The sequence below is a fragment of the Chiloscyllium punctatum genome, chromosome 45 (assembly GCF_047496795.1).
Source record: "Chiloscyllium punctatum isolate Juve2018m chromosome 45, sChiPun1.3, whole genome shotgun sequence".
Taxonomy (NCBI): Eukaryota; Metazoa; Chordata; class Chondrichthyes; order Orectolobiformes; family Hemiscylliidae; genus Chiloscyllium; species Chiloscyllium punctatum.
In genome coordinates, this window is record NC_092783.1 from 36,436,496 (window position 1) to 36,505,778 (window position 69,283).

The 69,283-nt window shown below is 41.3% G+C and overlaps 1 protein-coding gene across 1 annotated transcript; it reads left to right on the plus strand.

The window, feature by feature from the left end:
• The first annotated feature begins 4,166 nt into the window (after positions 1-4,166).
• On the plus strand, positions 4,167-40,120 carry tmem167b (transmembrane protein 167B). The gene is made up of 3 exons (XM_072563562.1): positions 4,167-4,345; positions 33,318-33,449; positions 39,135-40,120. The coding sequence occupies exons 1-3, from the start codon at positions 4,336-4,338 to the stop codon at positions 39,215-39,217; spliced, it is 225 nt and encodes a 74-aa protein (XP_072419663.1). The 5' UTR covers positions 4,167-4,335; the 3' UTR covers positions 39,218-40,120.
• The last annotated feature ends 29,163 nt before the right edge of the window (positions 40,121-69,283 follow it).

The following is a 69,283-nucleotide window of genomic DNA, read 5'->3' on the forward strand; positions in this document are numbered from 1 at the left end:
TTAAAATACAGAAGGTAGCAGGGCTCAGAGAGTCGACCACAAGGCTCAGAGTTAACAACTACACTCATAAATTCTGGAGGACCAAATGGTCTGCTAACATGCACTGATGAGACAGCGAAATTGATGAGGTAGGCAAATATTTCTGGATAAGCTGGAGAGAAAATGAAAGCCAGGCAGAGAAAGCAGAACTGTCTCCCACTATTTTGATGTGGGAGAAATGGATTTAAATTCATTGTACATTGAGGTAAAAACAATGACTGCAGATGCTGGAAACCAGACTCTGGATCAGTGGTTCTGGAAGAGCACAGCAGTTCAGGCAGCATCCAAGCAGCTTCGAAATCGACGTTTCGGGCAAAAGCCCTTCATCAGGAATAAAGGCAGTGAGCCTGAAGCGTGGAGAGATAAGCTAGAGGAGGGTGGGGGTGGGGAGAAAGTAGCATAGAGTACAATGGGTGAGTGGGGGAGGGGATGAAGGTGATAGGTCAAGGAGGAGAGGGTGGAGTGAATAGGTGGAAAAGAAGATAGGCAGGTAGGACAAGTCCAGACAAGTCATGGAGACAGTTGCTGAGCTGGAAGTTTAGAACTAGGGTGAGGTGGGGGAAGGGAAAATGAGGAAATTGTTGAAGTCCACATTGATGCCTTGGGGTTGAAGTGTTCCGAGGTGGAAGATGAGGCGTTCTTCCTCCAGGCATCTGGTGGTGAGGGAATGGCGGTGAAGGAGGCCCAGGACCTCCATGTCCTCGGCAGAGTGGGAGGGGGAGTTGAAATGTTGGGCCACGGGGTGGTGTGGTTGATTGGTGCGGGTGTCCCGGAGATGTTCCCTAAAGCGCCCTACTGGAGAAGAAGAGACCTGTTCCAATGGGACAGTCTTCATCTGAACCGTGTGGGATCAGTCCAAGTGAATTGCATAACTAGGGCTGGAGACAGGGCTTTAAACTAAATCGGGGAAATTAGAAAATCCAAATTAAAGGAGATAAGAGTGCAAACTCAGGAGGCATTATTAAAATCTCCAGCACAGACACTAATAGAACACTGGGCACGGAAAGGGTTAGCAATCAAACTTCAAACACACTGGACAAACAAATGACAATGAGGAGAGGAATGGTTAATACAGGACTGAAGGTGTTATATCTGAATGCATTCAGTATAAGGAGTAAGGTAAATGAGCTTGCAGTGCAGATCGAAATTGGCAAGTATGATATGGCATGACATGGAGATGTGGCTGCAAGTGTATCAGGATTGGGAGCTGAATATTCAAGGATATACATCTTACCTAAAAGATAGGCAGGTGACAAAGAGCAGTGGTCAACCAGAGAATTGGGAAGATTACAAAGACCAACAACGGGCAACAAAAAAATGGGAGATTAAATATGAAGGTAAGCTAAAGGAAGACTAAGAGTTTCTTTAAATATACAAAGGGCAAAAGAGAGACAAAAGTGGATATTGGGCCGCTGAAAAATGACACTGCACACATAGCAGTGGGAACAAGGAAATGGCTGAAGAACTGAAGAATTACTTTGCGTCAGTCTTCAAAGTGGAAGACATGAGTCATATTCCAAAAATTCAAGAGTGAGGGGACAGAGCTGAGCATGGTGGCCATCATCAAGGAGAAGGTGCTAGAAAAACTGAATGGCCTGAAGGTGGATAAATAACCTGGACCGGATGGACTACACACCAGAGTGTTAAGAGAGAGAATTGAAGAGATAGTGGAGGTGTTAGTGGTGATCTTTCAGTAATCACTAGAATCATGTAGTGTACAAAATCCCATGCAAGATCTGCACAAAACACTACACAGGACAAACAGGAAGACAGCTAACGATCCGCATCCATGAACACCAACTAGCCACGAAACGACACGACCAGCTATCCTTAGTAGCCACATACACAGATGACAAGCAACATGAATTTGACTGGGACAACACCTACTATTATAGGACAAGCCAAACAGAGAACAGCCGGGAATTCCTAGAGGCATGGCACTCATCCACAGATTCAATCAATAAGCACATAGACCTGGACCCAATATACCGGCCACTGCAACTGACAGCTGGAACTGACAACCGGAAGCGGCAGATTCAAACCACTACAAATGCCGGAGGAAAGATCACAGAAGCGCTTCACAGGAGGCTCCCAAGCACTGAGGGTGTCACCTAGACAGGGGACGAAACGTCTGCAACACAAATCCCCAGCTCGGCAAACAGAACCACAACAACGAGCACCCGAGCTACAAATCTTTTCACAAACTTTGAAAGGATCTTTCTCAGGATGGAAGCCAATGATAAGTGGTGTTCCTTAAGGTTCAGTGTTGGGACCACAACTTTTCACTTTATACATTAACAATCTAGATGAAGGAACTGAGGGCATTCTGGCTACATTTGCAGATGATACAAAGATGGTTAGAGGGCCAGGTAGCATTGAGGAGGCGTCGAGGCTGCAGAAGGATTTGGACAGGTTAGAAGAATGGGCAAAGACGTGGCAGATGGAGTCCATCATTGGAAAGTGTGAGGTCATGCACTTTGGTAGGAAGAATAGAGACATGGACTACTTTCTAAATGGGGAGAAAATTCAAAATCTTAAGTGAAAAGAGACTTGGGAGTTCTATTCCAGGATTCTGTCAAGGTTAACTGGCAGGTTGAGTCAGTAGTTAGGAAGGCAAACACAATGATGGCATTTATTTTGGTATTAAAGCGGGATATATTTCTGAGACTTTTCAACGCTCTGGTCAGATCACATTTGGAATATTTGCACAGTTTGGGCCCATATCACAGCAAGGATGTACTGGTCCTGGAACGTGTTCAGAGGAGATTCACGAGAATGATCCCAGGAATGAAAAGCTTAACATACAAAGAACTTTTGAGGACTCTGGGTCTATATTTTATGGGGTTTAGAAGGATGAGGGGGGAATCTAATTTAAACATACAGAATACTGAATGATCTGGACAGAGTAGATGTTGGGAAGGTTTTCCATTGGTAGGAGAGACTAGGACCTGTGGTCATAGCCTTAGAATAAAGGGAAGACCTTAAGGAATGGGGATAAGGAGAAATGTCTTAAGCCAAACAGTGGTGAATCTATGGAATTCATTGCAACAGAAGGCTGTGGAGCCCAGATCATTGAGTGTATTTAAGATTGAGATACAGAGGAACCTCGATTATCCCGGCATTCGATTATCCGAATATTGGATTATCCAGCAAGATTGCAAGGTCCTGATGGAGAAAGTGAGGACTGCAGATGCTGGAGAGCAGAGTCGAGAGTGTGGTGCTGGAAAGACACAGCAGGTCAGGCAGCATCCGAAGGGCAGGAGAATCGACGTTTCAGGCTTAAACCCTTCATCTTGGCTAAACTACATCCTCCAGCATTTAATTATCCAGAAATTGATTAACCAAACGAAATATTACCCGCCTATGTCCTTCAGATTATCAAGGGTCCTCTGTACATAAGCTCTTGAATATGAAGGGAATCAAGGGTTACAAGGAAAAAGTGGGAGAGTTGGGTTAAGAAACTTATCAGCCATGATTTAATGGCAGAGCAGACTCGATAGGCTGAACGGCCTATTTTCTGCTCATACGTTTTATGTTTTTTTTTTACTGAGGTTATGAACTTTCAGTGTTTCTACCACCAGGGTCTGTGGAAGCTCAGGCTTTGAGCATTTTTAAGGTAGAGTTAGTCTTGATGAAGGGTCCTGCCCAAAACACCAACTCTCCTACTCCTCTGGTGCTGCTTGACCTGCTGTGCTTTATTCCAGCTCCATGTTATCAGAGTCAGAGATTAGATGCCGGGTTATTAGCAGCAAACACGTTTATGGAGTTGGGGGTGGGTAAAAGGCATTGAAATGTTCCATCAGTCATGAAAGAGACAAAAAGAACTGCAGATGCTGTTGTTCAATGTAGATGATATAATCATGATGGCACAAAATAGCAGAGCAGGCTCAATGGACTGAATGGCCTTCTCCCAGTTTCCAGAGCCTTGTTATTTTCTGTATACAGTTTGGTTCCCTCTAGAATTATTCTATGCATTGTATTTGTTATAATTACTTGTTATTTTAAGAGTAAGATTCCATGTTAGAGCAATGATGATCCAACATCTAACACTGGCGGCTGACAGTGGCACATCCGAACCACGACATCTAGACTGGACTGGATAACTGACAGGATTGCGGAGAAGGCGGTACTTCGCGTCGCGCGGATCGAAACGCCGGCGCAGGCGGGGTTTGATTACTTCTCCCTGAATTTGTATGCGTGTGTGTTTATCTCGGGTCTTGGAGGCTCGAGCCGGATCATGAACGCGTCATAAAGGAGCGCGAGGAGAGTGCACGAGAAAGGATTCGGGCTGCAGTCATGACTAACGGTAAATTTTCAAAATCACCCAACGGCCGTTTCCATCGAAGTAAGGTCGCTGCAACCAGCGGGCGAGAACCGAGACGCGCGGATTGAGGACGTGGCTAGTGGGAGAAAGTAGGCCTCTAGGCTGGTGTGCGCTGGGTCAGGCCATGCTGTTGGTAGTGTTTGAGTACCGCCGCTTTCTCATTCGTCCCGGATTTAAGATTGTATTTAGGAGCCAGTTACCTCCGGCCTGAAGTCAGTGGTTTCGCGCGGGGTTCCGAGCGCGTTTGCTAGTCAGTCAAACATGAATGCGGAAGCGTGCGGGGTGCTGAGTGATTGACAGGTGCCCGATCTAACTGGTAGGCTGCTGCCTTCATTCTTTTGTTGTTGTCACCAATCGCGGCGGAGGAGGCGGGCTGAGGATGGTATGAAGTTAGGTTGGCCGCACATGCACCCCCCCCCACCCCCACCCCCATCCCTCGACTCTGGGTGAATCACTGTGGGTCTTACCCTCAGTCAGTTCGAGGTTATGTTGGGGTACAAGTCTGTCTGACCCAGGCACTCCACTCAATGACTGTTGTCGGAGTAAATACTGGCGAACTCGAGGCTTTAAAAAAACCCCAAAGAACTGCGGATACAGGAAATCAGAAACAGAAATTGCTGGAGAACCTCAGTGGGGTCTGGCAACATCTGTGGAGAGAAGGGAGAATTAACGTTTCAGGTCTAGTGATCCTTCTTCAGAAGAACAGGTACTCTGACCTGCGTGAGTCTTCCCATCCACTTCTGTTTCTTAGATTCTCAACAGTATGAAAGCAGGCTATTTGGTTCATTGAGTCCATACTGATTCTCCAAAGACCATCCCACCAGACTCATCCTATTAACCCTGCATTTCCTATGGCCAACTCACCTAACCTGCACAACTTAGAACTGTTTGAGGAAACTAGGCTATCCAGAGGCAACCCATGCACAGAAGCTAGAATCGAACCCGGGTCCCCAGTGCTATGAGGTAGCAGTGCTAATCACTGAGCTACTGTGCCACCCACTTCAAATTGCATACACAGTCTATGCTCCTACCTTATATGATTTAACTGCTAATAAGGGCATTTGTTTCCATTAAACAAGGGTCCAGGAAGCTCGGGAACAGAAGGATCTTTGGGTGCTTATCCACAGATCCCTGAAGGCAGCAGAATTAGTTAATGGGGTAATTAAAAAGGCAACCATCCTATTTACCTTTGTCAGTTGTGGCATACATTATAAAAACAGGGAGGTTTTGTTGGAGCTGAACAAAACTTTGGTCAGGCCACAGTGGGGGTATGATGCAATTGGGGTAACCACATTTCAGGAAGGATGTCATTGCACTGGAGGCGATGCAACAGAGATTCACCAGGATGTTGCCTGTGCTGGAGCAGTTTTGTTATGAAGAGCAGGTGGATAATCTCTTTGTTTGTTTTCTTTCAAGCAGTAAAGGCTAAGAGGACTTGAGATATGAGGTTATAAAATGGGGCAGCATGCTGGCTCAGTGGTTAGCACTGTTACCTTACAGTGCTAAGGATGTGGGTTCAATTCCAGCCTTAGGTGATTGTCCAAAAACTACATGACATTCTTCCTGTGTCAAAATGGGTTTCCTCCCATAGTCTAAAGATTTGCAGGTTAAGTGGATTGGCCATGCTGGAATTATCTGTAGTGTGCTGGGATGTACAGGGTATGTGCATAAGTGTGGGATTACAGGGATACGGTGGGGGTTTGGGTGGGAGGCTTTTCTGAGGGTTGGTGTAGACTTGATGGACTGAATGGCCTCCTTCTACACTCCAGGGGTACTATAAGAGGGGCATGGATAGAAAGCAAGGAATAAGGAAAACATTTTTACTGAGTGGTGAGAATTGGGAGTGCCTTGTCTGGGAGGGTATTTGAGTTGGGAAACCTTAACTTTTAAAAAGCACTTGGGTGAGCACTTGAGATTTCACAACATTAAGTGCTATGGGCCAAGAGCTGGAAAGTGGGACTAGTGTAGATTGAGTGAGTAACTTTTTTTTGGTGGAGATGGAACAGGATGAAAGACTTCTTTCTGAACTATATGATTCAATGGCATAAACCCCTGAATGGAGAACCTATCTCAAGGCTGTTATGCAGTTTGCATTAGGTTACACCTTTTTTGATTACAGTATGTTTGGCATGCAATAAATCTTAAGGCTATACTCGAGAAGTTCTAATGAATCCATATGAGTTTATTTTGTCTGATATGGAATGCATACTTTCCCTGACTATACTTGTTGAAGCACAGAAAAATGAGAGAAAGGTTGACAACATGATAGGACCCAAAGTACAAAGAATAATGCAAATGAATTGAAATTGAATTGAATTTGAATTTATTGTCACGTGTACTGAGCCACAGTGAAAAGCTTTGTCTTGCGAACAATATAGACAGATCACAAAGTTAAGTAGCATAGATAGTAAATAATAGATAAACAGCAGTAAAAACAAAAACACAGGTACAAGCGAATGTAAAGAGTTTGAGTCCATTCAGTATTCTAACAGCAGTAGGGTAGAAACAGTTACGAAACTAGCTGGTGCCTGTGTTCAGGCTTCTGACCTTCTCCCTGGTGGTAGAGGTTGTAGAAAAACATTGCCAGGGTGGGATGGATCTTTCAGAATGCTGGCAGCCTTTTCTTGACAGCAGGCCTGGTAGATAGATTCTATAGATGGGCGGTTAGCCGGGCTGAAGTTCACCACTCTCTAACTGTCTCTGACCTTGAATGGTACAGTTGCTATACCAGGTAGTGATACATCCAGACAGAATGCTCTTGATGGCACACCTATAAAAGTTGGTAAAGGTATTTGCCATCATGCCAAATTTCCTCAGCTGCCTGAGGAAGAAGAGAAGTTGTTGGGCATTTGTAACCAGTGCATCCACATGAAGAGTCCAAGAAAGCTTGTTGTTGATGACCACTCCCAGGAGCTTGACACTCTTCACTCCTTCCACCTCTGTGTTGTTAATGTGTAAGGGGGAGGGGGGAGGGGGGAGGGGAGGGGGGAGGGGGGAGGGGGGGGGGAAGGTGGCATGAGTAACAACCTGCCAAAAGTCAATAATGAGTTCCTTGGTTTTGCTGACATTGAGAGCCTTGTTGTCCTTAGTGCAGCATTTTCCCAGGTCTTCCACCTCCTGTCTGTAGTTTGTTTCATCGCCATCTGAGATTCGACCGACTATGGTGGTGTCATCAGCGAACTTGTAAATGGTATTAGTCTGGTACTTGGCGACGCAGTCATAGGTGTACAGTAGGGGGCTGAGTACACACGCCTGGTGAGGGGTGGGGGCGGGGGGCGGCAGTGTTGAGTGTTAGTGAGGATGAAATATTGTCACCAATCTTCAATGATTGTTGCCTGTGGGTTTGGAAACTGGGGATTCAGTTGCAGAGAGTGGGGCTTTGTCCGAGATCATTAAGTTTAGTAATCAGTCTTGAGGGGATAATAGTGTTGACTACAGTTCAGCCTTCAATGAGTAGGTGTTCTTTGTATCAAGATATTCTAGGGAGGAGTGAAGGGCAAGTGATGTGGAACTGTTGGTCCTATAGGCAAATTGGAGTGGGTTAAGAGTAGTGGGGAGACTGGGGTTGATTAATGCCATGACCAGCCTTTCAAAGCACTTCATGATCACTAAAGTTAGGGCTACTGGCCGGCAGTCATTGAGATATGCTGCATGAGCTGCCTTATGTACAGGGATGATGTTGGTCCTCTTGAAACTGGCAAGGACAGTGGTCTGCTGCCAGGAGAGGCTGAAAATGTCCGGGAAGACCTCTGCCAGGTGCATGGTGTATGGTGTGAGTGCACAGCCTGGTACTCCGTCTGCTCCCATCACTTTCCTTGGATTCACACAAAGGAGAACTGATCTGACCTCTGATGCAGTGACTGTTGGGATAGGTAATTAATGTAATTAATGAATTAGCAAATGTAATTAATGAAGTAGCTGCAGAGGTTGGACTGAGGACAGTACTCTAACAACCTCCTATATAGATGTCCTAGAGCTGTGATGACTGACTGACCTCCAACAACCACTACTATATCCCTTTGTGCCAAGTATGACTCCAACCAGTGGAGAATTTTCTTCCTGAATCCCACCAACTCCAGTTTTGCCAGGGCTCCAAGATGGCTCTGTTTTGGGACCATTGCTGTTTGTCATTTTTATAAATGACCTTGAGGAGCGGCTAGAAGGTTGGGTGAGCAAGTTTGTGGATGATACGAAAGTCGGTGGAGTTGTTGACAGTGAGGAAGGATGTGTCAGGTTACAGCGGGATATAGATAGGCTGCAGAGCTAGGCAGAAAGGTGGCAAATGGAGTTCAATGTGGGTAAGTGTGAGGTGATTCGCTTTGGTATGAGTAACAAAAAGATGGGGTACTGGGCTAATGGTCGGATACTTGGTAGTGTGGATGAGCAGAGGGATCTTGGTGTCCATGTACACAGATCTCTGAAAGTTGCCACCCAGGTAACTAGTGCAGTGAAGAAGGCATATGGCATACTGGCTTTTATTGGTAGAGGAATTGAGTTCTGGAGTCCTGAGGTCATGTTGCAGTTGTATAAGACTCTGGTGCAGCCGCATCTGGAGTATTGTGTGCAGTTTTGGTCGCCATACTATAGGAAGGATGTGGAGGCACTGGAACGGGTGCAGAGGAGGTTTACGAGGATGTTGCCTGGTATGGTAGGAAGATTGTATGAGGAAAGGCTGAGGCACTTGGGGCTGTTTTCATTGGAGAAAAGAAGGTTTAGGGGTGACTTGATAGAGGTGTACAAGATGATTAGGGGTTGAGATAGGGTTGACCATGAGAATCTTTTTCCATGTATAAAGTCAGCTATTACGAGGGGGCATAGCTTTAAATTAAGGGGTGGTAGGTATAGGACAGATGTTAGGGGTAGATTCTTTACTCAGCGAGTCGTGAGTTCATGGAATGCCCTGCCAGTAGCAGTGGTGGACTCCCTCTTTATGGGCATTTAAACGGGCATTGGATAGACATAGGGAGGATAGTGGGCTAATGCAGGTTAGGTGGGCTTGGATCGGCGCAACATTGAGGGCCAAAGGGCCTGTACTGTGCTGTATTTTTCTATGTTCTATGACACAGTCCATCAAATCAGCTTTAATGTCAAGGGCAATCACTGACCTTACCTTTGGGATTTGGCTCTTTTGTGTCCATGTTTGAATGAAGGCTGTGAAGGTCAGGAGCTGAATGGCATGGGTGGAACTTAAGATTGTGTCAGTGAGCAAGTTATTGCTAAGCAAGTGCTGCTTGACATCACTGTTGATGATACTTTTCATTATTTTTCTGATACTCCGGAGGAGACAGATGGAATAGTGATGGACTGGGTTGGCTTAGCTTTGCTTTTTATGTATAGGATATACCTGAAATGCAAGTCTTCAGAATTATTGCTGGAATGTCAAGGCCCATAGCTTTTGCAATATCCAGTGCTTGCAACCAAGTCCTGATGTAGAGTGAATTAAATTGGCTGAAAACTTGTATCTGAGACTCTGGGGACATTGGAGTATGTCAAAATGGATCATCTATACTGCATATTTGCTTGAAGCTTTTTCAAAATCCTTCAGATTTCTTATCCTTGTTGATATGATTGTCTTCCTTAATAATGGGAGATTCAGTCACAGTGGAGCATCTTCCTGCAGTTGTTTAATTGACTGCTATCATTCATGACTGTATGTGGCAGGGCTGCAGAGCTTTGATTTGATCGATCCATTGGTTGTGGAAACACTTGGCTCTATCTGTCACTTAGGTAAAAACAATGACTGCAGATGCTGAAAATCAAATACTGGATTAGTGGTGCTGGAAGAGCACAGCAGTTCAGGCAGCATCCAACTATCTGTCACTTGCTGCTTATGATGTTTGGTATGCAAGTAGTCCTGTTCTTCTTACCTCACTAGATTGACACCTTATTTTTAGGTATTCCTGGTGCTGCTTCTGGTATGTATTCATCTTTGAACCAGGACAGATTTCCTGGCTTGATGGTAATGGTAGCATTGGTGAAGTTGCAGGTTGTGTTGGAGTACAATTTTACTGAGCCCATAGTGCCTCAGAGATACCCAGTCTTTAGTTGCTAGATCTATTTGAAACCTATCCCATTTAGCATGGTGAGAGTACCACACAGTACAATAGAGGGTATTCTCATAGTGAAGATGGACTTTGTCTCCAAAAGAAGTGTGCAGTAGCCAATTTTAACGATCGTGTTGTGAACAGATGCACCTACGGCACAGATTGTTGAAGATGAGAGCATGGACGAGTTGGGCTGAAGGGTCTGTTTCCATGCTGTACATCTCTATGACTCCAAATCTACAAGTATGTTTTTTCCGTCTTGTTGGTACTTTCAGATTTAATCAGCTCAGTAGTGATGCTGCTGAGCCGCTCATTCCCCACCCAGAGCACATTCTGTGTCTTTTCTGTACTTGATGCTTCTTTCAATGCTGCTCAACCTGGAGTACTGATTTATCATTCAAGAGGTTTGTGGTATGTGGTTATTTGTAGGAGGTTTTGTTGCCCATGTTTGGCCTGATACTATGTGACTTCTTATGGTCTAGAGTGAATATTGAGGATTTGTAGGGCAGCTCTTTCCATGCATATACCACTCTGCCACCAACTTTACGTTTGGCTTGCTCATGGAACAGGACTTAACCAGGGATGGCAATGGTGTTGCCTAGAATATTTAGTGTAAAATATGATTCCATATGTGTGACTATTCTGGCTGTTGCTTGACTAGTTGTAAGACAGCTTTTCCAATTGTGGCAGAAGTCCTCAGGTGCTAGTAAGGAGTATGGCAGGGTCACTAGGGCTATGTTTGTGATTGTCATTTTTGGTGAGTTAGTCACTGCTGGGTGACAAAAAGGCAGTATACTAAATAAGGTGAATGAGCTTGTGGTACAGATCGAAATTGGCAGCTATGTTGTGGTGGGCATCACTGAGGTTTGGCTGGAAGGAGATCAGGACTGGGAGCTAAATATCCTAAGGTATACATAGAACATAGAAGAATACAGCACAGTACAGGCCTTTTGGCCCTCGATGTTGCGCCGATCCAAGCCTACCTAACCTACACTAGCCCACTATCGTCCATATGCCTATTCAATGCCTGCTTAAATGCCCATAAAGAGGGAGAGCCCACCACTGCTACTGGCAGGGCATTCCATGAACTCACGACTCGCTGAGTATACATCCTATCAAAAAGACCAGCAGGTGGGCAGAGGCAGTGGGGTTGCCTTGAAAATGAAAAATGAAATGAAGTCAATAGCCATGAATGAACACCATAAGACATAGGACTGGAAGTAAGGCCATTCGGCCCATCGAGTCCACTCCGCCATTTGATCATGGCTGCTGGGCACTTCAACTCCACTTACCCGCATTCTCCCCGTAGCCCTTAATTCCCCGAGACAACAAGAATCTATCAATCTCTGCCTTGAAGACATTTAGCGTCCCGGCCTTCACTGCACTCTGCGGCAATGAATTCCACAGGCCCACCACTCTCTGGCTGAAGAAATGTCTCCGCATTTCTGTTCTGAATTTACCCCCTCTAATTCTAAGGCTGTGTCCACGGGTCCTAGTCTCCTCACCTAACGGAAACAATTTCCTAGCGTCCATCCTTTCCAAGCCATGTATTATCTTGTACGTCTCTATTAAGTCTCCCCTTAATCTTCTAAACTCCAATGAATACAATCCCAAGATCCTCAGCCGTTCCTCATATGTTAGGCCTACCATTCCAGGGATCATCCGTGTGAATCTCCGCTGGACACATGCCAGTATGTCCTTCCTGAGGTGTGGGGACCAAAACTGGACACAGTACTCCAAATGGGGCCTAACCAGAGCTTTATAAAGTCTCAGTAGCACAATGGTGTTTTTATATCCCAACCCTCTTGAGATAAGTTACAACATCGCATTCGCTTTCTTAATCACAGACTCAACCTGCATGTTGACCTTTAGAGAATCCTCGACTAGCACTCCCAGATCCCTTTGTACTTTGGCTTTATGAATTTTCTCACCGTTTAGAAAGTAGTCTGTGCTTTTATTCTTTTTGCCAAAGTGCAAGACCTCGCATTTGTTCACGTTGAATTCCATCAGCCATTTCCTGGACCACTCTCCCAAACTGTCTGGATCCTTCTGCAGCCTCCGCACTTCCTCAGTAGTACCTGCCTGTCCACCTATCTTCGTATCATCTGCAAACTTCGCTAGAATGCCCCCAGTCCCTTCATCCAGATCATTAATATATAACGCGAACAGCTGTGGCCCCAACATTGAACCCTGCGGGACACCGCTCGTCACCGGCTGCCATTCTGAAAAAGAACCTTTTATCCCAACTCTCTGCCTTCTGTCAGACAGCTAATCCTCAATCCATCCCAGTAGCTCACCTCGAACACCGTGGGCCCTCACCTTGCTCAGCAGCCTCCCGTGTGGCACCTTATCAAAGGCCTTTTGGAAGTCTAGATAGACCACATCCACTGGGTTTCCCTGGTCTAACCTACTTGTCACCTCTTCAAAGAATACCAACAGGTTTGTCAGGCATGACCTCCCCTGACTAAATCCACGTTGACTTGTTCTAATCAGACTCTGCTCTTCTAAGAATTTAGAAATCTCATCTTTAATGATGGATTCTAGAATTTTACCAACAACCGAGGTTAGGCTAATTGGCCTATAATTTTCCATCTTTTGTCTTGATCCTTTCTTGAACAATGGGGTTACAACCGCGATCTTCCAATCATCCAGGACTTTCCGTGACTCCAGTGACTCTTGAAAGATCTCAACCAATGCCTCCGCTATTTCCTCAGCCACCTCTCTCAGAACTCTAGGATGTATCCCATCGGGGCCAGGAGATTTATCAATTTTAAGACTTTTTAGCTTTTCTAGCACTCTCTCTTTTGTAATGACAACCATACTCAACTCAGCCTCCTGACTCCCTTTAATTGTTGGGATATTACTCCTGTCTTCCACTGTGAAAACTGACGCAAAGTACTTGTTAAGTTCTCCTGCTATTTCCTTATCTCCCATCACTAGGCTTCCAGCATCAGTTTGAAGTGGCCCAATGTCTACTTTTGTCTGTCGTTTGTTTCTTATGTATTGAAAGAAACTTTTACTATCGTTTCTAATATTACTGGTTAGCCTACCTTCATATTTGATCCTCTCCTTTCTTATTACTCTCTTTGTTATCCTCTGTTTGTTTTTGTAGCCTTCCCAATCTTCTGATTTCCCACTGCTCTTGGCCACTTTATAGGATCTCTCTTTTTCTTTAATACATTTCCTGACTTCCTTTGTCAGCCATGGCTGTCTAATCCCTCCCTGGATAATCTCTCTTTTCTTGGGGATGAACCTCTGTACAGTGTCCTTAATTATACCCACAAACTCCTGCTATTTTTGCTCTACTGTCTTCCCCGCAAGCCTCTGCTTCCAGTCTATTTTTGTCAGTTCCGCTCTCATGCCCTCATAATTACCTTTACCTTTATTTAACTGTAACACCATTACATCCGATTTTGCCTTCTCTCTTTCAAACTGCAGACTGAACTCTACCATATTATGATCGCTGCTTCCTAAGGGTTCCCTTACTTTAAGATCTTTTATAAAGTCTGGTTCATTGCAAAGCACTAGGTCCAGAATAGCCTGCTCCCTTGCGGGCTCCATGACGAGCTGTTCCAAAATGCCATCCTGTAAGCATTCCATGAATTCCCTCTCTTTGGATCCACTGGCAACATTATTTACCCAGTCCACCTGCATGTTGAAGTCTCCCATGATCACCGTGACCGTGCCTTTCTGACATGCCTTCTCTATTTCCCGGTACATGTTGCGTGCCTGCTCCTGACCACTGTTAGGAGGTCTGTACACCACTCCAATTATGTTTTTTTTGCCTTTGTGGTTCCTCAATTCCACCCACACAGACTCCACATCATCTGACGCTATGTCATTCAGTGCCATAGATTTAATATTGTTCTTAACTAACAAGGCAACCCCACCCCCTCTGCCGACCTCCCTGTCTTTTCAATAAGTTGAAAATCCTTGGAGGTTTAACTGCCAGTCTTGACCCCCCTGTAACCAAGTCTCTGTGATGCCTACCACATCATAATCATTCACTATGATCTGTGCCATTAGTTCATCTGCTTTGTTATGAATGCTACGCGCATTCAGGTAAAGCACCTTAATGCTAACTTTCTTATCATTAAAGATATTGGAAGTCATATGATGTCCTAAGCTATCCTTGCTTTTTTCTGCATTCCCAGTCTGCCTCAATTTTAAATCCGCCTGGACACATGCTATCCTGCTGCTTGGCTTTCCATTTAACGCCATACTCCATGTTGCTTTCACTTTCCCTTCTTTTTCCCCCCCCCTCCCAACTCAGAAGTTTAAAGTCCTACTGACCACCCTATTTATCCTCTTCGCTAGAACACTGGTACCTGATCAGTTCAGGTGGAGACCGTCCCAACGGTACAGATCGCCCCTGTTCCAAAACTGATGCCAATGCCCCATGAAGTGGAATCCCTCTTTCCCACACCAATCCCTTAGCCACGTGTTTACTTGCCTAATTTTCTTGTCCCTTTGCCAATTGACACATGGCTCGGGCAGTAATCCGGAGATTATGACCCTTGAGGACCTGTGCTTCAATTTCCTGCCTAGTGCCTCGTAATCCCCAAACAGGTCCTCCACCCTAGTCTTGCCTATGTTGTTAGTACCAACGTGGACCACAACAACTGGATCCTCCCCCTCCTGCTCCAATATCCTTTCAAGCTGGTCGGAGATGTCCCGCACCCTGGCACCGGGCAGGCAATGCACCATGCGAGACTCCCGATCTGGCTTGAAGTAAGGTCAAATCATGTAGAATCTATGCGGGTAGAGTTGAGGAACTACAAAGGTTAAAAAAACATAATGGGAGTTATCTGCAGGCCTCCAAACAGTAGTCAGGATTTGGGGCATAAGGTACACCAAGAACAAAGAGTTCTTGGAGTAAAGGTTCAGACTTCCTTGAAAGTGGAGTCTTTGGTCCATAGATTAGTGAAGAAGGTGTTTGGTATGCTTTCCTTTATTGGTCACAGCATTGAGTATAGGAGTTGGGAGGTCTTGGTGCAGCTGTACAGGCCATTGGTTTGCCCACTTTAGGAATATTGTGTGTAATTCTGGTCTCCCTGCTATAGGAAGGATGTTGTGAAACTTGAAAGGGTTTAGAAAAGATTTACAAGAATGTTGAGATGGTTGGAGGACTTGAGCTATAGTGAGAGGCAGAATAGGATGGGGCTGTTTTCCCAGGAGTATCAGAGGATGAGGGGTGACCTTATAGAAGTTTACGATATCATGAGGGACATAGATAGGATAAATAGACAAGGTCTTTTCCTTGGGGTGAAGAGTCCAGAACTAAAGAGCATAGGGTGAGAGAGGAAAGACTTAAAGGAGACCTAAGGGGTAACTTTTCATGCAGAGGGTGGTGCGTGTATGGAATGAACTACGAGAGGGAGTGGTGGAGGCTGGTACAATTGCCACATTTAAAAGGCATCTGGATGGGTATATGAATAGGAAGGGTTTGGAGAGATATGGGCCAAGTGCTGGCAAATGGGACTCAATTAGGATATCTGGTTAGCATGGACCAGTTGGACCAAAGGATCTTTTTCCATGCTGTATGTCTTTATGTCTGTGACTCTGAGATAGAAAAGATGTGTAAGAAAGGCAAGGTTACAGTGATCCTGGGGGTTTTAAATATGCAGGTGATCGAGGAAAATTAGGTTGGTAGTGGATTGCAAGAAAAGGAATTGTGTACTGTCTACCAGATAGCTTTTTGGAGCAGCTTGTGGTGGAGCCCACGAGGGCACAGGCAATACTGGATTTAGTGTTGTGCCATTAGGCAGACTTGATAAGGGAGCTTTAGATAAAGGAACCCTTAGGAGGCAATGACCATAATATGATAGAATTTACTCTGCAATTTGAGAGGGAGAAGGTGGAATCAGATGTAGGAGTATTACAGTTGAATAAAGGCAACTACAGAGGTATGAGGGAAGAGCTGACCAGAATTGACTGTGAGGACCCTAGCAGGAAAGATAGTAGAACCGCAATGCCAGGAGTTTCTAGGAGTAATTTGAGAGAGAGAGACAGCAAAAATTCATCCTGAGGAAAAAGAAGCATACTAAAGGGAGGATGAGGCAACCATGGCTGACAGGGAAGTCAGAGATAGGATACAATGTGGTGAAGGGCAGTGGGAAGCTTACAAAGACCAACAGAGGACAATGAAGAGAGAAATAAGGAGAAGACTAAATATGAGGGTAAGTGAGCTGGTAATATTAGGGAAGATTGCAAGAGTCCCTTTAGATATATAAAGGACAAAAGAAGCAAAAGTGGACATTGGGCCACTGGAAATGATGCTGGAGAGATAGTAATGGGGAATAAAGAAATGGCTTAAGAACGAAATAAGTACTTTGCATCAGTCTTCACGGTGGAAGAAATGAGTAACATCCCAAAAATTCAAGAGACTCTGGGCAGAGATGGGTATAGTGGCCATCACCAAAGAGAAGATGCTAGAAAAACTGAAAGGTCTGAAATTGGATAAATTATTTGAACCAGATGGGCTACACCCCAGAGTTCTGAAGGAGATAGCTAAAGAGATCGTGAAACTTTAGTAGTGATATTTCAGGTATCATTGGAGTCATGGAGAGTCCCAAAGGACTGGGAAAAACACTACTATAACTCCATTATTTAAGAAGGAAGCAAGGCAAAATCATAGACTGATTAGCCTGACCTTAATCATTGATAAGTTTTGGAGTCCATTGTGAAGGATGAGATTTCTGAATACTTGGAAGTGCATAGTAAAATAGGGTAAAGTCAGCATGCTTTCATCAAGTGGAGGTCATGCCTGACAAATCTGTTATAATTCTTTGAGGAGGAAACAAGCAGGTTAGACCAAGGAGGGCCAATGGATGTTATCTATCTGGACTTCCAGAAGACCTTTGATAAGGTGCCGCACAGGAGGCTGCTGAGTAAAATAAGGGTCCATAGTGTTAAAGGCAAGGTACTAGCATGGAGAGAAGATTAGCTATCTGGCAGAAGAGAGAGGGGGGATAAAAAGGTCCTTTTCAGAATGGAAGCTAGTGATTAGCGATGTTCCATAAAGGTCAGTGTTAGGACCACAACTTTTCACCTTCTCCATTAACGATCTAGATGAAGGAACTGAGGACTTTCTGGGTAAGTTTGCAGATGGTAAAAAGATAGGTGGAGGGGCAGGTTGTATTGGAGGTAGTGGGCAGACTGCAGAAAGATTTCGACAGATTAGGAGAGTGGGCAAAGAAGTGGCAAATGGAGTACAATGTGTGAAAATGTGAGGTCATGCACTTTGGTCAGAAAAAGAGGTATGGACTATTTTCTAAATGGGGAGAAAATTCAGAAGTTTGAAGTGCAAAGAGAGTTGGGAGTTCATGTTCAGAATCTCTTAAGGTAAACTTGCAAATTGAGCCGGTAGTTAGGAAGGCAAATACAGTGCTGTCGTTCATCTTGAGAGGACCAGAATTGAAAAGTAAGATTGTGCTTCTGAGATTTTGTAAGGCTCTGGTGAGCCCACATTTAGAATATTGTGAACAATTTTGGATCCCGTACCTCAGGAAAGATATATTGGCCCTGGACTGCATTCAGAGGAGGTTCATGAGAATGATCCCAGGAATGAAAGGCTAAACATTTGAGGAACGTTTGAGGACTCTGGGACTATGCTCGATGGAGCTTAGAAGAATATGGGGGTGCTGATTAAAACTTACAGAATACTGAACGGCCTGGATAGAGTGGACGTTGGGAAGATGTTTCCATTGGCAGAAGAGATGAGGACCTGAGGGCATAGCTTTTGAGTAACAGGAAGAACCTTTAGACCTGAGATAAGGAGAGACTTCTTCAGCATGAGAGGTGAATCAGTGGAATTCATTGCCACAGAAGGCTGTGGAGGCCAGGTCATTGAGTATATTTAAAAGAGAGATAGATAACCTCTGATCCCCTTGACAATCAAGAACTTATGGGGAGAAAGCGCGAGGTTACTCAACCCCATTCTATCATCCATGATTGAATGGCGGAGCAGACTCGATGGGCTGAATGACCTAATTTCTGCTCTTATGTCTTACGGTCTTATGAATTACTCTTTTAACCATCTCAGAGGGCATTTACAAATCAATTACAAATCACCTTGTTGGTCAAGCCAAGTAAGGATAGCAGTTTTCTTTCCTAAAGGACATTAGTGAACAGATGGAATTTTGTAGCAATTTAGTGATTTCCTGGTCATCAGTAGACTTTTATTTCCGGATTTTCAGTGAATTCAACTTTCACCATCTATATAGTAATAGAATTAGTAGTGCCTGTTCTCAAAGGGGTCTTGTGAGTTGTTATCTTTTAATGACAGTATTGTCATCCTTGACTTTCAATTCAACAATAAGTGCTACTTTAGGTATTTCATTTAATAAGAGTTCATTCATTTTAGAAGTTGACCCTACTTGTTTCTCTGATTACTGAGTCATGCTCACTGGATTGACATGCCGTAGTTGGGAGTGTCCTCTCAAAACTATTGATTGCTAAAGAGATTCTGGTTAAGAAGCAGAAAATAGGAGCAGGAGTAGGCTATTCAGAGCTTTGAGTCTGTTCCACCATGAAATATGATTATAGTTGATTATCTAACATCTTAATCTGTTCTCACTTTGCACTGAAAACTATATCTAACTACATCTTGAAAACGCTAAATCATAGATTTATAGAGCGCATAACAGGCCCTTCAGCCAATTTGAGTCTGCACCAACCAAAAAAAACTATTCTACATCTACACCAGTCTCTCTTTCCAATACTTGGCCCATAGCCTTGAATGTCATGGCACTTTAAACGCTCACCCAAGTATGTTTTAAAGGTTGAGGTTTCTGCCTCAAATACTGTTCCAGGCAGTGCACTCCTAATTCCCAATACCCTTTGGGTAAAAAATATTTTCCTCAATTCCTTCTAAACCTCCTGCCTTTCACCTTAAAATTATGTCCCTCTTTGTTATTAACCCTTCAACAAAGGAGAACAGCTGCTTTCTATCTGCCTGACCCTGCCCGCATAATGTTGTACACCTCAGTCAAATCCCTGCTCTAAAGAAACCAACCTGAGCTTATCCAGCCTCTCTCGATACTTAAAGTACTCCAATCCAAGCAAAATCCTGATGAATCTTTTTCATTCCCTCCAGTGCAGTCACATCCTTCTTAGTGCGGTGCACACAGAACTCTAGTTGTGGCCTAACCAAAGTCCTGAACAGCACAAACAAAAACTCCCTATAATTTATGCCGTATACCTTCCTAACTATCCTTTAACCCCCACATTATCATACTACACAATTTTTATATTTCACAAATAATAAGGAACATAGCACTGATCTCTGTGATATGCCTCTATTTACACATACACACACACACACACCCTTCCACCGCCACTCTCTGTCTCCTACAATTTTGGATCACGGAAAAACAGAAGTTACAAGAGAAATTCAGTGGGTCCAGATGCCTTTAACTTCTTTATCAGTCTCTCACTGGGACTTTGTCAAGGGCTTTGCTGAAATCCATATAATTACACTACACTCATCTGCACAGCTGGTCACTCCTCTCAAAATTGAATCAAGTTTTTTAGGTATGACCTCCCTCTGACAAAGCCATGCTAACTGCCTAATCAAACCTTGCCTCTGTAAGTGAACATTAATTCTTTAAAAATTTTCTTCTACAGTTTCCCTAACACAGATGTGAAACTCACTGGTCTATAATACTCTGGTTTATCTCTATAACCCGCTTGAAAAGTGGGTCCATATTGGCTGTCTTCTAGCACCTTCCCTGTGGCCAGATAGGATCTAAAAGTTTGGATCAGAGTCCCTGTAATTTCCTCCCTCTTCTACTACAGTAGCTGGGATACTCATCATTTGTCCACTTTTCAACCTGCTAAAATCTCCAGTGCCTCACCACTTCTTCTGTCAAACTGCTCAAGAGCCTCCCAGTCCTTCTACCTAAAATCTGTACCTATATCCTCTTTCTTCTCCAAAGTGAATGTGAATATGAATATGAATTATTTGTTTAACACCCTACCAGTGTCCTCTGACTTCACACAAGATTGTCCCTTTGTCTATAATGAGACCTATTCTTTCCTTTGATAGGCTTATGGAATAATTTGGGATTCTTCCTAAACTTACTTTTCTATCTTGCTGGATTACCATTAGCCATTCCTTTGTCAGCCAACTTGCATTGTCTCTCCCCGACCTCTTTATTTCTGCTCTTCAACATAATGATCACCATTTCCTCGCTAGAATCAATTCTGAATAAGGGTTACTGGACCCAAAATGTTGACTCTGCTTTCTCTCCACAGATGCTGCCAGACCTTTTGCATTTGTTTCAAATTTCCAGCATCCACAGTTCTTTTATTTTGTGTTATACGTTATGGTAGTCACTGTTACAGACACTTATGAGAACCTGAATATTAAATCATACTCCAAGATTCTAAACTGACCTGTCCACATTACATCAACATAGTTGGTGGGGCTTAAACTACTCTTTTCTTGTGCCTTTTACGCTCTCCTAATTGCTTTCTTAAATTCACCCTGTACTTTTTACACTGGACTCGGGTAAAAAGCCAGCAAATCAACTGTCAAAAGCCTCTCTTTTTTTTTTTTCTTTCTTATGCAGTCCTAAATATTAGCAATTTTTGAGAAGATTTGTAGCTCAAGTGGTTGATAAGTATGTAAGTTAGGTTGCTGAGCTTGAAGGTTAGTTTTCAGATGGTTCGTCACCATTCTAGGTAACATCATCAGTGAACGTCTCCTGTGACATGCTGGTGGTATGTCCTGCCTCTCTATTTATATGTCTTGGTTTCTTAAATTGGATGATGTCATTTCCAGTTCTTTTTATTTCAAGGGAAAGTAGGTCGGATCTAAATCGATGTGTTTATTGATGGAGTTCTGGTTAGAGTGCCATCTCTGTCAGAATTCTCGTGTGTGTCTTTGTTTCACTTGTCCTAGGATGTGTGAGGTGTCCTTCTTTTGTCTCTATGTTTAGAAACTAGTAATAGTGGGTCGTGTCTTTTGGTGGCCAGTGGGTATTCACGTTTCCAGGTGGCAAGTTTCCTGCTAATTTGTCCGATGTGTTTTTCTACAGTTCTTGCATGATATCTTGTAAATGACGTTCATTTTGCTGGTGGTGTCTAATGGATCTTTAGGTTAACTAGTCATTGTTTAAGTGTGTTGGTAGGTGTGTGGTCTACCACGATGCCAAGGGGTCTGAGTAGTCTGGAAGTCATTTCTGACATGTCTTTGATGTAAGAGAATGTGGCAATAATATTTGGTTGCATTGTGTCTGCTCGGTTGGGTTTGTTTCTGAGGAATTGGTGGATTGTGTTTATTGGGTATCTGTTTTTCTTGAAAACATTGTATAGATATTTTTCTTATGCTTTTTGTAGTTCTTGGGTGCTGCAGTGTGATTGTAGCTCATTGAAAATCTTTTGATGCAGCTCTGTTTGTAGGTTTTGGGATGATTCCTTTGAAGTTAAATATTTGGTCTGTTTGTTGTTTTTCTGTAGACACTGGTTTGAGGCTCTCCATTAACTGTCAAATCTAGAAATGGGAGCCTGTTGTCATTCTCCTCCTCTTTTTTTTTTGTGTGAATTTTATGCCTGTTAGGATATTGTTGATGGTGTTGTATGTTTCCTCTAATTTGTTCCGTATTTGTGATGACAAAGATGTCATCCATGTAGCGGAACCATAGTTTGGGTTGGACAGATGGGAGGAACGCCAACTGGCCATCAAAAGACATGACCCACTATCACTAGTTTCTGTACATACGAACAAAGAAGGACAACACACGCGTCCTAGGAGAGCCGAAACAAAGACAAGCACGAGAATCCTTAGCGGCATGGCACTCTAAGAGCTCCATAAATAAACATATTGATTTAGGTACTATCTACCTCCCCTTGGGGGGAAAAAAAAAGAACCAGAAATGACATCACCCACCTGAAGAAACCAAGACCTATAAATAGAGAGGTGAGACATACCACCAGTACTTCAACAGAGACTCACTGATGACTAGTGTGCTGACGAAATGTTTAAAACAAACCTTCAAGCTCAGCAAGCTAATTTACATACTTAGTCCTAAATATTCCAAGACATCCAGGGTTCGCTGGGCTTGTTGGTCCTATATGTCATCTTTAAAGGGACTAGACTTCTGGTCTCCTCAATTGTGATGTGCCCCCACCCCTGTTCGCCTATTCTGCTGTGGATTTACCCAGGAATAGTTTTCAGTCTAGTCTAGCGTCAACCACTTGGTGACAGAGGATTCCGCAGACTCGCCACTCTCTGGATGAAGAAATTTCTCATCTTGGTCCTAAGTGGCTAAACATCTACCCTTCTGGCATCAGCCATTTTAGGGAGCATCCTTCCTGTGCTAAAGGCAACTATGATCTATGATACTTTTTAAGGTCGACAAAGAAAGACAAACTTGTAGTCACTGAGTGCTTTCCATGATCACCAGAAGTGTTTTAACAGCCAGTGACGTACTTACAAAATGTAGACACTGTTTGTACTAGGAAATGTGAGAGCCAGCAAACTCCTACAAAAACTCCTCCTAAATATCTCCTCTTCAAGATGGCATCTCCAATAGTGCAACATTTTCCTGGTTTCAGAAGTCTCAACCTTACTCTTTGTCCTTCGGTTTTTATGACTTGTGTTTGACAATTGCTTTCAGTGTTAAAGCAGTTAGTAAGTACGTTTCATGTCTGTGTGGTTTCATATCAAATAATTAATAGTTGTGACTTTTATGTTGATCACAGAAAATTGCTGAATACTAAAGATTTTTTAGACTAATCCCCAAACAACATTTGCATTAGGTTCCATATGCTGCTTTATTTAGTCCAAGTAATACTATTTTCAGATCTCACCTGCTTTAATCCACCAAAATGTGCTTGCAGCATTAATCTTGGGAATAAACATCACTTTTCAGTTGAAATTAATAAATATCTCTTCCGTACAGAATTCTAAATGATTTATGGATGTGTTCAATGTTTTCTGTTCACATGTCTAATGCAAATCTTTGCTTTTGCGTGAAAGATTTTAATGCAATAATTCACAAAGAAGAGAAACATTCTCAAACAATAAATAACAATAGAGCCAGGTTACTTGCAGACTTTCGATTTGAACTTCCTAAACAAAACCAGGGCTTTGACTTCTCACATGACTACTTAAAAGGCATCTGGATGGGTATATGAATAAGAAGGATTTAGAGGGACATGGTCAAGTGCTAGTAAATGGGACTGGATTAAATTAAGATATCTGGTCAGCATGGACAAGTTAGAAGGGTCTGTTTCTGTGCTGTACATCTCTATGACTAGTCAGTCATTTGAATTAAATGACCCAGTGATTATTTATTAGACATAATTTTGAAGGTGCGTAACAGTGGATGAAAACAATCGACAGGAGAAGACAAACAGGCGCTCTGTGATGTTTTAAGCTTTATCATGTTCAACACCAACAGAGAAGTAAAAATGAAACTCTTTCCCAAACCTGAAAATGTTTCCCTGAATTTTCTTGGACATTGATAGCTAATCCTGAAGATTCAGCTGATTTTACAGCTACATTTTTTTGTGTGCAGTGATTTTTGTCTCCATCACACAATCATCCCTGCTCTGTCTCATTGTCTTCTGAATCTCCTCTTTTAACCTGCTTAAATGTGCCGTAGTGCAAAACCTGTTTCTTTTTCTTTATTAGCACCAAATCCTTTATCCGTTAACCTGTTCTCACTGACCCCCTAATCTATACTTGCTCCTGGTTAAGCAACAGTTGTCTTAACAATTCACGTTCTTGTTTTCATGTTTCTGCATTACTTTGCCCTCCATTTCTTTAATTTCCTGCAGCGCGCACACCTCTGAGATACCTGTTTTGTGTCATGATCCTCATGATTTTATTTGCTGTATGATTGTTATTTGTACCTTTAGCTGCCAAAGCCCAACACACAGATGGAAGGATACAGGAAGGGAATTCCTATCTACAACTCTTTTTTTTTTGCTCCTTTCAATCCTGCTTAAAATTAACCAATTCTTTTATCTTCTGCAGTGTTACCATTTATGTGGCTCTGTGTCATATATTGCTTTAAGGCTTTCCAAGAAAAATTTATGATGTTAAGTGTGCTCTACAAATATATTTTTGGTTATGCTAGGTATTTTACATTGTATATCCTTCTTGTGGCCTTTTGATTCAACCTTTTATAAAACCTTTATCATTCACCACATGAGAAGACCAAAAATGGCTGGTTTTATGTTATCATATGGAATTGCCCTGAAATTACAACCTAATGTCCTATTTTCTTTGGCTGTCACTTGGTACTTCTCGTGGACCTAAGAATTGTACAATACAGTGCAGATCTTTTCTTTACAATCTATAAATGAGCAAGCTGTGTATGCTTTGTGTTGTTCTGCCCACATTCACAACCCTACATTTTATCTCTGTTAACTACTATTTGCCAGTTTGCAGACCCGTTCTCCTATCATAGATTTGCAATACATTTTTCTTATTCACAAATGTATTAGTAGTACAAACCTCTGTTTCATCCACAACTCGTGGGGTGGTTGAACTTTTAGAGTAGGTCATTAGTAAAGATAATGAAAAGCACTGGCACTAACACTGGTAAAAATACAAGGCATTTGCCAGTAGCCACATGCATTATTGTAGAAGCATTACTAACAACTGCACACACTTCATGCCTTACATTTCAAGTACCGTACAACATCTAATAGTAATTTTCAGGTTACATTTGGTGGGGGAATAATAATTAAAGGTAAGACTTTAATTCTGTAAAGGAACATAATAAAACCTGAGCAATATTTGCACCTTTTCAAGTGAACTTTGAATGCACTTGCTCCATATTTATCAGCTAGATTTTGTAGCTCTGAAGGAATGTGTGTTCTGCATGGTACAAAAGCTTTATTTTGAGCAGCAGTCCTGGGAAAGTTGTTAGTACAATACAAATGGCTGGACTTTTGCACTCAGTGGGGAATGGTGTTGGCATTTACTCTGGCGAACAGATTTTCTTTGTTCTTCTGCACTGTGCTTGCAGGATTCTGAAGCTGAATCAGCTTGCTGCCTGTGAATGTGGGACTTTGGGTGAACAGAGCAAGTGACTATACATTGTCTTAACTAATCAGATTATATAGTCCTTATTGAGAGATCAGAAGTATATTGGTACTGTATGTAAGTTATAATATTTAATGCAATATCAAATCTTCTAACAAAATTAATAGGGAGAGCAACTTGGAATTGAGAGCGAATTTAGAAAAAACATGCATTGCAAGGTTTTTTTTAAAATAAGTGTCCACCAATAATTAAAAGACTACCTATTTGTATCTCTGTGATAGCCCTGGCCCAGCTCATCTAATGCTGCCTGTGTTAGAATTAACTATTCCAATGATTAGTCTCCCACACTTTAATCCTCCATAAACTTCAGGGCATCCAAAACACTGCTAATCTTGTTGTAACTGGCAGCAAGCCCTGACATATCCTCCCATGCTGACTGACTCGCCTTGACTACTGGTTAAGCAACATATAATGTTAAAACTCTCATCCTTGTATTCAAGTTCCTCTATTCCTGTTTCTATGATTTACAAATCCTCAACTCTTCAAGTTATCTCTTCAGCAAACCAAGTTTTAATTGTGCCACTATTTGTGATCATGCATTCAGTTGCCAAAGCTCAAAACTTCCAGAATTTCTTCCACCTCTGTACTTCCTTTCTTCCTTTGTCACTCCTTAAAACTTGCTGTTTTGACCGACGTTTGGTCATCTGACCTAATGTCGTCTTATGTGGCTTTGTGTTATATTTTGTTTTGTAAAATGCCTATAAAGAGTCTCAGGATACTTTGTTAAAGATGCTATGGAAATATAAGTTGTTGTAAAATCTGAAAACATGAGAATTCAAATTTATAACAGCAAATTTGCAGTGCAGACAAGTCGTTTGACTAATTAAATACTGTAATTCCATCTTAAACAAGTATTTCAATGCTGTGTTTCTTGTCAATGTGTAGCAAATCTTAAGGAGCAATATTTGGCAAATCTAACTTCCTTGTTTCTGTATTTAATTGTGCATGTGCAGATGCTGAAAGTTGCTGTCTGCTTTATTCCAATGTAGTGATGAATGCGGATGGCCTCCCCATTACTCTTACCACAAACACAAGTCCATTAGGTGCAATGTTGAAATTCAGTTACAAAATAAGTCTTATAATGTTTTAAACACCTTGTAAAACATTCCCTAATCAAAGAGCAGTAAAACTTTCAATATCCCACAGCCTGTTTTTTATTAACACAACTAGAAGGGAGAGGGTGAACTGCCAGTTGTCGTGGTGCGTATAGGCTCCAGTGATATAGATAATAAATGAGATGAGGTCCTACAAGCAGAATTTGGAAGTTAGGAGCCAAGTTTAAAAAGTAGGACCTCAGTGGTAGTAATCTCCGGATTGCTACCAGTGCCACGTGCTAGTCAGAGTAGAAATGAAAGAGGCAGGATGAATGAGTGGCTTGAGAGATTCAGATTTTTAGGAAACTGGGACTGGTTCAGGAGAGGGGGTAGCGGGGGGTGGAATATAACAAATCAGATGGTCTACATCTGGGCAGGACAGGAGCCAATGTCCTAGAGGATGTTTTTGCTAATGCTGTTGGGTAATGTTTAAACCAATGTGCAAGGAGGATGGGAACCAAATGAGGAGGTTAGCTGACAGTTAGAAGATAATAACCCAAGCCTGTAAGGATCTAGATAATGAAGTCAGCGTGACTAAGGGGAAGAGTGGGCAGGAAGCAGGTGATAAACGTAAAGAGACAGGTGGTCTGAAGTCAGTTTATGTTAATGCAAGAAGAGTAGTAGGTAAGGCAGATGAACTTAGGGCTTGGATTAGTACCGGGGAGTATGATGTTATTGCTATTACTGAGACTTGGTTGAGGGAAGGACAAGATTGATAACTGAATATCCCAGGATATAGATGCTTCAGGTGGGATAGAGAGGGACATAAAAAGGGCGGAGGAGTTGTATTACTGGTCAGACAGGATATCACAGCTGGAGGACAGCATTATGAAGGACTTGAGTAGTGAGGCAATATGAGCAGAGCTCAGAAATAGGAAGGGTGGGGTTGTACTGCATCTCACATTCGCTATTGGGAGGCCTGAAGTACAAATATGTAGACAGATTATGGAAAGATGTCGGAGGTGGTGGTGATGGGAAATTTTGATCTTCTCAACATTGACTGAGATTCACTTCGTGTTGGAGATTTAGATGGAGCAGATTTTATAAGAAACATACTGCCGAGAAAACCCTCCTGGATGCAAATAGTCCAACTCTGGAAGGGGCCATACTGGACCTGGTGTTGTGGAATGAGCCTGGCCACGTTGTCGAAGTTTCAGTGGGGGATTATTTGGGAATAATAATCACAATTCCATAGGTTTTAGAATATTCATGGATAAATGCTAAATTGGGGGAAGGCCAATTGTAGCAAAATTTGTCTGGAGTTGGGATATGTGGGTTGTTTGAGCAGAGCTGCTGTTGGAAGGTAAATCCACGTTTGATATGTGGGAGGCTTTTCAAGAGAGGTTGATTTGGAATTCAGGACAGACATGTCCCTGTGAAACTGAGGTATAGAAATGTCAAGATTTAGGGAACCATGGATGACAGATGAAATTGTGAGATTAGTTAAGAGGAAAAAGGAAGCATTTATAAGGTCTAAGTGACTGAAAGCAGATGAAGCTTTGGAAGAATACCTGGAAAGTAGGGCCAATCTGAAATGAGGAATTAAAAGGGTCCCAGCGTGCCCTCCCCCGGTCCCCCATTACTAGTTTAAATCCTCCCCAGTAGCTCTGGCAAATCTTTCTGCCAGTATATTAGCCCCCTTCCAATTCAGGTACATTACTTTGGGTCAAGTCGGCATAAGGAGGGATGAAGTGTTGGGTATTGTAAAAGGCATTAAAATGGACAAATTTCCAGATCTGGATGGGATCTATCCAGGTTACTGAGGGAAGTGAGAGAGGAAATAGCTGGGGCCTTACCAGTGTTCAAGGATGCTGCAAAGATATGTTAAGGTCCTGTGTTAATGTTGTCCCTTGTGTAAGAAGGGTAGTAAGGGATAATCCAGGTAATTCTAAACCTGTGAGTCTGACATCAGTGGTAGGGAAGCTACTGGAGAAGATACCGGGAGATGGGATCTATTTACATTTGCAAGAAACTGGGCTTGTCAATGATGGGCAGCATGATTTTATGCAGGAAGGTCATATCCTACTAACTTCATAGAAGTTCTTTGAGGAAGTGACAAAGTCGAATGATGAGGGAAGGGCTTTAAATACCATATACTTGGACTTCATTAAGGTGTTTGATAAGGTTCCCCATCATCACCTTTTCTCTGATGGAGAAAGTGAAGTCGCATGGAGTCCAGGGTGTACTAGGTAGATGGATAAAGAACTGACTGGGCAACAGGACACAGAGACTGAGTGGGAGTGAATTTCTCAAAATGGAGAACTGTGACCAGTTTGTGATATACGTAAATGATCTAGAGGAATGTTTAGGTGGTCTGATTGGCAAATTTGCTAATGACCTAAGATTGGTGGAGTAGCAGATAGTGAAGGGAGCTGTCAGAAGTTGCAGCAGAATATAGATAGACTGGAGAGCAAAGCAAATGGAACTAGTTCAGTTTAGGAAACCTGATTGGCATGGACAAGTAGGGTGAAGGGCCTCTTTCCATGCTGTCTCAACAAAGTCTTTGTAGTAGTCACTCCTACCAGTACAAACATTGGCAGATCAGTGAGGATGAGTTTGTGTGTATTTTTGCCTTCTGTTTTACGGAAGAAGGCATTTGGCAAGCTTGCTTTGTTAGTACACTGACTATAGGAGTTGGGACGTCATGTTGCAGCTGTACAAGACATTGGTGGGCCACGTTTTGAATACTGCATTCAGTTTTGGTCTCTCTGCTAAAGGAAAGATGTTATTTAAACTTGAAGCGGTGCAAAAAAAATTTATAAGGATATTGCCGGATTGAAGGTTGAGTTATAAAGATAGGCTGAGGGCTGACGTTTTCGAGATTTATAAAGTCGTGTGGGGCATAGGGTGAAATGGCCAAGGTCTTTTTCCCAGGGTAAGGGAGTCTAAAATTAGGGGGCATAGGTTTAAGGTGAGAGGGGAAAGACTTAAAAGGGTCCTAAGCAGCAACCTTTTTTACGAGAGAGTAGACAGTGTATGAAACAAACTGCCAGAGGAGGTAGAGATGGGTACAATTGCAACATTTAAAAGGCATCTGGATGGGTATACGGATAGGAAGGGTTTAGAGGGATATGGGCCTAATGCTAGCAAATGGGAATAGATCAGTTTAGAATATCTGGTTGGCGCAGACCAATTGGACCAAAGGATCTGTTTCTGTGCTGTTATTAGTCTATGATTATGACTTTAATTTTCACAAGTATAACACATAATAAAAGTTCTGTTATGCATTTTGCAATAATAATTGTTAGAGTTAATAAAATACAATGTAACTAGCTTACATCCACAGCTATTTTCTGTACTGATGGATTGGACTAGTGCAATATACATTAGACTTATTTGTCAAATACAATATTATAGTTTTTATAAATTAGGAATTATGTGGAGAAGAATACCAATGCCTGATATTCTGGAATATTTTTCATTTTCAACACTTGTGCAGTTAATAACTTTAACACACAACCAGGAAATGACAAATTGCTCTACAATATCATGCACCAATCCCTGACTTGGGGGTAATAGACAGCCAAATCCTGCATACTTCAGTCAGTGAACCTGTTTGTTCAACATCCATATACAAGCGTATAGTGTTCAGAATGTGTTACAAACCAATTGTGAGTTTAAAAACATTTATTTTCTCTTTATTCTCACCACCAGACATTAAACAGACCTGCGATTTAATTTTTCCCCTTTATTTAAACTATGGTGACATTTATCTGCTTCCTTTGTTTGTAATACAAGTGTACAGTTTTCAGAATATGGATGTTGAATGAACATACTCAGTGCTTTTCTCACACATACTTAAATATGGAAGAGATGGAGAGTAATACTTTGTTTTTGATTGCAACACAGATAAACATAAGAGAACGGATTGAAAAGAATAAAGTTCTTTTTAATAAACAACAGCTTGACTACAAATCAACTAAGGAATGCCAGTTTATCAATGTCTTTGTTTTTTTAAGATGGAGTTCAAAAGTCCAAAGTAGGAATTAGTGATCTGGAATTCCTTTGTGGCAGCAATTGATGATCTTGTTATTCAGGAGCATAGAAGCAGAAGTAGCCCATTCAGCCGCTCAAGCATATTCTGCCATTTAATGAGATCACGGCTGATCTGTTGTCTAACTGCAAGCAAATCTACTCTTGCTCTATGGATAAAAACCTCATTTTGAAGGTCTTCTAAGGAATAATGCTGAAATATAATTTCTGTTGTGCCTTTTGAATGAAAGGAGGTCGATTACTTTCAGAGAGCTCATACAGGTTGTTAGCTGTTGTTTATAAATGCTGCCAGACCTGCTGAGTTTCTCCAGCAATTTATGTTTTTATAACAGTAATGCTTATTGGGCTGTTGAGTGTGTTTTAACAACAGCCATAAATCTATCTATTCATGATACCTTTTGTCCCGGTGACATGCATTCTGATTAAAAGAAAGAAACAAGTAAAAATGTATTCATTTATTCTCCCATTCCACTCACATTAGATTTATTTGGTGCAATCTTGGCTTCTGGTTGCATCACTTCACTTAATGTCCCCAGATAATGTCGTCTTGGTGATGGGAATCCTAGTGTGGGAGGAAAGAGTAAAGTTTCAAATCCTCCCTGACATTAGGGATTGGGTGTTTCTAGTATCTGAGTAAGGAAATAGAATTGCTCACTTTGAGAGGATTATGGTGCTCCCATTGAGGACAAAACTCCTTCAGGATTGCGAGAGTGTATTTGAGTGGATTTCACACAGGGCAAATTCTATGAAGTGGTTAGAATCTGCAGTGAAGATACCTTGTTGGTTGTTCTATGCACCCCGCTGAGGTATGTCTCTTAGGACTGCTCTAGTGGACCAAGAATTGCAACCTTTGTTTGATTACAATCAATGGCCATTTCACGGGCCAACATGGAATAGACTTCTCGAGCCTTCCCTGTTAACTGACCCTGAAACCAAAAGGTTCTCATTTCTTGTGGCCATTGTAACTGTCCTGCTCCCCATTCAAAAGTAGTGAAGAAGGACTACACATCACCCTCTTAAAATTTAGGAATGTAACTAGTTAAGGGCTTCAAAACTTGACTTTCTCTAACAGGAAAATTTGGACAGTTACGGAGTGGAGAGAAGTTTTACCTGCCAGTTTCCATCTGTTCAAGTTCTTCCTAAACCTTTAACTGCTTTTCCATTCTTGGAACTGGAAAGTGTTTTCATCGATATGTGTGTGTGTGTCTCTCTCTTTCTTTATCTTTCCTCCTTTCTATCTGTTTCCCTAAACTCTATCTATATTTTAAGCTTTTTCAGCACTTGTTGAGTAACAGGATGTTGATTGGTTTCCGGTTCTAATTCCTCATCTACGTGTTCTGATTGTGGACTGGGTCTCTGGCCTATTAGTGTTTTTAAAACAGTCACTAAATATATGTACTAACACCAGTTTTTAACTTGTGATATATGGATTAAAAACAGCAAAAACAAACAGCAAAAAAAAAGTAAAATTCAGAGGCAGCTTCTAGCAGGAATCTCCTATGGAAGTTTTCTGTCTAATCTTTTAAGACCTTAAATTCTAATGCAGTTAATGGAAATTGAGTGCCTTCATGCTGACATTAATTGTATTTGTCTGTGGGCCAAAGTTCTGGCTTTGTCTTTTTTTTTCAAAAAATGTGATCAGACATGTGTATTGCAGCCATTCAAGGAGGCATCTTCTCAAGGGATGGACAATGAAAATACTGGCCAGCCAAAGAAGTCCATGTCCCACAAGTGAATTTAAAAAATTCCTAAAGTCAATTGCAAGCCTCTAGAATTTTCTTTTCCTAGATACTTTTAATTGAATACTTTGAATAACTTGTCTTTTAATCTTAACTTTTATGTACTACAGATACATTTAATTGTAGCTGACAGGAAATGCTTCCTAGAAGTACATAGTATTTTAAATTGACTTTATGAAATGTTATTTACCACAATGAGTGGAATTTTGTAGTCATCCTGTAAGCAGGCTGGCTGCTGTGGTGTGGAGATGAGTGGTGATTTAAAAACTGGTGGCATGATATTGCCATGACTGCCTACCTGTCTCTGCCAGTACTTTACAGCAGTGGGTGAGACATCAAGCATTACCTTTTGAGTTACTTGGGAATTTCATCTTATTCGTGACCATTGATGGGCTCATTCCACAAGAGGTGTCCATGCTACCTTTCACCAACAGACAAGATTGTGTGGATGGAAGTTCCTCCCGGAGCTGATTGGTTTGATGGTCATGAAATTTCCTCACTTGGCCTAGTTGAGAAGGGAGGCTTGTCCCCAACTTATCAGCTGAGGGAGCAGGTTCACCACTTCCGGTCCATGAATCTACAGCACATCTATTGTTCCTGAGGCTAGAGTCCCAAGCCAATAAATAATTTCATTTGTACATTTGGTCATGTAGTCATGTTTTCTTGACATTTCTGTTTCGGCTACAACTTGAATCAACATCATGACCGGCAGTTATAACCCAACCAATTTAACAGAGAAACAATTTCTCATTTGTGAAAAGTTCCCTGTTACGTATCAGCAGCATTACAAAAAGAAATGAAGTTATATCCTGTGAGTTTTTTTGTATTTTTTAATATCCTTATTAAGAACTAAGTTACAAGATTGATGCTGGAAAACTGTTGACTTGTATGTGAAACCCCATACTGGAGTAATGTTGAATATATTTACTAGTTTTATATAATCTTAACACTAAAGAATGTATTTTAAATGAATTAAAGAAGACTATTTCAGTTTTAACCAAAACCACTTATGTTTTGCAGTATATTCTTTCGATGGGCTCCTGGTCTTTGGCTTGCTTTTTATATGCACCTGTGCATACCTAAAGAAAGTTCCCCGACTAAATAAGTGGCTACTATCTGAAAAGAAAGGGGTATGGGGTGTATTTTACAAAGGTAAATTGATGTGATATTAGCTTTAATGAACAAAAACATTAATCTGTTTTAGGATATGATAAAATCACAAATAATAAAAAGATCATCTGGATTTTGAATGACTTATTGCTCAAGTTTGTATTGTATATTCTTGAGGGGTAAACTAATTGGTTTTGATTAAAAATATTTGATTAGTAAGTTAAATATTGTAACTACACTGGATTAAAGCATGCGATTTAATAGATCATGAACTAAAATCATAAAATTGTAAAATAAATTTAGTTTGATATTCTGTATGTCCAGCAATATTTTTGTTTATTTTTATGACTTTAGATCTTCTTGAATAAATATTTATCAGACAATGCAAATAACAGAAAAATGCAAAGTACTGTGGATGCTGGAAATCTGTAACAAACAGAATGCTGGAGAAACTCAGTAGTTCTGGCAGCATCTGTGGAAAGAGAAGCAGAGTTAACATTTTGAGTCCAATATGACAACTTCAGAACTGAAATGTGTTGGAAAGTAGTTTTTTTTAATATACTTTTTGACAGAGGCAGAGGAGGAGTAAAAGGGCAGATGGTGTGAAGACCCTGTGCAAAGAGAAAGGGATTGTTAAACGTGGTAAAGGAGAAAGATGTGTAAAATAAGTATTAATTAACACATGAAAGGAAGAGAATGGTCTTTTTCTACTACGAGCAAAATCAACAAGACAAGGGTTGAGGGGGTGTTAGACCACAAGAAAAATGGAGAACAGACATAATGTTGTTAATATCTGAAGTTGTGGAATTCAATATTGAGACCTCAGACTGTAAAATTCAAAGTGGAAAATGAGGTGGTGTTCCTCAAGTTTGTGTTGTACTTCGTCGGAAGATTGCACGTCAACGCTACGGTCAAGAGAGCACACCAATTCCTCTACCTACTTAAAAGGCTAAGGAGATTTGGCATGTCCACAATGAGTCTTGCCATTTTTTTTATAGATGCACCATAGAAAACATTCTATTCCCGTGCAGCCAGCCCATTACGAGAACCAGCCTTCTTTCCATTGGCTCTGTCTAGACTTCTCACTGCCTCTGGAAAGTAGCCAACGTAATCAAAGACCTCTCCCACCCTAGCTATACTGTCTTGCAACTTCTTTGGGCAGAAAGTACAAATATTTGAAAACACATACCAACAGATTCAAGAACAGTTTTTTCTCCCTGCTGTTGTAAGACTTATGAACAGGCCTCTCATATATTAGAGTTGATCTTCCTCTGCACCTTCTCTGTAGCTGTAACACAATATTCTGCATTCTGTTCTATTACCTTAATGTACTTATTTAGGGTGTGATTTTCCTTAAAAATTATACTTTTCATTGTATCTTGGTACATGTGACAATAATAAATCAAATCTAACTTATTTTACCTTTCCCTGTTTCATCATCATTAACAACCACTTTGACTTTTGCACTGGGCCTCAATACCAATCTGCCTTTTTGCTTCTCTATCAAAAGTATAAAAAATCCATTTTTCAACAATCTTTCTGTTCTGGAGAAGACTCATACTGGACTCAAAGCACCAATTCTCTTTTCTCTCTTCACAAGACACTTGACCCTACTCTCAACTAATATCGTTGTGAGCAGGTTAGTAGTGTGTGTGGAGTAATCCACTGTGACTCCTGTCAGTTCTTCCTGCTACTCTGTGACGAAGGGTTAGACCTCATGGGATACAGGGAGAACTAGCCATTTGGATACAGAACTGGCTTGAAGGTAGAATACAGAGGGTGGTGGTGGAGGTTGCCTTTCAGACTGCAGGCCTGGGATCCGTTGTGTGCCACAAGGATAGGTGCTGGGTCCGCTGCTTTTCATTATGATTTGGATGTGGACCTAGGAGGTATAGTTAGTAAGTTTGCGGATGACACCAAAATGGGAGGTGTAGTGGACAACAAATGTTATGAGTACAACCAGACCTTGATCCGATGGGCCAATGGGCTGAGGAGTGGCAGATGGAGTTTAATTTAGACAAATGTGATCTGCTGCATTTTGGAAAGACAAATCAGGGCAGGACTTATGCACTTAATGGGAAGGTTTTGGGGAGTGTTGCAGTCCAAGGTCTCTTTGTTCAGCAGGTTCATAGTTCCTTGCAAGTGGAGCCGCAGGTAGATAGAATAGTGAAGGCGGCATTTAGTATGCTTTCCTTTATTGGTCAGTGCATTGAGTATAGGAGTTGGGAGGTCATATTGCAACTGTTGGTTAGGCCACTTTTGAAATGTTGTGTAATTCTGGTCTCCCTCCTGTCGGAAGGTGAAACTTGAAAGATTCCAGAAAAGATTTACAAGGATATTGCCAGGGTTGGAGGATTGGGCAAGGCTTAATAGGCTTGGGGCTGTTTTCTCTGGAGTGTTGGAGGCTGAGGGGTAACCTTTATAGAGGCTTATAAAATTGAGGGGCTTGGATAGGGTAAATAGACAGACAAAGTCTTTTCCCTGGGGTGGGGGAGTCCAGAACTAGAGGGCATAGGTTTTGGCTGAGAGGGGAAAAAATTAAAAGGGGCCTAAGGGGTAACTTATCATGCAGAGGGTGGTGCGTGTATGGAATAAACTGCCAGAGGAAGTGGTGGAGGCTGGTAAAATTTGCCACATTTAAAAGGCATCTGAATGGGTAAGTGAATAGGAAGGGTTTTGAGGGATATGGGCCATGTGCTGGCAAATAAGACTAGATCAGATTATGATATCTGGTTGGCCTGGACGAGTTGGACCAAAGGGTCTGTTTCCATGCTGTACATCTCAACGACTCTCTCTAAACTTTTGAGTCATGATTTGGAGATGCCGGTGTTGGACTGGGGTGTACAAAGTTAAAAATCACACAACACCAGGCTATAGTCCAACAGATTTAATTGGAAGCACACTAGCTTTCGGAGCGTCGCTCCTTCATCAGGTTATAGTGGAGGGCTCAATCCTAACACACAGAATTTATAGTAAAATTTTAGTGTGATGTAACTGAAACTATACATTGAAAAATTGATTGTCTGTTGAGAGTTTCATCAGTTTGAATACCATGATAGTTTCACTTCTTTCATGTGTAAGTCACAAAATCTTTTTTAAAAAGTTGCATTCTCAGGTTAGCTGTTGACAATGGATGATAGCTAGACAATATGTTGAAGATGTTAGCCCCCTGTGTTCTCTGTCTATGCCATGATGTTTAGATTGATTCTAATCTAAAACATGAATTCATGCAGTTTTTGAGCAAAGTACAATGTGACTCTGCAAGTACATATTCACCCCACAAAATGTATGTGTGGTGTAATGGTGGTCACCTGTAATGTGACATGAACCCAAGGTCCTGGTTGAGGCCCTCCCTATGGGTACCGAACTTAACTGTCAGCTTCTGTTCAGCCACGTTTTGCTGCTGCCTGTCCCGAAGTTCGCCTTGGAGGATGGTCACCCGAAGGTTCGAAGTCGCATGTCCTGGACCACTGAAGGGCTCCCCATCTGGGAGGTAACACTCCTGTCTGTTGTGCCGTGCCCATTCATCCGTTCTCGTAGCCTTTGCTCGGTTTCCCTAATGTACCATGCCTCCAGGCATCCTTGCCTGCAACGTATAAAGTTAGACAACGTTGGCTGAGTCACAGGAGTACCTGCCACGTACAAGGTGGGAGGAGTCCCCACGCGTAATGGTGAAATCTACGTCCACACTCTGACACATCTTGCAGCGCCTACCGTGACAGGGGATTGTATGGCGTTGTTCGTAGCAAGCTGCCCGGCTCTCAGGGCAATGATCTGTTTGAGGTTTGGCGGTTGTTTAAAGGCAAGTAGAGGGGTGTGTGGAATGTCTTGGTGAGGTGCTCATACTCATTGATAGTATGTTGCAGGTCACGAAGCACATGGTGTTGTTTTCCAGCTCCTGGGAAATACTGAAAAATCAAGGATACCCTATCAGTTGCAGCACGTGTCTGTCTCCTGAGGAGGTCATTACGGTTCCTTGTTGTGGCACGTCGGAACTGGCTGTCGATGAGTTGGGCATCGTACCCTGTTCTTGTGAGGCCATCCCTGAGTACTTCCAGGTGTCCGTCATGGACACTGACAGACACCTGGAAGTACTCAGGGATGGCCTCACAAGAACAGGGTACGATGCCCAACTCATCGACAGCCAGTTCCGACATGCCACAACAAGGAACCGTAATGACCTCCTCAGGAGACAGACACGTGCTGCAACTGACAGGGTATCCTTCGTTTTTCAGTATTTCCCAGGAGCTGGAAAACTACACCATGTGCTTCGTGACCTGCAACATACTATCAATGAGTATGAGCACCTCACCAAGACATTCCACACACCCCGCTACTTGCCTTTAAACAACCGCCAAACCTCAAACAGATCATTGTCCTGAGAGCCGGGCAACTTGCTACGAACAACGCCATACAATCCCCTGTCACGGTAGGCGCTGCAAGATGTGTCAGTGTGTGGACGTAGATTCCACCATTACGCGTGGGGACTCCTCCCACCTTGTACGTGGCAGGTACTCCTGTGACTCAGCCAACGTTGTCTAACTTTATACGTTGCAGGCAAGGAGGCCTGGAGGCATGGTACATTAGGGAAACCGAGCAAAGGCTACGAGAACGGATGAATGGGCACGGCACAACAGACAGGAGTGTTACCTCCCAGATGGGGAGCACTTCAGTGGTCCAGGACATGCGACTTCGAACCTTCGGGTGACCATCCTCCAAGGCGAACTTCGGGACAGGCAGCAGCAAAACGTGGCTGAACAGAAGCTGACAGTTAAGTTCGGTACCCATAGGGAGGGCCTCAACTGGAACCTTGGGTTCATGTCACAGTTACAGGTGATGACCATTGCACTATACACACAGACACTCCAACACTCTCTTGCGCACGCACTCCTGGACACACAGACACACGCTCCCACACTCTCACATGCACCCTCTCAGACTTAAGATACTCTACACTCACTACACACACACGCATACACTTTCTCATACTCACAATCCCCACCCCAGACAGACAGACACACACACACACATATATATTTTGTGGGTTGAATTTGTACTTGCAGAGTTACATTGTACTTTGCTCAAAAACTGCATGAATTCATATAAAACTCTATTATCTCACTTTTTAGATTAGAATCAATCTAAACATCATGGCATAGACAGAGAACACAGGGGGCTAACACCTTCAACATATTGTCTAGCTATCGCCCATTGTTAACAGCTAACCTGAGAATGCAACTTTTTTAAAAAAGGTTTTGTGACTTACACATGAAAGAAGTGAAACTCACTGTATTCAAACAGATGAAAGACTCAACAATCAATTTTTCAATGTATAATTTCAGTTATATCACACTGTAAAGTTTTGCAATAAATCCTGTTAGGATTGAGCCCTGTACTATCACCTGATGAAGTGGCGCTCTGAAAGCTAGTGTGCTTCCAATTAAACCTGTTGGACTATAACCTGGTGTTGTGTGTGATTTTTAGCTTTAAACTTTTGAGAGTTTCCATACAGTACAGCAGAGATTAAGAAACTTTTGAGGCAAAATGTCTACCAGAATTTCTGCTCCATGCCACATGTTAAATCTTACATTATGCTACCTCATTAAAGTTATTTTGAGATGATTCTGAATGTGATATTTGCAATGTATCCTAGTGTATTTTTAAAGAAAACAAAAGTGAGGAAACATTATTGTACTGATTACTAAATAAAACTATGTTTCTTTACAGCTGCAGTAATAGGAACAAGACTTCATGTACCAGTTGCACTGTCTTGCCTTGTCATGGGTGTTTATGTTTTGTTTATTAAATGACAACCGTAATCCAAATATGATGAAGAACGTAAGAGGAACAATATTTAGAAAAACATGCAACAAGGATTATGATCAGATAATGTTTCCTTTCTGTACAAGAACTGAACACTATACTGTTTACCCCCTCGTGCTATCCTGGAGGTGCTTGGAAGAAACATTAACTAATGGAAAAGTAAATTGCTGGTATATACATGGTCCATACTAAATCTGTATCTTTATTCCAAGGTGTGTGCTTACAGCAAATCTTCTGTTTCACTTGAAAACAACATCATGAAAGACTAGTCAGACAATTAGTCAACATCTTTGAGTATTCAGCTTTTGAAGGAAGTATTTATGCGGGTCAGTAAGTTTGGAAATATTTTGAATTGAAACTATAATCCCGAGATCATTTAAAATGGGTTTCTTTTTCAATTTCTGAATTTAATCAGATACTAAACTTTCAATTTAAAAACAGGAAATTTTGTCTTGGCATATTTTGTCTGAGATAATGCGATTGTTGTACGTTGATCCAATTGACTATGTTTGCTATGTCTTCCTAAAATGATGTATACTATGATTAAAAATGTAATGCTTTATTCATAATTTAGGGTGTTGTGGTAAAGTTTATAAATGAGATACTTCACCAAAAAAACAGCAGTTATAAACTGGAATCTGTAAAGTGACTTTAGTAATGATGAGGATGCCCAACCTGCCTTAAAAAGTTCTTACTTGTAAGACGGTGACTGCATTCGTTTTATTGACCCAATGGTTACTGAGATGAAGGTAGTTGATTTGTTGGACATTTCTTTCCTTTTGATATTGAAGTTGCAGTATATTTTCTTGCAAAATGTTATCTGCACTTCAAGGAATTATCATAATTTTGAAAAGTACAATATTAAATAAAAACAACTGTTGCAAGGATAATGTGTTTTAAATTTTAATGCAGTTTTTCTTTTATCTTTTGAAGAGTGCACCTGGATCTGAGGTTGTGTTCTTTCTATAGCTGTTCAGAGAGGAAGAAATTGAAGTGAGCAATACTGACTGTGGCACCAGTGAAATGTTTTAGTGCAGCATATGCAACACCCTTTGAGCAATTGTAGTCTCTTACATGGATTTGCTAAGATCAGAGTTTGGGCAATTGCAGCACTGTTTGTGCCTGTCACAGGATTCTTATTTCCCCAGATGTGCAATTGCTAATGCACTGGATGCTGTGATGTATTGAGTTTTTAAAAATTTTATTTTCTCATTTTAGCAACACCCTCAGGGACCCCAACCTACTGAACGTATATATGACCAAAGTTTGGGAGAAGATTTTTAGCTCGGGTGCTCATTGTTGTGGTTCTATTCACTGAGCTGGGAATTTGTGTTGCAAACATTTCATTCCCTGTCTAGGTGACATCCTCAGTGCTTGGGAGCCTCCTGTGATGTGCTTCTGTGATGTTTCCTCCGGCATTTATAGTGGCTTGTCTCTGCCGCTTCCGGTTGTCAGTTCCAGCTGTCTGCTGCAGTGGCCAGTATATTGGGTCCAGGTTGATGTGTTTGTTGATAGAATCTGTGGAGGAGTGCCATGCCTCTAGGAATTCCCTGGCTGTTCTCTGTTTGGCTTGCCCTATAATAGTAGTGTTGTCCCAGTCGAATTCATGTTGCTTGTCATCTGCGTGTGTGGCTACTAAGGATTAGTAGATGGCAAGCAACATGAATTCGACTGGGACAACACTACTATTATAGGGCAAGCCAAACAGAGAACAGCCAGGGAATTCCTAGAGGCATGGCACTCCTCCACAGATTCTATCAACAAACACATCAACCTGGACCCAATATACTGGCCACTGCAGCAGACAGCTGGAACTGACAACCGGAAGCGGCAGAGACAAGCCACTATAAATGCCGGAGGAAACATCACAGAAGCACATCACAGGAGGCTCCCAAGCACTGAGGATGTCACCTAGACAGGGGACGAAATGTCTGCAACACAAATTCCCAGCTCGGCGACAGTATACATGACCAATTCAGGTATGCATTGTGAAGATTCTGCAACTGTTCATTACAATAGTTGGAAAGCCATCTCGGATATTTTCCCTTTTTTTTTTCTCACTATGTATTTCTTTTTTTTTGGAGACATTCCAGATAACTTTCACAAAGCCAGCAAATTGTCCATTAGATATTTTACCAATTTCAGTGCCAGTAGCCAGACCTGTATATGAATCTTTGCTTTCCCAAACTGGAGTGTATATTTATTTTCACAATGTCCAGATAAATGCGTCAGCTGCAGGTTGAATAGATACATCCAAAATAGTGACAAGAGTATCATGTGCCGTAGTGTGGTTTCCTTGGCTTTGGACAGCAGAACATTTCAATTGATCTGTGGCTGAGGCTATAAATTTATTTATTCAGCATTGAACAGTTAAATTTATGACTGGACTAACAATAGATTTTCAGTAAATGTAATTTTTTTTTATTCATCATGAGAATATAGGAAAGTAACAAAGCTGCTGCTTCTATGCTTAAAGGTTAGACTGAATCTGAAACCATATCGTTAAGTAATGCTTCTTTACTCTAGATATAGAAGTTGTTTGCCTGCTCCCACTATGAAGGATTCAAACAGACTGTTGATTTAAAGTAAAACTGCCAGAACTACATGCTACCAAACATTTGATTGAACAAAGGAAATTTAAAATATATTCCTCCAACTGAAGAACAACTTGCGATCAAACATATTATATGAAGGCAGTTGTTGCAGTTTGATACTGTGGGTGCAAAATATCCTCCAACATTATACCCAAGACACTGTTGTTCATAATTCATTTTTAACTGTCTGTTGAGTGACTGTTTAATCACAGGGGAGATGGTAGTCCATGCAAAACAAATGTAATAGTGCTTACTGAGATCATGAAAATCATAATAAACAAATAAATAAGTGTTGTTTTTTTTTGCTGCTGGCTACATCTTGGCACCTTTTTGTCTTGAACTATTACATACATGTCTGGTGAAAGTGATTCTTGTAGCTGTCTTGCATGTTGGGTATGTGTTCCTAATTCAAAGTTGAGAATGCAGTTTAAACATTGATGTCCGTATGGAGATTATGTTTGTGTGTAAGCATGGGTTGCAAAGATGGAAACTTTCTTGATTCAAGGCCTCATTTAAATAATTTGGTGTCTGCTGTTGACAAAACTTGATGGTGAAAGTGAGGACTGCAGATGCTGGAGATCAGAGCTGAAAATGTGTTGCTGGAAAAGTGCAGCAGGTCAGGCAGCATCCAAGGAGCAGGAGAGTCGACGTTTCGGGCATGAGCCCTTCTTCAGGAAAAACTTGCTGGTAACAATATTGGAAAACCTGTCCTTCAACGCACTCCAGTTCAACTACTTACTTCTGCACCTTCTCTGGTACAGCGTGCACATTGACAAAAGACAGTACAGTATATTGTAAATTACAAAACCTCACCCATGGCTTCTTGAAATTCCTTTCTGGATTCAGCAATCTTGTCATACTTTTACACTGAGCTGGAATAGTGTTACATAGTGATTTCAAGACCAGGAAATATGGGAAGTTAGTCTGGGAAGTTGCTGCTCCCACTGATAAAGATTCCACTTGAAAGTTCTAAATTTGGCACTGTATTCTGACACCAATTGGTTATCCTCCATTCTCCTGTTGAATGAATTTGCACTCTCTTACATTCATGCTATAAGCAAAACATTCTTCATCCTAAGTCATTAGTATATGTCCGTTTCTGTTCCAAGGACAGTTAGATTGCACCATGCAATTCGGCTTGGCTCTGTGCCTGAACTGCAATGCGATTTGATAGTGCATGGCAAATGTCTCATTCTTTGAATAACATGTTAAATTGCTAATGTAGAGACCTATGCTTGAGATTAAAACTTTCATTTACTTGTAATATCTTCCATTTTCCAAGTTTTACTATACAGTTACTTGATATAAAATGTGGTTTAAAAAATTACTAAGCTGTTGTCTTTGCATTTCAATTTTTGGCTTTGCCAGAATTTAAGCTTTTCATGTTATGCCTATTTTACAGTCACTTTCACAACCTTGTCCTGGCAGTGTAACTGCTTCCTCATGTCATGGCAAGTCGTGAGCATCATTTGATTAATCTAGATGATTGCTGATTAGCATGGAAGATTTAGGTAGATGTATATAGGATGGAAGTTTTGAAATTTTATAGGTAAATGTTTTTGGAGGGTTTTTGCAGGCAGTGTTACCTCTAATAGTATAATGTCACATCCTGTAAAGGATGGTTTTTACTGTTAGTCCCCATGGTATAAATGGGCATTGAAGTGTGAGTAGTCTAACTAGCAGATCTCACTGCTCCCTTTTAATGCTATTGAGAGGTTTTTGCTAGTGTTAAGTGATTTTTATTAGCATTAACATTCATAATTATTGACATTAACATTGGTAATTGGATATGTCACGTCTTCAGCACAACTTTATAGCCGAAGCAAGTTGGAACTGAGGGGCCATTTTATTTTTGTTGACAAATATAGCAAAACACAGCATGATCCCTAAACCACCATGTGCGAACCAACCAGGTCTCATTTTATGGGCCTGATGTTTTGTTTGAGAGGAGAGGAGATCAAAGTTTGTGAGAAGATTTGTAGCCCAGGTGCTCGTTGTTGTGATTCTGTTCGCCAAGCTGGGAATTTGTGTTGCAGACGTTTCGTCCCCTGTTTAGGTGACATCCTCAGTGCTTGGGAGCCTCCTGTGAAGTGCGTCTGTGATATTTCCCCCAGCATTTATAGTGATTTTACTATAAATGCCGCGGGGAAACATCACAGAAGCACTTCACGGGAGGCTTCCAAGCACTGAGGATGTCACCTAAAACGGGGGACGAAACATCTGCAACACAAATTCCCAGCTCTGCGAACAACCACAACAGGAGAGGAAAGGTTGGGTTGGAAAATGCGAACATTCATGAGTCGGCCATTTGGCTGTTTGAGCTGCTGTAAACAAAAATTATGGCTGATCTGTAACCTGAAATCTACACTCCTGCCTATCCCTGAAGACCTTTCATCTATTACCAGGAATCTATCCATCTGTCTTTAAAATACTCAAAAACTCTACTTCCAATTTTCAGCAAGTGCAGTCAAAGAAGACCCTCTGTGAGAAACAAAAATTATTTCATCTTTGTTTCAAATGAGTGAATCCTTAATTTTTAAACAATGATCTTTAGTTTGAGATTCTCCCATATGAAGAAGCATTCTCTCTGCACCTACTCTGTCAAAACTCCTCCAGGATTTTGGATCTTGTATGTTTAATAGCAGTGAGCCAAGGTGGGATGATTTCCCAATTCAATTCTACCACCAGGAAAATTTCCCAATGATTGTGCATCAAATGTTTACTCAATAAAAGTGCACTTCCACTTTCAATAATTAAAGGCCTATTGAAAATGATTTTCCTAGGCCTCTCTCATTCCACTAGTTACAACATCTGCTCTTTGCCCCCAAATCATCCATCACCACAAGGGGAGCTGCATTGATATGGCTTCCCTATAACTTCCAATTTAACCATTGGTCAGGTGGAGAGGATCAATCACCAGGCTCTGTCTGCTTTCTCCTTTAAAAGATTTTAAAAATGTTCACCCCTTGAATGAGCCTCCTTAAGTTCTCTTGTATTCCAGCTGTTCCTCCTTTTTGGTAGGTCAGCAAAGAATTAAGCTGCTAGTCTTCTGCTTGGGTTGACAGTGTGAAGTGCCATCCATTATCCTTTCTTGTTCAGCCAAGTGAGGCTGCCCCCGCAGCTGGGTCCATTCTAATCGACCCAGTATAGGTAGATGAACTCCTCAATTACTTTACTTTCTGCTCGCAGGAGTTAATTCAGGAGTTCCTCAAGGCTCTATGCTTTCCAATCTCCTGTTACAATTTCTATGGTGCCCTTTAGTGAATGGTTAGTTATGTCAGATGGTTGGACAGCTGGTTTGTGATGCAGTGTGATGGCAACAGCATGAGCTCAATTGCTGCACTAGCTTGAGGTTAGCATGAAGGACTGTCCTCAACCTGTCTTCTTGCCAGAGCTGTGGCAACTCTCAGGTTAAACTACCACTAGTCATCTCTCTTATGAGAGAGCATTCCTACGGCCTGATAAGATTATGGTGATTTCACCTTTCTCTCTTACTATTCAAAAACACAACTTCAGATCTCGTATGTACAGCACTGCCTTGGCATTACATTTACACTTGTATCAGGTTTGAACGTCCAATATTAGATGAGCAGAAATCACCTCTGCTTAAACGTTGGACAAACTGAAGCCATTGCTTTTGGCCCTCATGACAAACTCCATTTCAGTAGGTGCAGAAAGTAAGTTTCTTCAGGCAATGGAGCATACAACCAAGAGAACACATGCTCAGAATAATAAATAACCCTCTGGGGACTGAGATGAGGAGAAACCTTTTCACTCCAAGGGTGGTGAAATCTTTGGAATGCTCTACACCAGAGAGCTGTGGAAGTTGTCATTAAGGAAGTTCAACACAGAGACTGATTGATAGATTTCTAGTTAATAATGACATGAAACAATATGAATGTATGGCAGGAAAATCACATTTGAGTTCGAGGATCAGACATTATCTAGAACAGAAGAGCAAGGTTAAAGGCTTGAATGGCCTATTCCTGTGTTCTTATGAAATGAGACTTCGTGGACAACTCTTCCAGGGAGTTTCATACATGTGATGGACCAAATTGCAGCTGCCTCTGTATCTTATGTTGCTATGCTACAAATTAAAGGAGTTGAATGCCCTTGGTCCTTTGTTTATCTTTAGCATTGTCCCAGAATACTGTGACCAGTTTGAAGTTTGTATCCAACATGCTTGTGTATAGTACGTGTGTATGTGTAATCCTATTATGATCTGTTTGTGTAATGTCCTGGTATCCAGAAATTAAGAAATGTAATCTATTTTAACATGTTAAGACAAGTCTGTCACCTCCCTTGGCAATCCAAAAACTGGCTCTATGCAAAGCATATAAATTTTCAGGGACAGTGAAATGCTGGCCTCTATGTGGATTTCAGCAAGAATGAATCTTTTCCCCATCTAGACTGAAGTCATCTTTAATTTAACTGTGATGCATTTTCACAGCTTTTAAAACATGCTCACCAGGTTTTGTAGTTTACTGAGTTTGTGAGACTTCCTGGAAAAGGCTGTTTGGTAATAAAACTGATGCTGTTCAATATAGTACTAACTGCCTCATATATCACGTGCAGCAGAACCTGCAGTGATTTATTAATCAAATGGGAACGAACAATGGAAACAAAAAAAACTATTGTTCTTGAGCGTCTTCCTTTACATTTTAATTTTGTTACTATTAATTAACATTTTTATCACTTGTCCTCGAGATTAAATTAAGGAATCCTCTCGACAGTTTGATACATGATTTTAGGGCAAAATTAATTGTATATAAATCAATAGATAGTGAGATATTTTCAATTACCACTTTAGAATAAAACTAAACATCTGGGGTGGTATTTCCCATTTATTCTAAAGAATATTCTAAAGGGAGGAATAAAGTACTCCAAGATGGAGGACGGGAAGAATTTCTGGCTGTAAGAGTTGCTCCTTTTTTTTTGAAGTATTTTAGTGTTGGAGGTGAATTCCTCGAATTCCAGGAGCAGCAATTACTGTTTTTTTTATATGCTGTTGCATTGTTTTGGAACTTTGGAAAAAAAATCAAAACAACAGCAGTTTAAAAGAGAGAAGAGCAGACAAAGGAAGCATATGGTGAGGACAGTGCAGGAGAGAGAGAGAAAGAGAGAGAGAGAGAGAGAACCTGCACAGTTACCGCCTTTGCTGTTTGAATTCATGTATTGCTGGACATCGGAGTGCATGTGGGATGAAGGGAGATTACAGAGAGTTAGGCAGAAATTTAAAAAGGAGGTCCTCAAGGGTGGTAATATCTGGATTACTCCCAGTGAGGGCAGGAATAGGAGGATAGAGCAGATGAATGCATGGCTGAGGAGCTGGTGTATGGGAGAAGGATTCACATTTTTTGATCATTGGAATCTTTTGGGGTGGAAGTGACCTGTACAAGAAGGACTGATTGCACCTAAATTGGAAGGGGACTAATATATTGGCAGGGAAATTTGCTAGAACTGCTTAGGAGGATTTAAACTAGTAAGGTGGGGGGGGGGGGGGGACGACCCAGGGAGATAGTGAGGAAAGAGATTGATCGGAGATGGGTACAGCTGAGAACAGAAGTGAGTCAAACAGTCAGGGACAAGGTAGGACTAATAAATTTAAACTGCATTTATTTCAAGGCAAGGGGCCTAACAGGGAAGACAGATTAACTCAGGGCATGGTTAGGAACATGGGACTGGGATATCATAGCAATTACGGAAACATGGCTCAGAGATGGGCGGGACTGGCAGCTTAATATTCCAGGAGACAAATGCTACAGGAAGGATAGAAAGGGAGGCAAGAGAGGAGGGGGAGTGGCATTTTTGATAAGGGAGGAAGTTATTTGGGCAGAACGGAGAAATAAGAAAGGGATGATCACCTTATTGGGATTGTATTATAGAGCCCCCCCCCCCCCCCCAATAGTCAGAGGGAAATTGAGAAACACACTTGTAAGGAGATCTCAGCTATCTGTAAGAATAATAGGATAGTTATGGTAGGGGATTTTAACTTTCCAAACAACGACTGGGACTGCCAGAGTGTTAAAGGTTTAAATGGAGAGGAATTTGTTAAGTGTATACAAGAAAATTTTCTGATTCAGGATGTGGATGTACCTACAAGAGAAGGTGCAAAACTTGACCTACTCTTGGAAAATAAGGCAGGGCAGATGATTGAGGTGTCAGTGGGGGAGCACTTTGGGGCTAGCGACCATAATTCTATTTGTTTTAAAATAGTGATGGAAAAGGATAGACCAGATCTAAAAGTTGAAGTTCTAAATTGGAGAAAGGCCAATTTTGACGGTATTAGGCAAGAACTTTCAAAAGCTGATTGGAGACAGATGTTCACAGGTAAAGGGACGGCTGGAAAATGGGAAGCCTTCAGAAATGAGATAACAAGAATCCAGAGAAAGTATATTCCTGTCAGGGTGAAAGGGAAGGCTGGTAGGTATAGGGAATGTTGGATGACTAAAGAAATTGAGGGTTTGGTTAAGAAAAAGAAGGAAGCATATGTCAGGTATAGACAGGATAGATCAAGTGAATCCTTAGTGTATAAAGTATGAGTATACCTAAGAGGGAAATCAAGAGGACAAAACGGGGACATGAGATAGCTTTGGTTTCTCCTTAATTCTATTTGCCAAAGGGTTTTTACAAGTATATCAAGGACAAAAGGGTAACTAGGGAGAGAATAGGACCCCTCAAAGATGAGCAAGGCGGCCTTTGTATGGAGCCACAGAAAATGGGGGAGATATTAAATGAATATTTTGCATCCGTATTTATTTATGAAAAACAATATGGAAGATGTAGACTGTAGGGAAATAGATGGTGAGGTCTTGCAAAATGTCCAGATTACAGAGGAGGAAGTGCTGGATGTCTTGAAACGGTTAAAGGTGGATAAATCCCCAGGACCTGATCAGATGTACTCTGTGGGAAGCCAGAGAAGTGATTGATGGGCCTCTTGCTGAGATATTTGTATCATCGATAGTCACAGGTGAGGTGTGGGAAGACTGGAGGTTGGCAAACTTTGTGCCACTGTTTAAGAAGGGTGGTAAAAACAAGCCAGGGAACTAGAGACCGGTGAGCCTGACCTCGCTGGTGGGCAAGTTGTTGGAGGGAACCCTGAGAGACAGGATGTACATGTATTTGGAAAGGCAAGGACTGATTTGGGATAGTCAACATGGCTTTGTGCGTGGGAAATCATGTCTCACAAACTTGATTGAGCTTTTTGAGGAAGTGACAAAGAAGATTGATGAGGGCAGAGAAGTAGATGTGATCTATATGGACTTCGTTCCCCATGGGAGACTGATTAGCAAGGTTAGATCTCATGGAATACAGGGAGAACTAGCCATTTGGATACAGAACTGGCTCAAAGGTAGAAGACAGAGGGTGGTGGTGGAGGTTTTTTTTCAGACTGGAGGCCTGTAACCAGTGGAGTGCCACAAGGATCAGTGCTGGGCCCTCTACTTTTTGTCATTTACATAGATGATTTGAATGCGAGCATAAGAGGTACAGTTAGTAAGTTTGCAGATGACACCAAAATTGGAGGTGTAGTAGACCTTAAAGAGGGTTACCTCTGATTGCAACAGGATCTGGACCAAATGGGCCAATGGGCTGAGAAGTAGCAGATGGAGTTTGATTCAGATAAATGCGAGGTGCTGCATTTTGGGAAAGCAAATCTTAGCAGGACTTATACACTTAATGGTAAGGTCCTAGGGAGTGTTGCTGAACAAAGAGACCTTGGAGTGCAGATTCATAGCTCCTTGAAAGTGGAGTCGCAGGTCGATAGGATAGTGAAGATGGCGTTTGGTATGCTTTCCTTTATTGGTCAGAGTATTGAGTACAGGAGTTGAGTCATGTTGCGGCTGTACAGGACATTGGTTAGACCACTGTTGGAATATTGCGTGCAATTCTGGTCTCCTTCCTATAAGAAAGAGGTTGTGAAACTTGAAAGTGTTGAGAAAAGATTTACAAGGATGTTGCCAGGGTTGGAGGATCTGAGCTACAGGGAGAGGCTGTTTTCCCTGGAGCATCGGAGGCTGAGGAGTGACCTTGTAGAGGTTTACAAAGTTATGAGGGGCATGGATAGGATAAATAGACAAAGTCTTTTCCCTGGGAGCAGGGCTTTGTGTATATTTAAGGCTGAAATAGATTTTAAAAGTTTTGATCAGTTAGAGAATCAAGGATTATGGGGAAAGCATAGGAAAGTGAATGTGAGAAATAATGGATCATTCATGATCTTATTGAATGGTGGAGCAGGCTTGTGGGGCCAAACAGCCTATTCTTGTCCTATTTCTTATGGTCTCCTGAAATGGTGTGCCCTCCCTGTGGCAGGTTTATTGGCATGAGGGCATTTAATTGAGCAACAGTGTGGACCCAGGCACACTCTTAACTCGACCCTGATAAATTTCATTGTGGGAAGGACTGTGGAGATCTTTCTCACACAGCACCACAACGGAGACCCATGTGGGCTATTAGTGGTGAGTTATGGGCCTCGTCTAGCGCTGTGCAGGGGACTAGCTACGTGGGGAGCACTGTAAGGAAATCCATATTTAGTTGCTAATGACTTACCAGCAGAGTCCCTCATTTAAATGCCCAGTGCCCAATCAGGAAGGATTGGACCTAGAGTGCTTAGATCTTACCTGTCTTTTGATGCACTTCCCTCTGTTATTCACCTCTGGTCTCCTTGGTGGTGCAACAATCCAATAGCACTGATAGCTTCTAACTAGCTGGCAGCTCTCAACGGGCAGGATTTGCACCCATGGCACCTTGACCCTGGGGAAGGCCTACTGCTAAGTGCCTAATTTGCACTTCAAGATTCTGGAGAAGTACTAAAGGATTTGATCACTGCCAATGTGACATCCCTACCCAAGCTTTCTGCGGTAAAAGGTTTCAAAGCCTCACCACTCAGAAGAAATTCTCCCTATCTCAGTTTTAAATTGGTGTCCTTTTATTCTGAGACTATGCACTCTAGTCCTCGGGCTGTCCCATGAGGAGAAACATCATCTCAGTTGTTACCCTTACAAGCCCCTTAAGATGCCCATACATTTCACTGAGATCACTTCTCATTCTACTAAACTGCAATGAGCAATGTCCCAACTTATTTAGCCTTTGCTCATAAGACAATCCACCCATATAAGTATAGGTTCATAGAGACGTACAGCATGAAAACAGACCCTTGGGTCCAACATCAACTTTATGATTGGGATTCAGCATCGTGGAATGTTTCAAATATATCTTCCTCAAAAAAAAAACATAATGTTGTGCAGGAAAGATGCACAGTTCTTAGTTTTGAAATTTTCTTATTTTAGATTGTAACAACCTATCCAAATTTAAGCATGTTTTACCTCTGTCTAGCATTTCTTTTGGAATTTGAATGATATTTGAGATAGTTGTTGGGATATTTTGTTCTAAAATTTATCGTCAGCAGTGGAGATAGGATGATCATCACTAACCACAAATAAAGCTGCACTGAGATATTATAAGCTCCACGACAGAGGTTTACTGCTCAACGTAGAAATGATTTTCATATTGTTTAATGTGGGCTTCATCTCCAGCCTCAGTAATAAGATCATACTGACCACTTTACAAGAAAAGTTGGCTTTTTTTTTGTTTTTGATGCTCTGAAAAATAATGCAGGACATCACTTAACACTTAGTTTAGAACACTTTATGTTCCAAGATATTCAAATGCTGAAAGTCAACAACTCTAATCGGGGCAGTAAAATGAAGCTCTCCAAGACGTCAGCTATCCATTTCAGAAATACATTTGACAAGGTAGGCTATTGCATAAAATACGGAAGCGTGGGATTGAGGGTGATTTAGCGGTTTGGATCAGAAATTGGCTAGTTTAAAGAAGCCAGAGGCTGGTGGTTGATGGGCATTGTTCATCCTGGAGTTCAGTTACTAGTGGTGTACCGCACTACTGTTTGTCATTTATATAAGTGACCAAGATGAGGACATAGAAGGATAGGTTAGTGAATTTGCAGATAACACAGGTTGGTGGAGTTGTGGATAGTGATGAAGGATGTTGCAGGTTACAGAGGGACATGGATAAGCTGCAGAGCTGGGCTGAGAGGTGGCAAATGGAGTTTAATGCAGAAAAATGTGAGGTGATTCACTTTGGAATGAGCAACAGGAAAAAAAAAGAGTACTGGGCTAATGGTATGATTCTTGGTAGTGTAGATGAGCAGAGAGATCTCTGTGTCCATGTGCACAGATCCCTGAAAGTTGCCACCCAGGTTGATAGGGTTGTAAAGAAGGCATATGGTGTGTTAGCTTTTATTGGTAGAGGGGTTGGGTTTCAGAGCCATGAGGTCATGTTGGAGGTGTACAAAACTCTGGTGCGGCTGTACTTGGAGCACTGCGTACAGTTCTGGTCACTGCATTAAAGGAAGAATGTGGAAACATTGGAAAAGGTTCAGAGGAGATTTACTAGGATGTTGTCTGGTATGTAGGAAAGGTCTTAAGTGTAAAGGCTGAGGGACTTGAGGCTGTTTTCATTTAAGAGAAGAAGGTTAAAAGGTGACTTAATAGAGGCATATAAGATAATAAGAGGATTAGATAGGGTAGACAGTGAGAGCCTTTTTCCTCAGATGGTGATGGCAAGCGCTAGGGCATTAGCTTTAAATTGAGGGGTGTTAGATATAGGACAGGTGTCAATGGTAGTTTCTTTACTCAGAGTTGTAGGGGCATAGAATGCCCTGCCTGCAACAGTAGTAGACTCGCCAACATTAAGGGCATTTCATTGGTCAGTGGATACACATACGGATGAAAATGGAATAGTCTAGATTAGATGGGCTTCACATTGGTTTCACAGGTCAGCACAACATTGATGGCTGAAGGGCCTGTACTGCATGTAATATTCTATGTTCTGTGTTCCACACAGACAATCATCTGAAGGTAGAATTGAACCCGGCTCTCTAGTGCTTTGAGGCAGCAGTGCTAGCCACAGAACCACCTTGCTGCCATAAGGTAGAAAATAAATATTGTGGGAATTTGGGAAATACATTGTGTTTTTAATAAGAAATATTGTTACATCATGGACCCCTCTGTTAATTAAACCAAATGCCCAGAAAAGCTCGCCTCACCTCGTAATCTGTAAATTATGAGTGACAGAGAACTCCCAAATTCCACTATTTAAAGAAAATAACATCAATTTATTTTCTAACTCTTAAAGTGAACATTAAACAAAAAAAACTATTCCCAAATTTAAGCCCCCCTTTCTCTTAACTGCTTGCTATCTGCCTCCAACTCTATAACAATAAGAATTGATTAAAATTACATCAACTTAATTTCAAAACCACGCAGTCTCTGTCTTCTTCTGTGTCTTCACTCTTCTGATTGCTAATCTCTCTGGGTTGTCTGATGTCCTTTCACTGCGAGTACGTTTTAAATGAAAAGGTACCTTTGACAGAGTGTTTTCTAACTTCTTTGAGAGCAAGGTGTTAGATGGGTAATTAGCTCTCCAGCAGTTTCTATCTCTATAGCATTTGCTGTCTGACCAATTTTTAAAATGTCCACATTCTTATACCTCCAACATTGGCTCATTGGTTCAATGTTGGCAAAACAATAAATTCAAACACGATTGGGTTTTAGTATCCTGGGGCATAATTTAAACTAATTGGTTAAATTTGAATTGTTATCAAAACAGCAACCAAAACTCATGTATCCATTTTTATAGCCAAAGGTTACATATTTCTATTTTCCAATACACTCTGGGCTGCCATCTAGTCATATTCATAGGTGCTTGTAATCTCTCAGTTCAGAAACAGCATCCTTTCTCTCTCAAAGGTACAGTACAGACCTTCAACTTCATAACAATATTTTATTAATAATTGTTATGAAGTTGAAGAGCACTTGTATAAAATGTTTTACTATATAAGCTGGTCAAAGTATCCAAAGCATGGAAAACACTGTTTAAAGATAACTATTTGTACTTGTATCTTATGAAAGCTCATTGTTGTTCCAAACCAAAGTACTTTGAGAGTTTTAAAGATGTATATCCAGATTTGGGATTTATTTTTAAAAATATCATTCTCAGGATGTGGAACTGCTGGTACGGTTGATGTTTTATTGATCAATACTAATACAACTGAGTGCTTCGCCAGAGGGACTTAGGACTCAACTGCATTGGAATGGGACTGCAGGCACAGAAAGGCCAGCTGGGTAAGAATGGCAGCCTTCCTTTTCTGAAGATATTAATTGTATGATTGTTTGGTTCCGATGAACCAATCAGGATTTCACGGTAACTGATACTGTTTCCCACGTCGTTTTTGATGAGCTGTTCTATGATATAACAACACTTAGCATGCAAGAACACCTTATTCTTGCATTTCATTCTATTGATAGCTTTCAACTTACATTGTTCACTTACTGGCTCATACACTAATCGATTTTAATTTATCTCCTTAAACTCTTAATAACTTATTTTGCTAAAATGAAAATAATTTAATTTCTCTAGTCTCTCCTTCCCCGTTGATAAATGAGCTAATTCAACCGCACAATCTACTTTGCAGCTTTCAATCTGTAATTTTGATTATATATATGTATATATTATCATCCATTTTTATAACAGTGAAAGAAAAAGCTATTCAAAAGTCTCAGACTTTACGAAGAAAATAAAAGAGTAAAACAGATTTTTATGGTCTTCAAGTTCTAATCCCTGCTAACATCTTAATAAATCTTCAGTCTCTGCACACATTAACGACCCCCCCTTGATCTGGAAAACAATTGAGGCCATTATTTGTGGTGATGATCTGACTTAATTTCGCCACTCCATAGTTTCCAATTGGTTAAGTGAAGTGCACATGTCAACCATAAGTTGAAAGAGTTGCCTCTATTAAGCTGAATACATATATGCCAAAGAAAGGGTGTCATGGTTCAGACTTTTTTCCACTTCACCATGGAACTATTTGGACAGAATGTCCACTAAAATATCTCCTGAGCAAATGTTGCATGGCTTTTCAGGGCCTTCAAGCTGTGTTATGATTCTGAGAGCAAACAATTGTTAATTAATATGCGACAAGAGATACAGTTTCTTTCAGAGGAAATACAATGCCTAATTCATTACCAATTTATGGTTAGTACCTCAATGTTAACAAACATGTTTGATCTCTGAATGTCAAGAAGCGTTTTAAATTCCGTGGACACCAGAAAGTCAGTCAGGAACAGCTGGCTGTATTGAGACTTACATATGTTTGTAATGCTACAAGAACAGAAGATATAAATATCAAATCTTTCTCATCATACCTACCATGTGGTTTGGAATAAAAGCAATTTCTGGATTTCACTTGTTGACTTGATCCTGTGGTCAGAGAGATTGACGGTGTACACGTTAAGGTGGGAAATTGTGGCCAAAGCACAACAGAGTTCAGTTGTTATAATGCTGAGTCATGTTAAAGTGCAAGCAGATCTTCAGAGGCAATCCTTGGGATTGTTCAATCTTGTTCATCTTGTTCAATGTGTTCTGAGATGTTGATAAATCCAATGTGATTTCAGTCTCTGTCACATGCAGGACAGGTGGAGATTGGAGGGTCAGATTGTTATGGACCAGACCAAACCCCCTCAAAATATACGAAGAAGATAGTCTAGGCCTTAGTTTTTTCTTATTTTAAAGGTAATTATAATGCTTGTATACCAGATGCAATTCAATTGGGCAAATTACCAGGCTTGAAAGAAAACACACAGTATTATCATGCTACCCCACCCTTAAAAAAAGGAACCATCAATATACAAAAATGGCTTCATTTAGTCTTACATTATTAGGACACTACAAAACATATACAGTACATTAACTCTAAGCATGCAAACACTCACTTCTATAGTCCGTATCAGTCCATTTGTTCCTGCCACCGTACACATCTGCCTTTCTTCATCGAAGTCATGACAATGCATGTTCTCTTGTCCTGCCATGTGTATAATTTTCAAATTGAGTGGCTGCCATAATATATTGCACCTGAACAGTTTGGAATTTTTGTCCTTAAATTTTTCCAAAGTTTTGAGGGGTTATTGAAGGAAGCAGCAATAGAGATGGTGGATCTAATTTTATAGATTGTGGAAAACATCCCTGCTGTCTGGCATGTGTCAAGTGTAACTTTGTTATTTAGGAAGGAAAGAAGGCAGAGGGTAGGTGGAGAACAATCAATCTTTTAGTTTGATGTAAGTAGTTGGGAACATTTTAAAATTTAACATAAAGAATGGAATAACTGAACATTTATAAAAGAATGACAAATTTGAGGAAAGTTGACATGGATTTATGGAAGGGAAATCATATTTGATGAATGGTATTTTTGAGAATGTTGAGCATAGACAAAACCCAACCAATGGATGTGGTGCATTTGGGTTTTCAGAAGGCTTTTGGTGAACTCTCATACAGGGGGTTAGTAACAAAATAAGAGCACATGGGATTGGAGGAATATTCTAACATGGATTGGTTGATAGCAAGCAGAAAGTAGAAAAAAGCCAGTTATACTCCGGATGGCAGGCTGTTAGTATTTGGATACTGCCAGTTTCCACAACAATTCACAATCAGTATAAATGATTTGCACATGGGGACCAATTTCAATATTTGCAAATTTGCTGATGACATCAAACTGTGTGAGAGTCTAAATTGTGAAGAAGATGTAAAAGGCTTGAAGAGGACTTTGCCAGTCTAAGTGAATGGGCTGAAACATTGCAGATGGAATATCACCTGAATAAGTGTAAACTTAATCACTTTGGTAGGAAAAATAGATTGCAGAATATTTCTTAAATGGTGAGGGCTTTGGAAGTGAGTGTCTCCAAAGTGACCTGAGGTCCTTGTCCATAATTCACTAAAAATTACATGTAGATGCAACAAGCAATTTAAAAGGCAAATGGTATGTTAGCATTAATTGCAAGATGAATTGCTGCAGTTTTATACACATCACCTGTAGGATTGTGTATAATCTCTTGTTTCCTTATCTAGGGAAAGATATACATGCTATAGATAGTTAATGGAGGTCACCAGATTACACTCGAGGATTGTGGGTTTGTCTTTTGAGCAGAAGTTAAGAAAACTGAATTTGCATTCCCTAGAATTTCAAAGTATGAGAGATAATCTCTTCACAACATATAAAGTTCTCACAGGATGTGGCAAGGTGGATGTAGATAGAATGTCTCCCTTTGTTGCTGTCTGTAGATCTAGGGGGCATAATCAGGATAAGAGGCAGGCCATTTAGGATTGTGATGAAGAGAAATTTCTTCACTCTGACAGTGATGAATCTTTGGAATTCTCTACCCCATACAGCCATAAAACTCAAGTTTAGGTTCAAGATATCATTCTAAATGGGTGCAGGAACAGATGGACCTGGGTGCAAATATGCCTGACCACTTAAAGGTTTCAGGACAGTTTGAAAGAGCAGTTAATAAAGCATACAAAGTGCTAGGCATTATTAATACAGTAGGTTCTGCTATAACACCTGTTCCTTCAGGTTCAATATAGAAATCATTAGGTTTCTGGAGATTAATGACAATAGGGGATATGGAGATGATTAGCCATGACCTAGAATGGCAAGCTAAGTTTGATGATTTGACTGGCCTATTCCAGTTCCTTTGCTGCTTTCTCCTGTCGAAAGTCAACATAGAATACCTACAGTGTTGAAACAGGCCATTCAGCGCAACAAGTCCACACTGACAATCCAAAGAGTAACCCACCCAGACCCATTCCCCTACATTTACTCCTGATGAATGCACCTAACCTAGACATCCCTGAACACAATGGGCAATTTAGCATAGCCAATTCACCTGATCTGCACATCTTTGGATTATGCGAGGAAACTGGAGCACCAAGAGGACACCCACACAGACACGGGGAGAATGTGCAAACTCCACACAGACAACCACCTGAAGCTGGAATCGAACCTGGGTTGCTGGTGTCGTGAGGCAGCAATGCTAACCATTGATCTACCATGCCGCCTATATCTCTGAGACCATGCTTATAAAGCTCTCATCGACTTTATATGATGCTTCCTCAGGTGAAGAACTAGATTAAAAACTTTAGCTGAGGTAGAAGTAGAATCTTTCCTAAGTTCAACACAACCTCCACATTCTTGGACTCTATGCCCTTACAGTTTGTTCTGATATAACACAATAGTTCCAGTGTTGTGCGATCTTGCATTTTAAGAAAATTGCATAATAGCTGTGCTATTTAAACTAATGAGGTCGGAATAGCATTATAGCCAATACAGGTAAGGAAAGTTCACGTTTTACAAATAACAGTCTAAATTCTTCAAACATATTAAAGCCAATTCACATTGAAGAAACTGCGTTATCACAGAACCGACTGTATTAATAAGGCCAAGAATTTTGTATGTTTTATTAACTGCTTTCTCAAACTGTCTTGAACCCATTAAGTATTTATATATATTTGCACCCAGGCACATCAGTTCCTGCACCCATTTAGAACTGTATCTATTATTTTATACGATCTCTCTCTATGTTCTTCCTCCCAAAACATACCACCTCACACTTCTCTGCTTTGAGTATCATTTGCTCCTTTAGAAATTCTATGTTCTTCTCTTTACAGTTCGCAATGCTTCCAAGTTTCTTACCATTTACAAATTTCAAAATTTGAGTCCACATCATTAATACATATCAGAAAAAGCAAGGTTCACAATACTGACCCCTGAAGAACTCTTCAACCAGCCTTCCCCGAGCCAGAAAGTCATCCATCAACAAAACAACTTGCTGTTTTCTGTCATCAACCAATTTGGTCCACATTGCCATGGTCCCTTATATTCCATGAGATCTAATTTTGCTCACAGATCTTTTGTAGCACTGATTCAAATACTTTCTGGAAGTCACTTGTACCCCATCAACAGATTTTTTTTTTCTTTGTTATCTTGTCAAAAAATTCCAGTAAGTTAGTTAAACAAAAACTGCAGTGAGGCTAGTTAATCATTTTTTCATAACTTGGGATCATACTGTCAAGGAAGGCAGGCAAGGTTGATAATATTCAACATTACCTTCAGTGTACCAGCTCAATATTTGGCCAACAAACCAAAAGATATTTGAGAATCAGGATCTCAAGACAATGGGCTGGACCAAAACTAAGACAATGAGCAGGAGTATTTTCCATGCTACTGTATGCTTTGAAGACTTGGTCAACCTACAGCAAGCACCTCAAAATATTGGAAAATACCATCAACACTTTTGCAGGATCTTTCAATGGCAAAAAAAATTATTCTGACAACATTGTCATCTCCCAAGCCAATATGCTAGCATTCCTGAGGCACAAGTCACTCGACACGAGTTCCAATGAGCAGTGCATAAATAATTCCAGGACTAAATAATTCCATTATGACAAGATAGTTTCTGCTTATAATCATTGACATTTGATCAATAAGTAATACTAAATTACAAATCAAATGAGATGCATTATTGCAGTAATAAAGGGGATTAGCTATAAGTTTGTAGAAGCAAAGGAAACAATGGACCATAAAAAAACCCCTTGAACCTGTCCTGCCTCTCCCTTTTTATTCATGGATACAACATACCTCAGCTTAATTCAGTTGTGTTTGTTTCATACTCTTTTCAAGGCTAAAATATCTCTGCTGAGATTTGGTGCCCCAAACTGAACAGATTACTACAGGTAGTGTTTGGCCAAAGCACTGTGCAATTGAAATATCACTTCCTACATATGTATTGCAAATGCCATGCTATAAAGGCCAACATTCTTCAGCTTTCATAATTAAATGTTGTTTGTCTGTACTAGCTTTTAGTGTATATGAGCCTCTACAGGTTTTAGTCTTCTTCCATTAAGAAAGCATTCTAAATTGTTTTTCTAAGATATATAATGGAGTGACCTTTACTATATTCCATTTAAACACTGATATCACAGTTAGCAAGTAGAATTTGATCATCTATTTATTTGTTTTTTGTTGGCAAAGGTATACTCAGATAAGAAATAAGTTGATTTTATATAATGCATATGAATTATGCATTATATTTAATTGCTATTACAAAATGGCAATGTTAAGGAGATCTAGATTATGTACTAAAAAGGACAGGATCACCTATAATGTATATTTAAGCAAACAAAAAGGTAACGTGTTACATGGACAATTATGATGTAGCCACACATATATTTGGGGTGGGGTGACGGTGGCATCCTGTCAATGAAAATGCCATTCACATAGTTGCTGCATGACTCAGTTGCTTAACCTCATATCAAATTTTTAAGATGCTTTTCCTCCCAGCATCCCAGCAAATGGTTAATGAAATCATACATTTGTAAGAAATAGGCTTCAGAAAATGTGAGAGTGGTAGGTCAAGACATCACTAGTAATCCTATTGGGTAGTACAAATAATATAAGCACATTAATTTGAATTTGTAGGATAACAGCTGATTCAGCCATAATGGAGCACATGAAACATTTTGAAATTAAATTTTAATTGTTACATTAAAAATACCATGCATATTTATATTGCAAATGACACCATTAGTACCAAATCAGAATGGAAATGATAGGATATGTTTTATTTTGTTTGTCCTATAGGATGTGTGTATCATTTGTCAGCTCAAAATTTATTACCCATTTTCTAATTGTCATGGAGAAAGTGATGGCATGTTACTCTTTTGAACCAAGTAATCAGTGTAGTGAAGGTACTCCTACATTTTTTGTTAAGACACATGTTTCAGAGTTTTTTATGAAGTGAAAATGAAGTTCTGCAGTTTTTAATGGGTGGTAGTGAAGGATGGTGAAATATTTCCAAGAAACATTGATATATAGATTGAAAAAGAATTGAAGCCACTAGTGTTTCCATATGTTTGCTTTCCATGTCCTTTTAGGTGGTACATGTTGTGTGTTTTAAAGGGGGATTAAAGGGGCTTGCTCTGAGTTAGAATCATAGAATTCCTATGATGTGGAAGCAAGCCATTCAGTCCATTGAGTCCACACACATCCTCCAAAGAATACCCTGCCCAGACACACACCCCTACCCTATCCCTGTAATTGTACATTTCCCCTGGCTGATCCACCTAGCCTGCACATTCCTAGATACTATGGGCAATTTAGCATGGCCAATTCACCTAACCTGCACATCTTTAGACTGTGGGAGGAAACTGGAGCATCTGGAGGAAACCACTCAGACACAAGGAGAATGTGCAAATTCTACACAAACAGATGCTTAAGGGTGAAATCGAACTGGGTCCCTGGCACTGTGAGGCAGCAGTGCTAACCACTGAATCACCATGCCACCCTTTTTGCATTGCATTTTGTAGATGATACATGAAACAGCAATATTGCATTGCTGGTGGAAGAAATGAACATTTATGTGTTAGATGGTTTGCCAATGAAGTAGATTGCTTTTCCTAGGTGGATTCAAGCTTCTTGAGTATGTTGGAATTCAGCATATGAAAAGTATTGCATTGCACTTCTCACTTATGCCTTATAGATGCTAACAAGGTTTTGGGCATTGAGTCAGGAGGTGAGATACTCACTGCAAAAGCAAAAACTCTGCTCTATTATTGTTAGTTATGTGGCTGATCTAGCTAGGTTTCTGGTTAATGGTAAACCTCAGCATGTTGATGATGGGGAAATTAAATTATGATAATATCACTTAGTCATGGGGAGATGGTTAGATTCTTTTTTGTTGGAAATGATCATTGGCTAGCACTTGTGACGTACAAAAGTTATTTGCTGCTTATCAGCTTGAGCCTAGATGTGTCTTGCTCTTTGTGAACATAGAATGTTTTATTAAATGAGGAATTACAAATCGAATTAGACATTGTGCAACCATCAGTGATTACCTTCACTTATATCATGATAGAGGGAAGATCATTGTCGAGACAGTTGAAGATGGTTGAGTCTAGGACACTCCCATTTCGTACTCCTCCAGTGATGTCCTAGGACTAAGATGTTCGGCCTCCTATAGTTGTAAAAGTTTTTTTCATGTTGGATATAACACCAATAAGTCAAGAGCTACCTCTTATTATTTGATATTAATATCGTGAGAGAGGAAGAATGGGGATATGAAAGTGGATAAACCCGCAGGTCTGAATGAAACATTAAGAACACAAAAGGAATTCTGGAACTTATTGTCTGAAGGTGAAGGTGGAAATGCTCAAACATTCAAAATATAGATTTAGATTTAGATTACTTACAGTGTGGAAACAGGCCCTTCGGCCCAACAAGTCCACACCGCCCCGCTGAAGCGTAACCCACCCATACCCCTACATGTACATCTACATCTAACACTACAGGCAATTTAGCATGGCCAATTCACCTGACCTGCACATCTTTGGACTGTGGGAGGAAACCGGAGCACCCGGAGGAAACCCACGCAGACACGGGGAGAATGTGCAAACTCCACACAGTCAGTCGCCTGAGGCGGGAATTGAACCCAGGTCTCCGGCGCTATGAGGCAGCAGTGCCACCGTACCGCCCACAAATCTTTGGACATGCACTTGAAGTGCTGGGACCTACAACATGAGGAGCAGATAATAAATGAGATCAGGCCAGATAGCTGCCTGTCAACCAGTGTGGTCATGATGGGCTATACAGCCTCATTCAGTGTTGCAAGTTTCTGTGATTTTATGATGCCATAATTTCAACTTCACTCATTCTCTTTGCTGCCAAATTCATTCAGATGCTGTTTTGATGTGAAGGGCAGTCATTTTCACTTCATGTCTGGGATTCAGCTGTTTGTCCCTATTTGGACAAAGATTGGAATAAGGTCTGGAGCCGAGTGGGCTGGATGAAACCTAGTGTGTGGGTAAATGGAAAGTGAATACCACTTGGTAGCAATATTAAGAACCTTTTCAATCATTTGGTTGCTCATTGAGAGTAGGCTAGTGCAGTGATAATTGGCCATATTAAACTTATCCTACTTCTAATGGAAAGGATAGCAGTTGTTTTTCCACTTTGATCATTAAATGTCAGTGTTATGGTTGTATTGGAACATCTTGATGAGAAGTCGGTTCTCAGCACGACTTCAGCAATATTGCCAGGTTATTGTTTGCCTGTCCAGTGTGTTCAGCCATCTCTTGATAAGACATGGAAATGAATTTGCTGGATTGCTTTCTGTAATGACAAGGACCTTTGGAAAAGACCAAGATGAATCATACACTTGACACTTCTAACTCAAGACAGTTGCACATGTATCAGCCCTGTCTTTTATACAGTCACAGAGTCATACAGCATGAAAACGGACCTGTCGGTCCAACCAGTCCAGGCCGACCATAATCCCAAGCAAATCTTGTCCCACCTGCCTGCGCTTGACCCATATCCCTCCAAACATTTCTTATTCATGTACTTATCTAAATGTCTTTTAAATGTTGTAACTATACCACATCATCACTTTCTCTGGAAGTTCATTCCACACGTGAACCACTCTCTGTGTAAATAAATTGGCCCTTTTGGCTGGCATGCTGGGCGACACCATCCCTGCAGATGGGATGTTTATGTAGCCTCCTCAGTTTAGAACAAAATAATTGAACAGTACAGCACAGTACAGCCCTTCGGCCCTTGATGCTATGCTGATCTTTAGTCCTACTCTAAGATCAAACTAACCTACATTCCTTTCATTTTACTATCATCCATGTGCCTATCCAAGAATCGATTAAATGTCCCTAATGTACCTGACTCTACTACTACTGCTGGCAGGGCATTCCACTCACCCACCATCTGTGTACAGAACCTATCACTCCTCTAAACCTTCTTCCAATCACCCTAAAATTATGCCCTGTCATGATAGCCATTTCAGGCCTGGGAAAAAATCTCTGGCTATCCACTCTATCTATGCCTCTCATTGTTTTATGCATCTCTATCAAGTAACCTCTCATCCTTCTTCGCTCCAATGAGAAAAGCCCTAGTTCCTTCAACCTTTCTTCAAAAGACATGCCCTCCAGTCCAGGCAACATCCTAGCAAATCTCCTTTGTACCTTTTCTAAAGCCTCCATGTCCTTCTAGTAATGAGGCAATCAGAACTGAACACAATATTCCATGTGTGTTCTAACCAGGACTTTATAGAGCTGCAGTATAAGCTTGTGGCTCTTAAACTCAATCCCCCTGCTAATGAAAGCCAACACACATAAGCATCCTTAACAATTCTATTAACTTGCTTGGCAAGTTTGAAGGATCTATGGACATGGACCCCAAAATTCTTCTGTTCCTCCACATTGCCAAGAGTCCTGCCTTTAACCCTGTAATCTACATTCAATTTTTACCTTCCACAATGAATCACTTCACACTTTTCCTGTTGAACTCCCACCTGCCACTTCTCAGCCCAGCTCTGCATTCTGTCAATGTCCCGTTGCAACCTACAACAGCCTTTTACACTATCGACAACTCCACCAAGCTTCATGTCAATTGCAAACTTACTAACACACGCTTCGACTTCCTCATTGAAGTCATTTATAAAAATCGCAAAGAGCAAAGGATCCAGAACAGATCCCTGTGGAACACCATTGGTCACCGAGCTTCAGGTTAAAAACTTTCCATCTACTACTACCCTCTGTCTTCTATGGGCCAACCAATTCTGTATCCAGACAGCCAAGTTTCCCTGTATCCCATGCCTCCTTACTTTCTGAATGAGCCTACCATGGGGAACCTTAACAGACGTCTTGCTAAAATCCATATGCACTACATTCACTGCTCTACCTTCTTCAATGTGTTTTGCCACATCCTTTAAAAAATTGAATAAGGCTTGTGAGGCATGACCTGCCCCTTACAAAGCCATGGCAAAAGTGAGGACTGCAGATGCTGGAAATCAGAGTCTAGATTAGAGTGGTGCTGGAAAAGCACAGCAGGTCAGGCAGCATCCGAGGAGTAGGAAAATTGATATTTCGGGCAAAAGCCCTTCACCAGGAACCCTCACAAAGCCATGTGGATTTTCTCTAATCAAGCTATCTTTTCCAAATAATCATAAATCCTGTCTTGTAGAATACTCTCCAATAATTAGCCCACCATGGATGTAAGACTGACTGGTCTGTAATACTCGGGTTTGTCCCTATTCCCTTTCTTGAAAAAAGGAATAAAATTTGCTACCCTCTAGTCATCGGGTACTACTCCAGTTGACAGCAGGGATGCAAAGATCATCACCAAAGGTGCAGGATCTCTTCCCTTGCTTCCTTGGGTATATCCAGTCTGGCCCAAGGGGATATCCTCATCCTTATCTATCCTCATGTTTTTCAAAATTTCCAGTACATCATCCTTCTTAACATCAACCTGTTCGAGCATATCTTCCTGGTTCATGCTCTCCTCACAAATGACAAGTTCCCTCTCAGCAGTGAATACTGAAACAAAGTATTCATTAAGGATGTTCCCTACCTCCAGGCACAAGTCCCCTCCACTATCCCTGATCAGCCCTACCCTTACTCTGGCCACCCTCTCGTTCCTCACATAAGTGTACAACACCTTGGGGTTTTCCTTAATCCTGCTCACCAAGGCTTTTTCATGCCCCCTTCTAGCTCTCCTAAGCCCATTCTTCAGTACCTTCCTGGCTACCTTCTAACCCTCTAGAACGGTGCGGGTTTGTCCCTATTCCCTTTCTTGAAAAAAGGAATAAAATTTGCTACCCTCTAGTCATCGGGTACTACTCCAGTTGACAGCAGGGATGCAAAGATCATCACCAAAGGTGCAGGATCTCTTCCCTTGCTTCCTTGGGTATATCCAGTCTGGCCCAAGGGGATATCCTCATCCTTATCTATCCTCATGTTTTTCAAAATTTCCAGTACATCATCCTTCTTAACGGCACGGTGGCACAGTGGTTAGCACTGCTGCCTCACAGCGCCAGAGACCTGGGTTCAATTCCCGCCTCAGGCGACTGACTGTGTGGAGTTTGCACGTTCTCCCCGTGTCTGCGTGGGTTTCCTCCGGGTGCTCCGGTTTCCTCCCACAGTCCAAAGATGTGCAGGTCAGGTGAATTGGCCATGCTAAATTGCCCGTAGTGTTAGGTAAGGGGTAAATGTAGATGTAGGGGTATGGGTGGGTTACGCTTCGGCGGGGCGGTGTGGACTTGTTGGGCCGAAGGGCCTGTTTCCACACTGTAGGTAATCTAATCTAATCTAATCGAATCTAAAACCCTGAATGATCCTTGCTTTCTCAACCATAAGTAAGCTTCCTTCTTCCTCTTAACTAGATGTTCCATAGCTCTTGTGATCCAAGGTTCCTTCACCCTACCAGCCCTTCCTTGCCTCATTGGGACAAACCTATCCAGCACTTACAGCAAGTGCTTCCTAAACAACCTCCATATTTCAGTCGTGCATTTCCCTGAGAATATCTGTTCCCAATTTATGTTTCACAGTTCCTGCCTAATTGCATTGTAATTCCCCGTCCCCCAATTAAACACTTTCCCATACTGTCTGCTCCTATCCCTCTCCATGATTATAGTAAAGGTCAGGGAGCTGTGATCAGTATTACCAAAATGCTCTCTCACTGAAAAATCTGACACCTGACCTGGTTCATTTGCCAAGAACCAAATTCAATATGACCTCTCCTCTAGTCAGCCTATCTACATATTGAGTCAGGACTCCTTCCTGGAAACACCTAACAATATTTGTTCCATCCAAACTATTTGCATTAAGGAGGTTCCAATCATTATTGGGGAAGTTGAAGTCACTCGCGACAACAATCCTGTTACTTCTGCACCTTTCCTAAAATCTGCTCCTCCGTGTCTCTGTTACTATTGGGGGATTCTATAGAAAACTCCCAATCAAGTAACTGCTCCTTTCCTGTTTCTGACATCCACTCATACTGACTCTGTAGACAAACCCTCCTCGATGACCTCCCTTTCTGCAGTTGTTATACTGTCCCTGATTAACAATTCCAATCCCCCTTTTCTTTTACCTCCCTCCCTATTCCTTTTGAGACATCGAAACCCCAGAACATCCAACAACCATTCCTGCCCCTGTGATATTCAAGTCTCTGTAATGGCCACAACATCATAGCTACAAGTGCTGATCCATGCTCTAAGTTCATTACCCTTTATTCCTGACATTTCGTGTGTTAAAATAGAGATACTTCAACCCATCACACTGACTGCAATTTGCCCTATCAATTGTCTATCTTTCCTCCAGACTCTGTGCACGCTGTATTTGCCTGTTCACCAGCTATCCCCTCCTCTGATCTGTAACTCTGGTTCCCATTCCCCTGCCAAAGTAGTTTAAAGCCTCCTGAAGAGCTCAAGCGAACTTCCCGCCTAGGGTATTGATACCTCTCCGGTTCAGGTGCAACCGGTCCTCCTTGCACAGGTCTCACCTTCCCCAGAAGGTATCCTCATGATCCACATATCTGAAGCCCTCCCTCCTACACCAGCTCTGTAGCCACGTGTTCAGCTGCACTCTGTCTCTGTTCCTAGTCTCTCTAGCCCATGGCACCAGTAACAATCCTGAGATTACTACTCTGCTTTTCCTACCTCTTAGCTTTCAACCTAACTCTCTATTCAGTTTTCAGGTCCTCATCCCTTTTACAAACTATGTCAATGGTACCGATGTGCACCATGATCTCTGGCTGCTCACCCATCCGTTAAGAATCATGTAGACCCAATCCGAATCATCCCTGACCCTGCCAGCCAGGAGGCAGCATACTATTCTCGTTCGCGACCATAGAATCTCCTGTGTGTTCCTTTAACCATTGAATCTCCTCTCACTATCGCTCTCCCATTCTTCCCCCTTGCCTTATGAGACACAGAGCCAGGCTCAGTGACAAAGACCTAGCTGATGTGACTTTCCCCAGTAGGAACACCCCAATAGTATCCAAAACTGTATACTTATTATTGGGGGAATGGCCATAGGGAATTATTGCATTGACTACTTATTCCTTTCCCTTTCCTGATGGTCACCCAGCTACCTTCCTCCTGTAACTTAGGTGTGACTACCTCCCTATAACTCCTCTCTATCACTCCCTCAGCCTCCCGAATGATCTGAAGTTCATCTAGGTCCAGCTTCAGTTCCCTAACGTGGTCTATGAGGAGCTGGAGTTGGGTGCACTTCTGGCAGGTGAAGTCAGTAGGAACATCAGTGGTGACCCTTACCTCCCACATCCTGCAAGAGGAGCATTAAGCTGCCCTAGTTTCCATCCCCCCCCCCCACTCTAAATTGCCAAAAGAGACTTTAAAAATCTTACCTTACCAACCCTCCAAACAGAATCTTTTTATTTTGGTTAGAGGAGGAGGATGGGTGGGAGATACTATGCATGTAGTATTCCGTGTTTAGCTACTGTCCGAATATATTAGTTCAGCAGTTCCAGCATCTGCTTCTGCTCCTATTCAGCCTTCGCTCCGCCAATCCACGAGGTAAGCATTTCATGTTCAAATTTGTCTCTCCAGCTGCCCCTGGCTCGCGTTCTTTCATCTCCTCCTGCTGAAATGAAGGCTACTAATTCACAAGTTAAGTATTTTATAATTCACGAGCTAAGTATTTTATGATCGTTTAGGTGTATAACTGTCCATTATCTTTCATGACTGGATGTAGCAGAACTGCAAAACTTCATGATGCCTTTGTATTTTTTTATTCAATATTATAGAAATCGACAATATACATGACACACTAACAGTTAGCAGTTAAAAAAACTACAAAGAAACGAGGTCTCAAAAGTGAATGCTTCAAGACCCCTATAACCAACAGGAAAAGCAAACACACAGAACCAACAAAGTAAACTACATCACAATCTTACAAATAAAAACACCAGTGGATGCCTTTGTTTTATGCATTCATTGGATATTGGTATTGTTGATGCATTGTCCATGAGAAGTAGTGATGAAATGTCTTTTAGAATAAAACTGACTGGCTTACAATGGTAGGTAAGAGTATTGCTATGTGTTGAAAATCATGGACAGAACAAGCAAATAAGGATAGCCTATTTCCTTTGATAAAGAACATTAGTAAACTGATTGGGTTTTGATGAGATAGAAGAGATAGTTACCCTGTCCTAACATAGCAAATCAGACAGAGAAGAAATCTGAATGTTATTACTTTTTGAAAAGCCAAGCAAGTTGATATCAAAGTCAAAACTCAACCATCAAGAAAATAATTATGAATTGGTGCTGGATAGGAGGTAGACTATTTCAATCATTGGTAACCAACAGCAACGACTAAACTGCAAAACACAGAATAAAGAATATGTAGACATACGAGCAACTTAAAGTCATAGAGGAGATATCTAACTGTACGGTGGTTTTAAGTGACAATGACTAGAAGGCTACTGTAGGAGGTATATACTTTTCAACCTTCTGAGGCATAATAGAAAGATGATGTAATTGTGAAAATCAGAGACGATGTAATTAGAATGTCTAAAATATAGAAACCGACCATTTGGTCCAACAAGTCCACACCAACCCTCCAAAGAGTAACCTAGCCAGACCCATTCCCCTACCCTATTGCTCTACATTTTCCCTGTCTAATGCACCAAAGCAACATCTTCCTGAACACTGTGGACAATTCACCTAACCTGCAAATCTTTAGACTGGGGGAAGAAACTAGAGCACCCCGACGCAGACACACGGAGAATGTGCAAACTCCACA

Excerpts from the sequence above, each read along its gene's own strand:
- tmem167b (XM_072563562.1), top strand. Across the intron at positions 33,450-39,134 it reads ATGGGGTGTATTTTACAAAG|CTGCAGTAATAGGAACAAGA; the intron begins GTAAATTGATGT and ends GTTTCTTTACAG.